General features: G+C 41.3%; 1 protein-coding gene across 3 annotated transcripts; it reads left to right on the top strand.

Annotated features, from left to right (window-relative positions):
- Positions 1-8,434: 8,434 nt before the first annotated feature.
- ELOVL4 (ELOVL fatty acid elongase 4) lies at positions 8,435-47,365 on the top strand. 3 transcript variants are annotated; one of them, XM_086316278.1, is made up of 7 exons: positions 9,107-9,286; positions 14,212-14,395; positions 37,450-37,637; positions 38,809-38,889; positions 42,103-42,274; positions 43,438-43,565; positions 46,116-47,365. In XM_086316278.1, exons 3-7 carry the CDS (start codon positions 37,476-37,478, stop codon positions 46,389-46,391), a joined length of 819 nt encoding a protein of 272 aa, XP_086172404.1. In that variant the 5' UTR covers positions 9,107-9,286; positions 14,212-14,395; positions 37,450-37,475; the 3' UTR covers positions 46,392-47,365. The 3 variants fall into 3 exon arrangements, with proteins under 3 accessions (XP_086172405.1, XP_086172404.1, XP_086172403.1); XM_086316279.1 differs by lacking the exons at positions 9,107-9,286; positions 14,212-14,395 and adding an exon at positions 8,435-8,863; XM_086316277.1 differs by lacking the exon at positions 14,212-14,395 and having other exon boundaries at positions 9,112-9,286.
- The last annotated feature ends 18,126 nt before the right edge of the window (positions 47,366-65,491 follow it).

Here is a 65,491-nt window from a genome sequence, read left to right as displayed (position 1 = left end):
TTTTTCTGATGATAGAGATGTTGAGCATCTTTTCATGTGCCTGTCAGCCATCTGTATGTCGTCTTCAGAAAAAACGTCTATTCAGATCCTCTGCTCACTTTTATTTTTTTACTGACTTCTGAATTTTATTTTTCTTTCAATTACATTATTTTAAAAATTTATTTATTTTTTAATTAAGAGATAATTGCTTAACAGAATTTTGTTTTCTGTCAAATTTCAGCACTTTTTAATCAGCTTGTTTCTTTGATATTGAATTCTTTGTATATTTTGGTTATTGACTCCTTATCAGATACATCATTTTCCATGATCTGATGGGCAATTTTAAAAGAGTATTTAAACTGCTGTGTGAGAAGGAGGAAAGAAATGCATGCAGAGAGAGCAGATAAGGGGTGGATGAAGTGATTAAGGTGAGGAGGAGATGATGGAAGCTTAGGTTAAAGTGTATGCAGTGGAGCTGAGTGAAGTGGAAGGAGTCAAGATACGTTTTGCAGTAGCAGTGATCGGACTTGGTCATGGATTGCATATGGGTGGTAAGGGAGGGTAAAGTGTCGGTGATGGGTTGGGGCATGTGTAGTAATGAAAGAAGATGAAGCAAGAACAGACGTGGGGGAAATGTGTCCTAACATCTCAGATTCAGACGCCTGAAGCCCATCAAAGACAAAGTACCACACAAGCTGTGAGATTTATGAACTTGAAAGAAGGCTGTACACTGGAAATACACATTTGGGAGTTATACAAAGATGGCAACCAATGCCATGAGAATGGATCAAAAGGCAGGAGGTGTAATATAAGAATTCTGATATTCAAAGATCAGAAAGAAGAGGAGGAGCTAGTGAAAAAGAATGAGAAAGGGGAGCAGATATAAATGACAGTAGAGAAGCCAAGACTTTCCTTCAGCTTTGCCTTTTAATTTTGTCCATGGATTCTTCAGGGTCACAGCTGTTTCTCCAAGGTCTAAGGGAGGTCATTCACTTTTCTGCAGTTCTTCTTCTCCTGCGAATGTCCTACTGAATAGCTGCTGGGCCCCAAACACTTTAGCTCATCACTAGCAACTTTCTTTAAATTCAGTCACATATGGCCATTTTCCTGAAGGCATCCCCAGAATAAATATCAAGATGGCTGGTGAAAGATGGCTTCTGCAGTCAGCTAAATGCTGGCCTGGAATCAAGAGTCAGATTTTCAATACTAAGTCCTTGAAATTCAGCCAGTCTCTTTATCACGTGAATTGGTTTTCCCTCAGGGGTCTCTTTTGTCTTCTGCTATGATGAAACCAGACTGACTGTCAGTAATGGGAAGGTGAGAGCAAGGTGAAGAAGTGTTCTCCTTAACACTTTCCATTTATCATCAGATTTCATGGTCAAGGTCTATATCATTGGGGAAGATGGTGATATTATAGGATGTAGTAAATGAAAGAACCGTAAACCTAGAAATACTCAGTTGAGTGTGATAGAATCTTTCTGGATTATAACCAAGCCAGAAGAACTGGGAGCAATACTGTGCTTTGGCACTCATCACTATGTCCCTGAATGCACAATATGGCCTTGAAGTATAGCTATGTGAAGAGAGATAGGACCAAGAGCACTGATCTATAAAAGAGTCTAGACTGGGTGTACGTACTGGGGATCTCAAAATAATGAATATTCAGTGCAAGATGTTTGGAGCTGAGATTCTTGGGAAGGGAGTAGTGTTTGCTCCTAGAAGTGTAGATCGGAATTTCCAGAAGTTACACAGTTTGAAAAACCATTCTGATTCATAATTCTGGTGGAGGTGGTGATGAGTGAGCCTCAGTTCAGTTCAGTTCAGTCGCTCAGTCGTGTCCAACTTTTTGCAAGCCCACGAACCGTAGCATGCCAGGCCTCCCTGTCCATCACCAACTCCCAGAGTCCACCCAAACTCATTTCCATTGAGTCGGTGATGCCATCCAACCATCTCATCCTCTGTTGTCCCCTTCTCCTGCTGCCCTCAATCTTTCGCAGCATCAGGTCTTTTCAAATGAGTCAGTTCTTTGCATCAGGTAGCCAAAGTACTGGAGTTTCAGCTTCAACATCAGTCCTTCCCATGAACACCCAGGACTGATCTCCTTTAGGATGGACTGGTTGGATCTTCTTGCAGTCCAAGGGACTCCCAAGAGTCTTCTCCAACACCACAGTTCAAAGGCACCAATTCTTTGGCACTCAGCTTTCTTTATAGTCCAACTCTCACATCCATACATGACTACTGGAAAAACCATAGCCTTGACTAGATGGATCTTTGTTGGCAAAGTAATGTCTCTGCTTTTTAATATGCTGTCTATGTTGGTCACAACTTTCCTTCCAAGGAGTAAGTGTCTTAAAAATTTCTTGGCTGCAATCACCATCTGCAGTGATTTTGGAGCCCCCCAAAATAAAGTCAGCCACTGTTTCCACTGTTTCCCCATCTATTTGCCATGAAGTGATGGGACTGGATGCCATGATCTTAGTTTTCTGAATGTTGAGCTTTAAGCCAACATTTTCACTCTACTCTTTCACTTTCATCAAAATGAAAGCTCTTTAGTTTTTCACTTTCTGCCATAAGGGTGGTGTCATCTGCATATCTGAGGTTATTGGTATTTCTCCCGGCAATTTTGATTCCAACATGCACTTCTTCTAGCCCAGCGTTTCTCATGATGTACTCTGCATATAAGTTAAATAAACAGGGTGACAATATACAGCCTTGAGTGAGCCTAACGTATGCTTTATCCCCAGCCTCCAATATGCACAGTTAAAAATTATTATAGGGACTTCCCTGGTGGTCCAGTTGTTAAAGACTCCAAGCTTCTACTGCAGGGCGTGTGGGTTTGATCCCCGGTTGGGAAACTAGATCCTGCGTGCCACAACTAAAAGATTCCCCATGATCAACAAAAAGATCCTGCATGCTGCAACCAAGACCTGGTGTAGCCAAATAAATAAATAAGCAGTACAAACATGTGATTCTAGATTGAGGAGAAATCAGAGCTAACCAAGGCCTTTGCATTTATGACTCTCTCATTTAATTTAACTCTTTCTTCAAAGATTCTTTTCTTGGTACTTATTTTTTTGAGCATTGTATTTTAAATGGAACTAAGATCCCACAGGCTGAGTGGTCTGGCCACCAAAAAAAAGAAAAGATAAAAAATACAAACAGAAAAAAATTATTATAATAAATCCAGTGAAATATAAATAAACTGGGAAAATACATTAGCAACATATATAGCAAACTGTTAGGGCTATAGTCCATGGGGTCACAAGGAGGAGGACATGACTGAAGCAACTTAGCACACACACACAGAGCAACAACTTTATTACATAAAATCTCTTATAAATCAGTAAGAAAAATAGATGTAACTAATAAAGTGTGCAACAAATACAAGTAGACAGTTCTCAAAAGAAAGAAGCTTAAATGCCAATAAACATGATTAACTGTTAAGCAACAGTAAGTATCATTATCAGCCCATCTGATTAGTAATGACTATAGAACATAATTAAATTCAGCAAGAATAATGGGGTGTATAGAAATGAGCACACTTTCATAATTTTGGTGGAATTATGAACTGATGTAATTCTGGAGGTTAATCAGTCATCAGATCAGATCAGATCAGTCGCTCAGTCGTGTCCGACTCTTTGTGACCCCATGAATTACAGCACGCCAGGCCTCCCTGTCCATCACCAACTCCCGGAGTTCACTGAGACTCACGTCCATCGAGTCAGTGATGCCATCCAGCCATCTCATCCTCTGTCGTCCCCTTCTCCTCCTGCCCCCAATCTCTCCCAGCATCAGAGTCTTTTCCAATGAGTCAACTCTTCACATGAGGTGGCCAAAGTACTGGGGTTTCAGCTTTAGCATCATTCCTTCCAAAGAAATCCCAGGGCTGATGTCCTTCAGAATGGACTGGTTGGATCTCCTTGCAGTCCAAGGGACTCTCAAGAGTCTTCTCCAACACCACAGTTCAAAAGCATCAATTCTTTGGCACTCAGCCTTCTTCACAGTCCAACTCTTGCATCAATACATGACTACTGGAAAAACCATAGCCTTGACTAGATGAACCTTTGTTGGCAAAGTAATGTCTCTGCTTTTGAATATACTATCTAGGTTGGTCATAACTTTCCTTCCAAGGAGTAAGCGTCTTTTAATTTCATGGCTGCAGTCACCATCTGTAGTGATTTTGGAGCCCAGAAAAATAAAGTCTGACACTGTTTCCACTGTTTCCCCATCTATTTGCCATGAAGTGATGGGATCTTCATTTTCTGAATGTTGAGCTTTAAGCCAACTTTTTCACTCTCCACCTTCACTTTCATCAAGAGGCTTTTTAGTTCCTCTTCACTTTCTGCCATAAGGGTGGTGTCATCTGCATATCTGAGGTTATTGATATTTCTCCTGGCAATCTTGATTCCAGCTTGTGTTTCTTCCAGTCCAGCGTTTCTCATGATGTACTCTGCATATAAGTTAAATAAACAGGGTGACAATATACAGCCTTGACGAATTCCTTTTCCTATTTGGAACCAGTCTGTTGTTCCATGTCCAGTTCTAACTGTTGCTTCCCGACCTGCATACAAATTTCTCACGAGGCAGATCAGGTGGTCTGGTATTCCCATCTCTTTCAGAATTTTCCACAGTTTATTCATCAGATACCCAAAATTTTAAATTAAAGCTCCTTGACCTAGAAATTTCCCTTGTAGAAATTTATGCTAAGAATATAGTTAGACAAGTTCACAAAATTGTGCATACTGGGGTACTAACAGTTAAATTGCTATAATAGCTCAAGTTGTAAACAATCTAAATTGCAGAGACTAAATAAATTGTGGTATATCCATATAATGGAATATTATGTAGTCAGTATTTTTACATTGAAAAGTGCTCTAATCTATTGTTAAGAAATAGATTTCTATTTTTAGAAAGCAGATTATAGAATAGCATTAAAATAAACATTTTTGTAAAGAGAAAAGAGCTTATATAGACGTGTAATGCATGCATGCTAAGTCACTTTAGTTGTGTCCAACTCTGTGCGACCCTATGGACAGCAGCCCACCAGGCTCCTCTGTCCATGGGATTCTCTAGGCAAGAATACTGCAGTGGGTTGCCATTTTCTTCTCCAATAGATGTGTAAAAATTGGAAAAAGAAGAGAGATGAGATTGTGAGGGATTTTCACTTCACTGTTTTATTTGTAATTTTTTCAATATACAAGAATTATCAGGAGAATCAATATCCACTTCATATAATAAAAATAATTATATACAAGGTAACAAAAAAGTAAACATCCTAACAAATTTTTAATGAAAGGTGCCTTAAGGAAAAGATTGTAATTTCAAACTAGCTAAGAATATATGTGGCTCAGCCATCTATGGGGTCACACAGAGTCGGACACAACTGAAGCGACTTAGCAGCAGCAGCTGGTAAAGAATTTGCCTACAATATGGGAGACCTGAGTTCGATCCCTGGGTTGGGAAGATCCCCTGGAGAAGGGAAAGGCTACCCACTCCAGTATTCTGGCCTGGAGAATTTCATGGACTGAATAGCCCTTGAGGTCACAAAGAGTCGGACACAACTGAGCAACTTTCACTTTCACTTTCTTTCATGGTGTAATGGATACCACATACTTTTTTACCTTTATGGAGTAGGGGGTGGAATGGCCAGTGGAATTAACAGAAAACTAGAACTAATAGACAGCAATTACTATCGATTTTCTTCATTTTCTGTGAGTATGATCCACTTGGCAACATTTACTTCTGTAAGATTCAGGGTCTCTCTACTGCTCTTTATCAGACTTCCTTTCACTCCTGACTCAACAGATTTTTAAGTTCTGCTTTCTTTGAAAGCATAGGTTGCTGACAATATTGACAACATGGAAATACAGAAACACCAGGGGAAAAAAGTGGATAGCTTGATTTATGTTCTTAACTCTGTATGGGCTGGAAGACATTTAAAATATATTTTGCTATTTTATGTAAAATGATCTTTTTATAATCATATCCTCTCCTTTAGTTTTTGTAGGTAACTGTATTGTATTTATATTCATTCCCCAAGAAAGAACTCCATTCTCAAAATTTTGCAGATACCAACCATGGATGCTTGTATTTGATTTTGTTCTGACATAATGCCACCAAGATCTTGGTTAGATGTCTGCCACTCTAGCTGAGTGGACATGCAAGTCTTCTGTTGCACAAATAGGGTAGGTAGACTTTGGGTTTGGTCAGCCAGTGGTGTTTGTACACACCTTGTGAGTTGAGGACTGGTCTGTCAGTCTCCATGCTGGGTGATAGGTCAGGGCAGGTGAGTTCTAGGGCTCTGGTTCTTGGTGTATGTTTGGACAGCCCATAAATGCAAACAAACATACTACTCTACCAGGTAGGTCATGGAAGCCCTGCGTGCAAGTGCCCTGCCTGACATCTGTCATCACTTGTCTAGGATTTTTGTATATGTGACAGGCGCCCCCTAGTGAATAGAGGCACTTAAGTTGGCCTCACTATAAAAAAGAGGCTGGGGAAATACCATCTGAAATGGTTTTAAGAATTTGACACTGTATTAAACAAGCAGAGATGCTGAGATTTTGCAAATGTGAAAGCGAAAGAGGGGAGGGATCTGTTCTCCATAGAAAGTATTCAGGATCTCACAATGCAGAAATAGTAGTCAATTTTCTAGATGAAATTCAAACTAATCTGAACCTTGCCAGACCATCAAAATAGAAGAGTAAATTGTTGATCATTATTCACTCTTATCCACTACAGTATTCTTGCCTGGGAAATCCCCTGGACAGAGGAGCCTGGCAGGCTACAGTCCACGGGGTCACACAAGAGTCAGATGGGACTTAGCAACTAAAACAACAATCCACTCTCCAAACTTGACAGGATGTTTTATACATACTGTATAGCTTCTAGAATGGGACAGATACACATAAATTTAGGTTGAGACTTGAGAAACCATAATTTCAATATAAAAACCTTCAGTCTGGTTTTTTGATAAATTACATTTTGCTTGGTTAATTTCCAAAAAAAAAAAGCATTTAATGAAGACTCTGGTTACTTGTGTGATACAATAAATCAGTTACTTTTAGTTATCGCTTCTCTCCTTAAAATGTCTGCCACTTACAGTTCTTTTTATATTCTGAAAAAATATATTATCATTTTGACATCATCATAAATACTTATTTATAGCACTGGGTTGGGTCTTTGAAAAGGAACCCAAAATAATTCTTATCCTCCAGGATGCTTCCAATATAAAATAAAATCAAAGATCATATAACAGGTCAATTGGCAAACAAATAACTATGACAAAGATAGTATTCAGATTATTTTAATACTGTCAAAGAGCACAAGAAATTAACACTGCACTCAAAGGCCTGTATTTATTGATCCATCAGTGGCCTTTAACTGGAGCATCCTAAATCAACAATTGGTGAAAAGGTTACACAAAAAGTAGGTGACATGCTTAAATATCAAGTAGGTGAAAAGGTTATTGGACTATTCTCAAAGGTCTTATTTGATGTCAGAAGCTAATTATGAACTGAGTGTAGTGTAGTTTTGGTACTTTTTAGAGGTTCACTTTTCAGGGGTAAGATTATCTTGTGGCCTCCTATCTTCTTCTCATCTAAACAATAAATAAATAAACAACTCATCCCTCTTTTGCCTAGATTGTCTTTTGTGTCCTGAGTAATCATCCTTTCAGATTCACCACAACTCCTTCAGGTCTGAGCAGACTTCTCTAACTGTAAGGCCTCTCTAGGCCCTCTTTCTTCTCCTAATGACCTCGTTTACTTATTATAACCTCACTTAACAATTACACTGCTTTGATTACTCCCTGAATATTAAAAGACTCTACCGAACAATAAACGTGAGCATTTATTCAAATTATTTAACTTGTTAATGATTAGCTCCCCAAAGTCCATTCTCCATCACCGTAGCTCAGAAGACAAATATCCTTTTACTTATTTAGAAGGATAACTTCAGCATCTCCCTTATAGTGGTGACATCAGTGCAGGCGGAGGTGAAACAAACCAACCAACCAAAAATCAAAAACAAAAACCCAAGGGACACCGAAATGACTGACAAGTAGGGACCAAAGCACGTCGCCCATCAGCCTTGCCCACAAGACTCCCATCCTTCACCTGTCCTGTTTTCTAAGATGCATCCCGGGCGGATGCGAGGTCACCTGTGGGCAGGCGGAAGACTTCTCCGCAGCGGCCTAGAGGGAGAGGGAGGCGGGAAAGGGGCTGGGGACGCGGTGGGGCGGGTGACCTGGGCGAAGAGGGCGCGGGGAAGCCGCCGTGCGGGTCTCCCCGAACGCGGCGGCCAGAGCAGGGATCCGGGGCGCCTGCGCGGCCGCCGCCCCCGCCGCAGCATCCCTGCGCCGTCCCCGGGCGCGCGCGCGCGCGCGGGCGGGCGGGCGGGAGGAGGGGCGCGCCGGCCCCTCCGCCCCGCGCGGCCACGTGACGCCGGCCGAGGAGACTGGAGCGGCGGCGGCGGCGCGCGGCGGCAGACTGGTGCAGCGCCCGGCGCGCGCGGCGGCGTCTCCTCCGCCTGCTTCTCCTTCCCTCCTCCTCCTCCCCGGAGCCTCGACGGTCCCTTGCCCTCCGCCCGGCTCCTCGCCGCCGCGTCCCCGCCGCCGCGGGGCCCCGAGGAGGAGGCGAGGACGCAGCTGCGGCGCCGCCGCCGCCGTTAGACGGGGGGACTCGCGGGGGAAGGGGGTCCCCCGGCCGCCGCCGCCGAGGCCAGCCCTCCCGCGGGGTGTCCGCTTCCTCCTCGCGTCGCCGCCGGCGCCCGCTCTCGGCCGGGATGGGGCTCCTGGACTCGGAGCCGGGCAGCGTCCTGAACGCGGTGTCCACGGCGCTGAACGACACCGTGGAGTTCTACCGCTGGACCTTGTCCATCACAGGTAAAGCCGCCGCCTCGCCATCCTCGCCGTCCTCGCCATCCTCGCCGCCCTCTCCATCCTCGCCGTCCTCGCCGTCCTCTCCATCCTCGCCGTCCTCTCCATCCTCGCCATCCTCCCCCGGGGGGGACCTCGGCCTCGGCCCCGACTGCCCTCCGCCGCCCGCCCGGCGGCTGTTGGGGTGTTGCGGGTCCGAGGACCGGCGGGCGGGCGGGCGGGCGGGCAGGCACTGGTTAAATCGGATCCGAACGTTAAGGCGCTCCCCTCCCCCGGCGCCCGCACGGTTTCCCTCTTGAGCTCCTTCCAGCGGGTCTCGCCAGGTTTCTCGGATGCAGGCGCTTCGATCGCAGCTGGAGCCTGGCGCAGGCCCGCCCCACCCTGTGGCCGCGCACCTGCCGGGCTCTGACCGTTCTCTCCGGCTCCGGGGTCTGCTGTAACCTTTAGGAACATTCCGTGATGGGGCTCGTGGGAGGGGAGCAGGGCCCGGGGTCGGGGTGGGGGGTCGCTGTCCTTTTGGGCTCCTGGTTGCCTTGACACACCTGCCCGTAATTTTCTTGTATGGCTTGTCCGTCCGCAACATCGTTTGGAAGGAAAAGTCGGAAGCCATTGTTCGGCTCCTTGAACCTGGGAGGGGGTTAGTTTCGGAGGCTTTTTCATCCGCCCGGAGGTTCCAAGTGATTGTCTGCGAAGGCTTTGCGCAGTGCAGTGCGGTCAGGGGGAGGGGGGGAAGCTAAAACAACCGGGAGAGAAATGGGGAATCTGTAGGATGGGGGGTCTCTACAGCAGCACCTAGAGGTGGTCCCAGAAGCCTGCATGGGTATCATTTTCTTAAATTGACCAACTTTTCTCTTTCGCCGTCGCAGTTTGACAGGGATCCTTAGTTAACTGAGCTAGGCGGCTTTCCTGCCTAAGGGGAGGCAGTTGTTATACTTTACCATTTTTTTTCTTTATTTGCTTCAGTTACTTTTGGGTTTAAAGCGTTTACAAAATTTTGAAATAATAAACGAGGCCAACAGGATTTTAGGAGGGATCTTATGTTTTCTCATTTGCCAGTCCTTTTGCAGTACTGCCCTTCATGCCAACAGTGAAAGAGGTTTACGTGACATGTTACCATCGAGCCCCCCTTCCCTAGAAATGGAAATATATTCCTATAGTTTGGTGTCTGTTGTATAGTTTGGTGTTTGTTGTTAGAGGCAGTGGTTGCAGCATGAATTCATGGATATATGTTGTGGGAAAAAACGTATTCTGAAATTATTTCTGTGGGAGACAAAATGATTCCTTGGCATTGCCTCGGTTTTAACTTCAGCAAAGTTCTTTTTCAGAAGATGTTAAGTTTGACAGTGAGAAATAAGCGATTTAATTAGCTGTTGCACTTGAAAATGGTTAAAAAGCAGTTTTTAATGGAGTCATTGATTTTTAAAGTCTCCCTTCTATATAGTGTCCATTGAGGTTTTGCGGTACCTACAAAAACTGGGAGAGATGTATCATTTCCTTCATCTCTGTGATTTTGGTTATTTAAACATTGCATCAGGGTTTCCCATTACACAATTGTGCAGAGCTGAACATCACGCTAATTGGTTGGCAGATAATTGCACTTTGCATATTTCAGACTCCAGACATTGTCAAGGTCCTCCAATCTCCATATAGCCAGCCACACCCAGGACTTCTCATGCCTGTCTGTCTGCCCTCCCTCAGAGCTTTCCCACCTTTGGGAAGGCTCAATTTTAGAACCATTGAGAGCAAAGGTAGAATGTACCTTTCTGTGATGGTTAGTTCCTTCCTAATGATGCTGGTTGAAGAAGGAAATGGCAACCCACTCCAGTATTCTTGCCTGGAGAATCCCATGGACGGAGGAGCCTGGCGGGCTACAGTCCACGGGGTCGCAAAGAGTGGAACACGACTGAGCGACTTTACTTACTTACTTAATGATGCTAGTATTAAAAAAAAAAAAAAGTCACAAGTGAAGTGGGAAATTTCGTGCAGTTGCCTCATGTGAAAGCTTTCCTCTGGCCTGTGAAGGGCAAATAAAATAATATAGTATCGTGGACCCAGCCTGAGAAATGAGAGTAGCTACCAGAAAGAAGTGACCTCTCACTAGCAGGTCAGAGGGAAGGTATTTGCCCATGCTCTGGCTATCCACTTACGAAACCTGAGACTGCTTCCTTGCTTTGAGCTACCTAGTGTAGGTAGATGGTATTTCTTAACCAACTTAGAGGCTTAGTGGGATATAGTCTGCTCTGCCTTACTGCTGTGTAAGGAGGACTATTTCAGACTCAGGCACAAGAGCTGGTCTGAACCCCGAGCTGCCCCATTTCTTCTCACCCTGTCGCCACACCCCCGCTTCTACGCTTTCCTATCTTCGACTGATTCATACGACTGATTCCAAGAGGCCCTCCTTCCTATAATTTCATGAATATCTGGGTGAAGGAGTTTCAAAGTAGAAAAGTAGCTTAGGAGATGAGGCTGAAGAAAAAGTTGATGAATTTGGAAGGAGGGTAAGATAAAAGTGGGCAGAGAGAAAGATGGTCTTGAGAAATAGTGGCGAGTATGGTGAAAGAATTCAGATCCTCCAGGGAGAGCAAGAGATGAACAAGGCTGCCTGCCCTGGAGCGCTTTCATCCCCACGTGGTAGCTGTGGGCTTCTTGCTTCCTGTTCTGTCAGTTCATTAAACATTTCTCTCCCCGAGGTGTCTGCCCAAGTGTAAAGTTAATGTCAAGGTTTCTGCCTAACTCTGTTTACTTTGGGCAGTCTAATAGGAATAGTTACACACTTGGGGAGTACGTTTGATGATTCCAAAGATTTTTGCCCTAGGGCAATGTCTGGAAAAATTTAAATTTTTTGCTATTATATTAAATGACGGTATTTAATAACACATGTCCAAAGCAATGCATAAAAACCGGGCTTTTCAAAGACACATCTAGCAAATGCAGAATATGTCCCGCAGTGTATGAACATTCAAAATGTTATTTTTACCATGTAATTAATAGTGTTTACCTTGGAATTGAAACTGTGAAAGAGCTGTACTCTTAGAAAACCTGCAAAAATAATTTTTCTCTATTTTTAGACATTTTGAACAAGTAAGTGAGTCTTAGTTTATAATATAAAGGAAAGTATAGACTGATACAGGACTTTTTTAATACCAGTTGGTGGCATGAGAGTAGGTACTCTGATGTCATTGTGGTGTTTTCCTTTTGTTCTTTCATTTTATGAGTACATTAAAATCATTGGACTGGGATCCTAGGCTCAAAGTGTATATCTACTCAAGAAAAATTGTAGGTACGATTTCAAAACTGATGAGTCAATATCCCCGACTTACAAATACCCTAATTGTCTATATTTTCCATTGCATTTATTATTTTAGTAATTATTTATTAGTAGTATTTTGTGTTAGTAGCATTTGTGTTAATGCTACTTATTAGTAGCATTAACAAAGAAACATCTTAGGAAGTTAATAACCAGCATGTCCACTCTAAGGCCAGTTGCCTCTGGAGATACCATGTTTCTTTTTGACCATGTGTTTGTAAACAGCCATTGTTCATGGAATATGTTTGCACATTGCATGTGTGCTGGGCAGGGCACTGCTCTATGTTCACTAATATAGCAGACTATAGTTGGGTGAAAAATGAGTTGTCTACTTGGGAGTTGTGATCAAAGTAGGTAGATGAGTAGGACTTGAGATCAGAATGTGAAAGGCCAGTCTATCTGACCTTCCCCTCACTTTGGAGGGTCAGATGGGAGAAGTGTGGTCCAAAAGGGTGGAGGCCTCTTGTGGGGTGATGATAAAATCTGGAAGCGAGGCTTGTATAAACTTTCCTTCTTATCTCATCACTTGCCATGTGCTGGCACTGTTCTGGGCTCTGGGATAGAATGAGGACAAGTGGTCACCATCCCAGGCAGCTTGAGAAGTCTGGATGACACCCATTCCAACTTCCTTGCTGTCATGGTCTCAAAGCAGTGTGGTCAGAGTCAGGGTCAGGCCTTGCTGGAGCCTGGGGAAGGTCAGGAAACTCCTCTACTCTCCGTGTCTCCACTTCCACTTGCCTGGCAGTCTTGAGTTGTGAGAGGAGTGTATGGCTCTGTCTTTAGAGTATTTAAGCTGTTTCACCATGTGAAATTGATGTGGATGCTGTTGGAGAGTGTTTATTAGGTTGACTAAAAATGGATGTCAAAACTAAAAGTCCATGGAAACTAGGAATGAGTTTAAGGGCCAGTGAGTCAGACAGGTGTGCTGAAACTTGAGGGCTCACGGAAGGGGGTGTTTAACTCAGCTCAGATAGGCAGGGGTCTGTTCCACAGTTTCCTGGGCCCCAGAGACGCATGGGTCTTAAAACAGGTTATTCAGTTACACTGGGGCTTCCCAGGTGGCATTACTGGTAAAGTATCCACCTGCCAATGCAGGAGAAGCAAGAGACAACAAGGGTTCAATCTCTGGGTCAAGAAGATCCCCTGGAGTAGGAAATGGTGCCCCACTCCAGTACTCTTGCCTGGAAAATTCCATGGGCAGAGGAGCCTGGTGGGCTACAGTCCATGGGACCACAAAGAGTTGGGCACTATTGAGCATAGCACAGCATTATTGCATTGATCTTGTTATTTGTCACAGCTAATGTATAGTTTTTTTTTTAATTCACGTCATTATCTAAAATAGGTTTTCTGTTTGGACTAGTGTGGGAACTCATCATTTTCAGTGTTTCTTTGAGAAAAGACATTCTAAGTTCTGGACAGTGAAAGACAAATACATGTTCATCTTCTAACATGGTGTCTCCCTTAGGCCATGTTTTCAACGAAGTCCTCCTCTTACCTTTTTTCACAGCCTCCCTGCAGCCTCCAGGAAGTCCATGCTGCTGTAGGGTTTTGTCTGTTTGTTTGTTTGGTCCTGGACTCTAATGTCTGATACTCTCGTCCATTCCGCCAAAGTATCCAATCACAGATGGAATGCCAGGAGGGGAGAACAATGCAGGCTCTAAAACTGGAATCGGGACACAGTTTTACACAGTTAGATTCTTTGGCTTTGGGAAACAAGGTTTTAAGAATTACATAGATAATTATATCAGTGAGTGCTTTTGTGATCTTAAGAGCCACAAGAAGTTGGTCATCCTTTTAAAATTCAGTGTTTTGTTTTTTTCCTAAGTCCTGTGATAATGTCATTAGTGAATGATTTAATGTTAACCAAAGTATTATCTTTGAATTATTGAGTCACTTATTATTTCGAATTAGACGTCTGTGGTCACATAGAGAAGAGTCGGGTAGCAGAATCTGTCTTTTCTCACGTTGAGATGGCTCTTATTTCTTTTTCCTTATTAGGACATTTTTTCCTGTTCAATTAAGGTGCCATTGTTTCATTTTCCCTTAGGATGAGAATGTATTACAATATATATGTTACAAAATCATATGGATCTTGACTTTTAGAGAAGAGAGGGGAGGAAGAAATACTTAGCCTCTCAAAACCCAGTTTCCGGCTCTCCTGTCTACGCTGGTCCCTGTCCACAGGCCTGCAGCTCGAGCCAACCTGGAAGACTCACGCTTGAGTAAAACAGGTGAACTTGATGTCGGCTGTCACACTGCCCTTGCCTTTCCTGCCCTTTTCCCTGGTTCCCTTCCCACATGCCCTTCACCAGGCCCCGGCTCAGGCTCCCTCCCACGTGGAGCCTTTCTCAGCCCTGGTACCCAGCGTAGCTCGTCGCCCCATCTGACCCCATTACCCTGAGCGATCGCTCATGTACCTCCTTGTGCAGTTTCTTCTGAGACTCTGTTTTCTTGCACTGTTTTAACCTTCATTATTACTTATCTTTTCCCTTCTTTGTACTTTTCTCCCCAACACTGGGGAGTGCCCGTACATCTGTTGACTTGACATGACTCCCTTAATCTAGCTTGATTTCAGATAGTGAAATTTCAGATACATTCTGATTGATAAATATTAGTAAGGCTTGGGATTACACTAAATTATGGAGAGTTTAAGGGGTTACAGTAAATTATGGAGAGTTTAAGAATGATCTTTATCATAAGTTAGTCTTAAATCAATCAGTGTTGACTTGATTTAACGAAGGAATCAAACCATAAAATCACTTAGTAGCACAGAATATTGTCAAGAGATGTAGAACCAGATGCCGTTCTTCCTCTCTCTTCATCATCTGCACGTAAGCACTGTGGTGTGTGTGCAAGTGAGGCGTCCATGTGGTGTAGGAGATGGAGAGGACCCTGGACTGGGGTTTAGACTTTAGGCTTTAGTCCTGGACGTGCCACTAATTACCAGTGAGTGTGTATAGTGGGCACTTTGCTTTTCCAAGTCAACTTTTTTCATCTGCAAATTGAGTTGAATTAGGTAATCTCTGCGGAGAAGGCAATGGCACCCTACTCCAGTACTCTTGCCTGGAAAATCCCATGGACTGAGGAACCTGGTAGGCTGCAGTCCATGGGTCGCTAAGAGTCGGACATGACTGAGTGACTTCACTTTCACTTTTCACTTTCGTGCATTGGAGAAAGAACTGGCAACCCACTCCAGTGTTCTTGCCTGGAGAATCCCAGGGACGGCGGAGCCTGGTGGGCTGCCATCTATGGGGTCACACAGAGTCGGACACGACTGAAGCGACTTAGCAGCAGCAGCAGCAGGTAATCTCTGAGGTCTCTCCTGGCTCTTAAATTCTAAATATAGGTGCAGCTTTTAAACATTCTTTACATAGATAAAGCAATTTCAAATAAACATATACTGATAAGTAATTGAAAACCTGACTCCAGGCAACAATTCCAGTCTTCACCAGTAAAACTGTTATTAGTGCTGTGTAAGGAGAAGGCAGTGGCACCCCACTCCAGTACTCTTGCCTGGAAAATCCCATGGATGAAGGAGCCTGGTGGGCTGCAGTCCATAGGGTCGCTAAGAGTCGGGACACAACTGAGCGACTTCACTTGCACTTTTCACTTCCATGCATTGGAGAAGGAAATGGCAACCCACTCCAGTGTTCTTTCCTAGAGAATCCCAGGGATGGGGGAGCCTGGTGGGCTGCTGTCTTTGGGGTCACACAGAGTCGGACACGACTGAAGCGACTTCGCAGCAGTGCTGTGTAAATATTAAAAATAACAGGTTCGTGTTTAGTCCTTTTCACTTTCTCTTATTTGCGCCATACGGGATAGGTGAAGGAATAAAAAACGCAGAGATACAGATATTTAAGCCCCTGTTTTTTTGATGTAGTACTGTGTTTGTTGCTGTAATACTCTGATGATCTAGGTATTTCTCAAACAACCCAGAGTTAACTATTTTGTCAAAAATAATAGCAGTAACATTAAAGAGTAATTTTATTATTCTGAGGATGGCTTTTTACATGGTTTTGGAGAAGTTACTCATGATTTGAGGGGGCTCATATTTCTGCTTGTACAATGAGAAGATTTGAAACTACATGTCCCCTTCAGGCCTTTTTATTGAATTCTCAGAATAGCTCCTAAAGCAATGGCTTAGATAGTCTAAACTTAATTTTACTTCATACTTTTTTTTCTATAGAACATGCAAATTTTATCATACCTTATTAGAAAAGATTTTCAGTTTTAAGTACTCTTTGAGCATTTCTAGCAAATTTGGAAGTATGGCTTAAATTTTTTGTAAAATTGCTACTAATATGTAGGTTTTAGCATACAGGGAAAACAAAAGAAATTAAATGGTTTTGCTGTGTGTTCCTTAACTTTGGTTAGGCACTTTGGTATTAAAGCATCTTACTTTTGTCATTTATTCTTCTCCATGGAATATTGTAATTCTTTAAAAAAAACTCAGTATAATACTTTATTTGTATTTAATTAGAATTTGAAAGTCAAATGCATTAATCCACTGAGGAATCAGTTTCTCGTTGTTAGGTGTGATCACATCAAGGCATTTGTGATTTTTGAACTGATTATTTGAAGGAGTAAGCTTCTCTTTTTTCATTTTGTTTGTTTATCAGATGAAAACTTAGGCACAGACATGTATTGTTAAAGAATTTCATGTATATTTGTTTACCCATATTCAGAGCAGCTCTGTTAATAATGGCTGAGAGTGGGAGCAACCCAAATATCCACTGATGGGTGAGTAGATAAACTGTGATACATGCATACAGTGGAATATTATTCAGCCTTAAAAAGAAAGGAAATTCTGACACAAGACACAGCATGGCTGAACCGTTTGGGCGTTATACTAAGTAACAGAAGCTAGTCCGGAAGAACCAAATACTGGTGATTATGAAGTCCCTAAAATAGTTATATTCATAGAAAAAGAAAGTAGAGTGGTGGTTGCCAGGGGTTGGGAAGGTGCTGGGGAGACAGGGACTTGTTTAATGGATATAGAGTTTCAGTTTCACAAGATGAGAAAGTTCTGGAGGCTGGTTGCACAACATTGTGAATACATGTAACACTAATGACGTGTACACTAATGAAATGTATACTTTAGAAACGGTTGAGATAGTAAAGTTTATGTATTTTTACACAATTTTAAAAAGATTTTCATGTGTTGTAAAATTAATATAGCATCTCTAGAAATGATCTTTCTTTGGTGTTCATTGCCAAAACACTAAAACTGTTTTTATTTTTTGTTTGTTTATCATAAAATGTCTCTCTTTGTAGAGTATTCATGCTGCTGCTGCTGCTAAGTTGCTTCAGTCGTGTCCGACCCTGTGTGACCCCACAGACAGCAGCCCACCAGGCTCCCCCGTCCCTGGGATTCTCCAGGCAAGAACACTGGAGTGGGTTGCCATTTCCTTCTCCAATGCATGAAAGTGAAAAGTGCAAGTGAAGTCGCTGAGTCATGTCTGACTCCTAGCGACCCCATGGACTGCAGCCCACCAGGCTCCTCTGTCCATGGGATTTTCCAGGCAAGAGTCCTGGAGTGGGGTGCCATTGCCTTCTCCATACTGTTGCTTTTTTAAAAAAGTACCCAAATGGTACTAGAAGGCTTCCCAGGTGGCAGTAGTGGTAAAGAACCCACCTGCCAATGCAGAAGATGTAAGAGATGTGAGTTTGACCCCTGGGTCGGGAAGGTACCCTGGAGAAGGGAATGGCAACCCACTATGGTATTCTTGCCTGGAGAATCCCATGGGCAGAAGAGCCTGGTGGGCTACAGTCCATGGGGTTGCAAAGAGTCAAACAACTGAAGCGACTTAGCGCACATGCATGCAAATGGCTAGAAAGTAGCAAATGACAGGGACTACAGCCTTGGCTTTGTATTTTGCTTTACAGGATTACCGAGAACTTCACAACTCTGGGGTTTAGGCCTGGCCGGCAGTGATATTTTCCATGTTTAGAAGTTAAACAACTTGCACGTGACAGTGTAGTGGAAACGAATCGAAAGAGGTTGTTTCATCTCTTAGCCCAGTGCCCTTGTTTCCCATTGTGCTCACCCAGCAAGAAGGCAAAGTCCTCAGACGTGTACCTTCTCTTATTTTACCTTACCTTACACTGCTTTCTCATGGACATAGTATCACTATATAGAATACTAAATCTGAACAGAGTCATAATACCACTAGAGGTAATCTAAAGAAAAGCATCTGAAATGCTTAATGGTGCTGTAAGGGCTGTTGTATGAAATTAAACTAAAGTATTATATATGCACACACACACACATATATATGTATATATATTTGTTGTTTAGTTGCTAAATTGTGTCCGACTCTTTTGTGACTGCATAGAATGGGGAAACAGTGGAAACAGTGACTGACTTTATTTTTCTGGGCTCCAGCCATGAAATTAAAAGACGCTTACTCCTTGGAAGGAAAGTTGTGACCAACCTAGACAACATATTAAAAAGCAGAGACATTACTTTGCCAACAAAGGTCCATCTAGTCAAGGCTATGGTTTTTCCAGTAGTCGTGTATGGATGTGAGAGTTGGACTATAAAGAAAGCTGAGCACCGAAGAATTGATGCTTTTGAACTGTGGTGTTGGAGAAGACTCTTGAGAGTCCTTTGGACTGCAAGGAGATCCAGCCAGTCTATCCTAAAGGAGATCAGTTGTTCACTGGAAGGACTGATGTTGAAGCTGAAACTCCACTACTTTGGCCACCTGATGCAAAGAGCTGACTCATTTGAAAAGACCCTGATGCTGGGAAAGATTGAGGGCAGGAGGAGAAGGGGACGACAGAGGATGAGATGGTTGTATGGCATCACGGACTCAATGGACATGGGTTTGGGTGGACTCCAGGAGTTGGTGATGGACAGGAAGGCCTGGCGTGCTGCGGTTCATGGGGTCGCAAAGAGTCAGACATGACTGAGCGACTGAACTGAACTGAGACTGTAGCCCGCCAGGCTCTTCTGTCTATGGGATTTCCCGGGCAAGAATACTGGAGTGGGTTGCCATTCATTTCCTTCTCCAGGGGACCTTCCTGACCCAGAAATTGAACCCGTGTCTCCTGCATTACAGGTGGATTCTTTACTACTGTGCCACCTGGGAAGTCCATATACCATATATATGAATATATATATATATATATATATATAAAATATAAAAAAGTGGTAGTGGTATTTAGCCTGAGAAGGTAAAGGTGACTCCATATTATGGACTCGCCTAGGACCTTAAAAAAAGTATATTCAAAGTGAATTATGAAAGTGTTTGCCAAACTTCATAATACAAGAACTAAAAACTTCTTAATTAGTTAATTAGTGAAGAGGAATTCAGGATCCATTATGGATATTCAGCAAATAGAACAGTTAGCAAGAGAAGATCTTAACCAAAGTTTCCATTAAAACACACCTCATACTCCAGTAGTATCTCAGTGTTTTTTTACTTTTAGTTTTTTTAAAGCCACACTGATAGCACTAAGGGTGGTATTTGGACTTTGAACTCTCAGATTAGCACATGTTTTACGACTGCTTTTTCTGAGAAGCCCAGCAAAGTGTGAAAATGGGGTGAGAAGATTACTTGCCTGCATTCTGTCTTGGCTTCCTGTATACATAACATTATTCTTCTATATCAAATGTACATTATGTTTAAGTCCATTTCTTCATCATCAGATCAGATCAGATCAGTCGCTCAGTCGTGTCCGACTCTTTGCAACCCCATGAATCGCAGCACACCAGGCCTCCCTGTCCAACACCAACTCCCGGAGTTCACTCAGACTCACGTCCATCGAGTCAGTGATGCCATCCAGCCATCTCATCCTCTGTCGTCCCCTTCTCCTCCTGCCCCCAATCCCTCCCAGCATCAGAGTCTTTTCCAATGAGTCAACTCTTCGCATGAGGTGGCCAAAGTAATGGAGTTTCAGCTTTAGCATCATTCCTTCCAAAGAAATCCCAGGGCTGATCTCCTTCAGAATGGACTGGTTGAATCTCCTTGCAGTCCAAGGAACTCTCAAGAGTCTTCTCCAACACCACAGTTCAAAAGCATCAATTCTTTGGTGCTCAGCCTTCTTCACAGTCCAACTCTCACATCCATACATGACCACAGGAAAAACCATACCCTTGACTAGACGGACCTTTGTTGGCAAAGTAATGTCTCTGCTTTTGAATATGCTATCTAGGTTGGTCATAACTTTCCTTCCAAGGAGTAAGTGTCTTTTAATTTCATGGCTGCAGTCACCATCTGTAGTGATTTTGGAGCCCAGAAAAATAAAGTCTGACACTGTTTCCACTGTTTCCCCATCTATTTCCCATGAAGTGATGGGACCGGATGCCATGATCTTCGTTTTCTGAATGTTGAGCTTTAAGCCAACTTTTTCACTCTCCACCTTCACTTTCATCAAGAGGCTTTTTAGTTCCTCTTCACTTTCTGCCATAAGGGTGGTGTCATCTGCATATCTGAGGTTATTGATATTTCTCATAGAGTTGTTAAATAATGCCTACTGTGAACATTAACATAGGTGTATAAAATGGAAATTACAGCATTTAATAGTCCATAATGATCCTATACTAGAAGGTCAGTAAATAGCAGTGAGTTTCAACATATGAAGATGGTATCTAAATTCATGGTTAAAATATATATTATACATACGCATATACATCTGCCTCTCCTTGTGACCTATGACTGCCCTAAATCTCCTCCACTGGCTTTTATGAATATGTAATTTTTTAAACCATGAATATAGATATAGTCTGCACATGGTAGAACTCACTACTGTTTATTGAACTTCTATTATAGGACTTATGAATTATAGAAGGCTATGATATGAATTTTATATACTTTGTATTATTTAATGTTTCTTCGTGTCCTTAGAAGAGGACTTCCCTGGTGGCTCAGTGGTAAAGAATCTGCCTGCAATGCAGGAGACTTGGGTTTGATCCCTGGGTTAGGAAGATACCCTGGAGAGGGAAGGGGCAACCCACTCCAGTATTCTTGCCTGAGAAATCCCATGGACAGAGGAGCCTGGTGGGCTGCTGTCCGTGGGATTGCAAGAGTCGGACACAATTTAGTGACTTAACCACCACCATGATGAAGAGATAGACTTAAAACTGTACAACTAGAAAGTAACAGAGCTGGGATGGAATTGAGATCTTTTACCTCTGTCTTTCATTGGTGACCTTTGCATAAAGCAACACAGCCTCCTTACTCGTCCTACAAATACTGTTTTATTGTCCAGTCATCATGGTGAACATTTATTGAATATTTATTATGGGCAAAGCTCTCTGCCCAGTGCTTTGTATGTGTCACATTTAATCCTTATACTCCTTTGGGTTTAGTATGTAACTATCCCCATTTTATTTATTTATTTTTTTTCAGTTAAATTTTTTTTTAAATTATTTTTTTATTGGAGCTTCCCAGGCAGGTTCGATCCTGAAATGACTACCCACTTCAGAATTCTTGCCTGAGAAGTCCTATGGACAGAGAAGCCTGGCAGGCTATAGTCCATGGGGTCGCAAAAAGTTGGACATGACTTCACGATTAAACAACAGCATGTGTGGGTGCTCAATTGCTCAGTTGTGTCCGACTCCTTTTGGCCCATGGACTGTAATCCACCAGACTCCTCTGTCCATGGGACTCTCCAGGCCAAGAATTGCTCAGTCGTGTCTGACTCCTTGTGGCCCATGGACTGTAATCCACCAGACTCCTCTGTCCATGGGACTCTCCAGGCCAAGAATACTGGAGGGGGTTGCCATTTTTTTCTTCCAGGGGATCTTCCTGACCCAGGGATCGAACCCATGTCTCTTGCATCTCCTGTATTGGCAGGTAGATTATTTACCACTAAGCCACCTGGGAAGCCCAAGCAACAGCAACAGCAATGTTTATTGGAGTATAGCTGCTTTACAATCTTGTTTCTACTATCCCCATTTTCTAAGCAGATAGACCAACCTTCCAGATAATATCCATTTAGGACCAACCCTCCCAAATTAAGCCTTCGTGTAAATGATCTGCACCTCGTATCACACATTGACTCACTCACCTTGTCTGCATTACTGCCTTTTCTCCTTGAAGCTTCTGAGTCCGTCCCTATTTTAGCTGCTCTTTATGAGAAATTTTATAATTTCTCTCGCTTTTCACCTTTTTTGTGTTCTCTGTACAGATATACTTGGAACCAGAATTCTTTTTTCTCTGTGTTAACTCCTCTCTTCATTCTTGCAGGCTCTTGGGTGACTAGTATACAGCTGAGTTCATAAAACTCTACGCTGGCCATTGAACCCCTCAAAGCCTTGCTGGTGATGACCTCCACTCCCTCCAGTCTGCCCATCACACTCTAACCTCTTAGTCTTTTCTAGCTCAGCCTCCGAATTCTTCAGGAGCTGCCCTTTCCTTCAGTTCATCCAGGCAGTCTTCCAAACTAAAAGCAGCATCCTCTGCCCTGAGCCCAGAGTGGGTTAAAGCAGACAGACATTCCCCCTGGTCATCACCCTGACTCACCCCCTGGTCCTCCACTATCTTCAGAATGTTTGATTTCTAGAGTAAATCTCAGCTGGTGACCTGTCCACTTGTATCCAGACCTTTCTTCTCTGCTTCTGCCTATTTCATCTCTCTGATACCCCAAATCTTCCTTGGCTTGAAGAATATATTAAGCATCAGATTTTAGACTGGTACCCAGAAGAGGTGGTATTTAGTTTATCCTTGTCACAGAGATAAGATCTTTCTCAAACTCTTCTTGACAACAGTTATCTACATTTGCTCATTAAAAAATTTCTTTTAGCAAGTTTTTGCAAGTGTTGTTGTAGAGATACATCAAGGAACAAGGGCTGTAGCCCTGGCCCTCATGATACTTATAATGATTGGAGGAAGACATTGACTACATTCTTCAGAAAAATAGCAGTTTCTCTTTGGGATGCTTCAGTGTACAGCATACCATGAAGTCACTGTTATTTTGTATAGTCTTTAGAGGCGAATGGATTTATAACAATATCACCTGAAGATTAGTGATTAGCTTCCAGGTGTTAAAAACATGGAGTTGATTTGCAGTTGTTGGTTCTAATTTATTAAGGAGGGGTGAATAGTTACAGAGAACAATGTGTAGTACATACTTCTTGATGTCTTGATGTCTTGACTATACTCCAGAAGCTACTCAGTGTCTCTAGTTGGTTGCTGGACTTGAGTTTTTCTTTTGTCTGTGGGAGGTTAAGGGCTTCCCTGGTGGCTCAGATGGTAAAGAATACACTTAAAATGCAGGAGACCCAGTTCGATACCTGAGTCGGGAAGATCCCCAGGAGAAGGGAATGACCATCCACTCCAGGATTCTTGCCTGGAGAATTCCATGGACAGAGCAGCCTGGCGGGCTACTGTCCATGGGGTCACAAAGAGTCGGACACAACTAAGCGACTAAGCACTATGGGAGGTTAAATAGAGGTAGACGTTGTTAGAAAACAAAACTAGCTGATTTATTCAGGGAGGCTCTAGGAACAAACAAATCAAAATTACATGACTTGATTATGTATTATATAAAGTAGGCCTACACTTCTGAATAGACTAAAGCAGTTCTTAGACTTTAATGTGTTAATCACCTAGAAAACTAATTAAAGCACAGCTCTGGCTTAGTAAGTCTTGAGTGAGGCCTGAAGAATCTGCATTTCAAGTAAGTTCCTAAGATGTGCTTTTCTGCTAGTGCAGAGACCACACTTTCTTTTCTTTTTAAATTATGTATGTATTTTTGGCTGCGCTGGGTCTCCACTGCTGCGAGCAGGGGCTCCTCGCTAGTTCCAGCGTGTGGGCTTCTTGTTTCCGTGGCTTCTCTTGTTGTGGAGCTTGGGCTCTAGGGCTCGTGGGCTCGGTAGTTGCAGTTTGAGGGCCCTAGAGCTCGGGCTCAGTAGATGGGATGCTTGGACCTAGTGGTCCCTCGGCATGTGCGATCTTCCCAGACCAGGAATGAACCCGTGTCCCCTGCACCAGGTGGATTCTTAACCACCGGACCACCAGGAAAGCCTGGGACCGCACTTCAAATAGCACAAGGATGGAGTTTTAATGTTTTTGATAATCTACTATGTACTACCTACTAGAGCTTCCCTGGTAGCTTGGACGAAAGAATCTGCCTGCAGTGCAACAGTTCGCTCCCTGGGTTGGGAAGATTCCCCTTGGAGAAGGGAATGGCTACCCACTCCAGTATTCTTGTCTGGAGAATCCCCGAGGAGCTTGGTGGAGTACAATCCATGGGGTTGCAGAGAGTCAGACACGACTGAGAGACTGACACCACAATCACTATGTACTATGATAGAAAAACAAGAATTTTAAAATATTTTAAAATTTAAAAATTTTTTTAAGAATTTTAAAATAATGTTATTAAAATTTATTTAAGAGAACCACAGCAATGGCATGGATTTATATAGAATACTTGTTTTTTTTCCCACTCCAACAGAGACTTTGTATTTTTTTTAGAATGATATTGATCAAGGACTCTTGCTCATTTTGTAGGAATCAAAAGGGCAGTTTAGAAATATCTTGAATGTTAGGAATCTGTATAGTTATAAAATTGAGTCACTTTGCTGTACAGCAGAGATTGGCACAACAGTGCACATCAGCTGCGTGTGTGCTCAGTCACTCAGCCGTGGCAGATTCTTTGTGACCTCATGGACTGTAGCCCACCAGACTCCTCTGTCCGTGGGATTCTCCAGGCAAGAATACTGGCGCGGGTCCCCATGTCCTTCTCCAGAGGATCTTCCCTACCCAGGGATTGAACATGCGTCTCCTGGGTCTTCTGCACTGGCAGGCGGTTCTTTACCACTGAGCCACCTGGGGAGCCCTGTGAATCAACTACACTTCAATAAAAATAAAATGTCTTGACTGTCGATTCTCACAGTAGCCGTAATAATAGTAGCTGTTTTCTAGATACTTTGTGGCCTTCAGTGTGCTTGGGCTCAACCATTTGTGGGTGCAGCCACCGTGGGAACCTCTGTGGTTTTAGAGATCACGTCCCTGCCCTGTCTGGCATGGGACACAGTTAAGCAGACAGTGCCAGGACAGGGTCATGGCATGCTAGAGGCAGTCACAGCGTGCTCTAAAAGTTTCAGAAGAAATTCATGTTTAGTGAATTTTGAGTGCAAAAAGGGTTCGTGTTGGAGTGGCTTCCTACAGAGGGTTTTCAGTTTGAACCTCAAAGCAACTCTGTGATTTGGGTAATCTAGTGGCGCTAGTGGTAAAGAATCCACCTGCCAATCCAAGAGGTGTGGGTTCGATCCCTGGGTCAGGAAGATCCCCTGGAGTAGGAAGTGGCAACCCACTCCAATATTCTTGCCTGGAGAGTTCCATGGGCAGAGGAGCCTGGCGGGCTACAGTCCATGGCCTGGCAAAGAATCAGACGCGACTGAGTAACTGAGCACACACACATTATCACCCGCATTTTACATAGGAGAAAACTGTGGCCCAAGAGTTTCAAGTTCAAAGTCATGGGGCTGGAAAATGACCGATAGAGCTGGAATCCAGCTGTTGTCAGTTCAGGTCCTGCCCTCTGTCCCTGGGTGCCATATTCTCTCTGCTTTGTGTGACTCTCCAAGTCATCACCCAACTAAGATTATTCCCTCCTGTAACCATGTGCCCTTCCTTGTCAATTCTGGGAATTTGGATCTTCTAAAATTTTAAATTTTTACTAATTTTTCTTTTGATGGCCACTGAACCACCTGGGAAGCCCTGTAAATCAACTGTCAGCTTAGACTACTTGCAGAAGAAAGTTCCTTCTAACTGGTAGAAATCCCAAGTTCTTAAAAGCTTTAGAAGAAATAAGCCTTCAAAGAAAGAAGAGGCCTATAGAGCTTTTTAAGAAAATTGTTTTACTATACATAGTTTGTTGTTAGAATTAATTACAGTTGTTTGTATACAAGTAGAAGTTTCCAAGGACTTGGGTTACTTCAAAACTATTGGACTAAAAATATTTTATTATTTATTAAAATCTGGCTTACATTTTCTTAAAAGGATGCTTTTGTTTTTTTAAAAAAACTTTTTTCAAATAATTAAAAATTTAGAGTTAGACTTGTTATGCATTTGCTTTCCTGAATAAATTATTAAATGTGCTATATTCTCAGCATATATAATATAACATATTATATATGCTGAGAATATAGCACATTTTATAATTTGTTATATATGCTGAGAATATGTTATAAAATATATATGCTGAGCATATGTTATAAAATATTCTGTCTTCTCACTTTATAGTCTTCTGCTAAGATTAATTGCTGATGGTGATTTTTCTTTAATCTGGTTTAACTCTTGGGAGAGAGGAGGATTTAGTGGTTTGATTATTGTCAATAGTAAAGACAGTGCTGACATGTACTGAGCTCTTATTCTCTGTCAGACAGTGTACGTCGTGTCTTATTCCTCCCAGCTACCCTAACATCACCCATAAAGTCAGAGAGACTGGGTAGCTTGCTGGGGCTTATTCAGCTGGTGAATGAGAATGCTGGTGTCATAAGGCTGCTAGTCTGACTTGAGAGTTCATATTCAGAGCCTAGAGAATGCCTCTAGGTTGGGAAGAAAAGGCCTAGAAGACATAGAGGGCTTGGCTCTTAGCCAGAGGGGCTCAGATGATCCCTGACATAGGACCCACCTGCCAGGTGATCCCTAACACATGACCCACCTGTGTGGAGATGCAGAGGGAACGGTGCAACAGAAGGAAGGGCCTGTGGCGTCCACGTGTGCTGAGAACGTACCCATTTAACTATCACCCATCAACCTTGTGAGACAGTTATTTTTTCTCATTAAAAAGAGTTGGAAAGAACAGTTGATCCTGCATCCATAGAGTCTGTTGCCCATCCCCTCTCTTGGTCCTCACGTCTTTTTCTATTTTCTCTTCCTTCCTCTCTGGTTGCTTCACAGCCATTGATCCCACTCTTCCCTTAGGTGTTCCCCAGGGTTCAGCCTTCGTTCGTTTTAGTCTTTCATTCTGTGTGTTCTTTCCCTTGTGACCTGAAATCCTGGAGGGGTTCTCACTGCCAGTGACTCCTCTGTGTTTCTGCTGCCCTGGCAGTCATCTGCAGCTCCAGACCCTGCTGGATACCTCCTGCTGGGTGTCCCACGAGTGCTTCAGACAGAAGAGGTTTAGAAAGCACCTGATTACCTCCTGCTCCTCTTCCTTTGTTCTCTGTCCCAGATCCACAACTTCACCGTATGTAACACCAACTGGGCCAGAAATCTGGGAGTAACCCCGAGCTTTTCTTTCACTCTCACTTCTCACATCCATATCAGCCACCAAGCCAGTAGATTTTGCTCTTGTGACTTTCACATCTGCCTATCTTTTCCATGGCAGTGCAGCCCTTGAATCCAGGTTACACTCATTTCTTGCACAGTGTAGTGGTCTCCAAGGCTGGCTGCCCCGCCCATCAGCATCAGCAGGGGAATTTGAAGGTTGTAGTACTGAGCCCTACCCACAGAGATGTTGATTCAGTAGATCTGGGGTGGAAACTAGGAATCTACATTTTTAATGAGCAGATGGTTCTTCTGTGGGCAACAGACAGATACTTGAAAACCACTGACACAGCTGGTTTTCCTGCCTTTCCCTTTCAGTCCATCCCCTGCTGCCTCCATCAGCATCTGCTGAAAGCCACATGTGGTCTCCAGTTTCTAACCAAGGAAGCATCTCTCTGTTATCTACAGGATAAGTTCCAGCCTCTTCAGCAGAGTTTGTGAGACTCTCCCAGGTCTGATCTGACCTGTAAATCTCTAGTCATTTCCTGTCATCTTTCCTTGTATATATCCTCTACCTCGGGCTTCCCTTGTGTGTCTCAGCTGGTAAAGAATCCGCCTGCAATGTGGGAGACCTGGGTTCGATCCCTGAGTTGGGAAGATCCCCTGGAGAAGGGAAAGGCTATCCACTCCAGTATTCTGGCCCAGAGAATTCCATGGACTACTTGTATAGTCCATGGGGCCGCAAAGAGTCGGACACGACTGAACGACTTTCACTTTCACTTCACATCCTCTACCTCAGGCCTGCTTAGATTCCAGAGTACGTGTTTTATTTCTTGATTTGTGGCTCCTTATACATATGGTTCTCTCTGCAGGAAAGCCTTCCGCCCTTCCTATCTCCTTGCCAAGTTTCTCTTTTCTTCAAGGAGTGGTTTGGGCGTCAGCTCCGGAAGCTGCCCTTGTCACCTCTCTCCTGTCCCCAGACTGGCCTCTGATGTTGCTCTCAGAATCCTGCAAAGCAATTGATTTGTCATGTCTGTCTCCTCTAATAGATGATGAGTTTTGAGAGGTAAAGGACAAAATGACCTGTCCCCAATCAGTGAGCTCAGAAGGGATGAAGGGCTGTTCTATTTACTATGCTGGGTGATTTTTAAGATGTAAGTCAGGTTAAGAATAAGCAAAACTGTTGGTGGGGAAGGTATTCAAGGGAAGCCCCACTTCAGATGGACCATATTTTTGGTACCATTAAAAAAATAAAGGTGTAATTTACACATAATAAAGTGAACTCTTTTCTAGTGAACAGCTTGTGAGTTCTCTTGAACACATAGTTGTTAACCATTACATGGCCTTTTAATATAGATAAAATTGTATGATTATTGACCAAACTAGTGTTTGTCAACCAGTCTCACTTGGCATGAGCTTTGTGAAACAGTCAGAGTGTTTTAGATGAAAACAGTTTCTTGAGAAAGAAGTTAACCCTTAAGGGTCTGGAAGGTTAAAATATGTCTTGGTAATTTTTATTTTTGAAATAAAGTTCCTTGCTCCAAAACTTGATTTGCAGTAACATTTAATTTTAGATGTGCTTAACTTTCATTTAAAATTAATTTAATTATTCACAACTTAAATAAAGGAAACTCATTTCCAAAGGAGACAGCTTTTCTACTTATAGAAAGAGAGACCTCATGGTTAGAAATTTCTGAATTTATAGGCATAATTTATTTTGCCAAAGCCCTTCTCATGGGTTCTCTGGAAATAGAGAAGAAATCTGGTGCCTCTTTAGGTCTCTCAGTATTTGATGAGGCCTCCTCTTTCAAAAGCTACACATCCTTGGTCTTTCCTCGGTATTTGGTGTCGTGTCTTCCAGAGCATCGTGACCCTAGCCCAGGTCTGCTGGATGCGGCACCTGAGAAGGTGCGAGCCTCAGTGTGTTTATCTCTTGTCCTTCTTTCTGCTCAGGGAGCTTCTGTAAGTCTCTCTTGTTTTCTTTCCCTTTAAGGACCATGATGGATAGTCAGAGTTCTATTTGAAAAATTCTTCAGGCCTATAATTTAGGCCTGAAATCAGTGGGCATGGTGACTGAGAAGGTGGGCTCCACCGTCTCCTGCAAGTCTCTTGGTCTCTATGCATCTCATTTTTAAAATAAAGGGATCATTTCTAAATCTGAAATTCTGCACATCTAATTTATTGTTGTTTTTTAGTCGCTAAGTCATGTCCGACACTTTGCAACCCCATGAACTGCAGCGTGCCAGGCTTCCCTGTCCTTCACCATCTCCCAGAGTTTGCTCAAACTCATGTTCATTGAGTCGGTGATGCCATCCAACCATCTCATCCTCTGTGGTCCCCTTCTTCTCCTGCCTTCAATCTTTCCCAGCATCAGGGTCTTTACCAATGAGTCAGCTCTGCACATCAGGTAGCCAAAGTATTGGAGCTTCAGCATCAGTCTTTCTAATGAATATTCAGGGATGTGCAACATGAAAGGCTTAAAATTGTTAGTGAAAGTGAAAGTTGCTAAGTCATGTCTGACTCTTTGTGACCCCATGGACTGTAGCCTACCAGGCTCTTCTGTCCATGGAATTCTGCAGACAAGAAGGCTAGAGTGGGTAGCCATTCCTTTCTCCAGGGGATCTTCCTGACCCAGGGATTGAACTCAGGTCTTAAACCCAGGTCTCCTGCATTGCAGGCAGAGTCTTTACCATCTGAGCCATGAGGAAGGCCCAAAATTGTTAATAAATAGACTCAAAAATAAGAGCAAAATCATCAAAATAGGATGGCATAGACATGTTAGTAAACATATTAATAAAATAAAATATAGAAAGAAGACAATATGACGAATCAACTAGAGTTCAGTTTATATGCTATTTGTGCCATACTGACCCTCTCCCTCCCCTGTAAGAGCTTTGCATAGAGAGCATTCCCAAGAATGTTACATAAAACCCATTTGAATCTTGATATTCCTTGATGACAGAATCTGACTTCAGTGTTGGCAAGAGGGATAGTGTTTCAATAGAATTTTTCTTTTTTTCCCACCCCTAATAAATTCATGGTGTGGAACCCCACCCATCACTGTGTACTGACAGCATACCAGAAACATGTCTTCTTTTACTCTAATACGCATGATATATATTTGGATCCCGTGTAACTCAAGTAACTAGAGGATTTAATTCCTTCAAAAGATTATTTAAGGGCTTCCCTGGTGGGTCAGTGGTAAAGAGTCCGCCTGCCAATGCAGGAGACATGGGTTTGATCTCTGGTCCAGGAATATCCCACCTGCTGTGGAGTAACTAAGCCTGTGCACCACAGCTACTGAGCCTGTGCTCTGGAGCCCGGAAGCCGCGACTTCTGAGCCCACGGGTTGCAACTACCGAAGCCCACATGCCCTAGAGCCCACGCTCAGCAGTAAGAGAAGCCACCGCAATGAGAAGCCCTGGTACCACAATTACGGAGTAGCCCCTACTAGCCACAACTTGAGGAAAAAAGCCCGTACAGCCACAACGAGCCAGCACAGCCAACAATAAATAAAGAGATAAAAAGTGATTATTTAAAAAAAATAAACACCAAACTCAGAAGAAGAGGTCAGACCAGAGGCATAGGATGTGGGGATAGGGCATTGGAGGATGGCCACAGAACAGTGTGATATAAGGAGAATACGTGCAGGGCTCTGGCTGTGAGAAGTGGGTCCCTGGCCAGCAAAAACTGCTTGTTTTCTTAACCCAGTATTCCTTATCTTCAATCCCATTCTTTCTCTCTGTGAAACAGTGAAAGCTGCTCAGTCGTGTCCCAGCTCTGCAAACCCATGGACGGTAGCCCACCAGGTTCCTCTGTCCATGGGATTGTCCTGGCAAGAATACTGGAGTGGGTTGCCTTTTCCTCCTCCAGGGGATCTTCCCAACCCAGGGATCAGACTGGGGTCTCCTGCATTGTAGGGGGATTCTTTACCATCTGAGCTACCAGGGAACCCTTCTTCTCCTTGCTGTTGTTGTAAAAAGTAGCCATTTTTAGAAGTTAGAAGAAAAACTCCCAAGGGGTCACCTAGTGTTCTGCTACTCAAGGATGGTCCATGGAACATTGGCATAGCTTCACTTGGAGCTTCTAGAAAGTACAATCCTACTTCTAGAAAGTAAATCTTCCTAAAGGTGAGCCATACCCCCAAGCTACTGAGTCAGAACCTTCACTGTAACTATGCTCCCAAGTGATTCTTTTTCTTGTTGAAGTCGGAGAAGCGCTAATCCAGTTTCCCTGCTCCCCATCAGGCTTTACAGATGAAGGGAATGAGGACAAGTTGTGCCCTTAAGGTCTTACCCACAGCCACAGAGCTGGCCTTAAAACAGCCTGCCTGTCTGCTAGTGGAGTCTCGCATGCCTTCTCTGTTGCGCCTGTTACTCCTTGTCTGCCCCCTGCCACCTCTTTTATCCCTGTTGGGTTCTGTCAGTATTTCTTCCTGTCTAGACCTTCAGCTTCTTACTCGTGTCTCTTTAAATATCTCTGTTCCGTGAGTAACACTGTGCATTAAGAGATGGGCATTTTTTTCCCAAAAGAACTTTATTTTATTTTATTGAAAGATTTCGGTTCTTTGAAAAGTAACAGTCCTGAACAAAATGCCAACTTTTATGTGGTTTGAGAGAGTCTGTTAAAGAGAACCTCAGTTCTCCCACCATTCAGAGTTCATTGTTCTTGGTTTTACAAAATTATGATGATATAACCAATCATTTATGTCATGTGTAAACTTGCTATTCAGGTTTAAGGAAAATAATATTCAAATCAATATTTTAAGCAAAGTTTGAGGCTTACGTTCAAGGATTGCAAAAACCAATGTGTGTTTTGTAGAACTGTTTGTATTTAATGGTCAGGAAGATCCTCTGCAGTAGGCAGTGGGAACCCATTCCAGTATTCTTGCCTGGTGAATCCCATGGACAGAGGAGCCTGGGAGGCTACAGTCCATTGGTTCACAAGAGTAAGACATGATTGAGAACGAGCATGAGCTCTTGAAGATTCAGTTCAGTTCAGTCGCTCAGTCATGTCTGACTCTTTGTGACTCCATGATTCAATTAACATTTTTTCTTTTTAAATTTTTTATTAAACTTTTTATTTTGTATTGAGTATGGCCACTTAACAATTTTGTAACAGTTTCAGGTGGACAGCAAAGGGACTCAGCCATACATATACATACATGTATCCATTTCCCCCCAAACTCCCTCCCAAGAATGCGTGTTTTTATTTATTCTTGATTTGGGGGAAATTTTGGACCCAACTCTCTAATTTTTCCCTTGCTTGATGCTCGGAACTGCCTTTGAAGTCAGTAGGAATTGTGTATATAAGAGTAAGAAATAACGTATAATGTTAGAAATTAGAATCGCCTTAAGGTGAATTTATCTTCCTTTCTTTGTTACATAGTCAGTTCAGTTGCTCAGGCCTGTCCAACTCTCTGCGACCCCGTGGACTGCAGCACACCAGGCTTCCCTGTCCATCACCAACTCCCGCAGCTGCTCAAGCTCATGTCCATCAAGTCGGTGATGCCATCCAACTGTCTTGTCTTCTGTCATCTCTTTCTCCTCTTGCCTTCAATCTTTCCCAGCACCAGGGTCTTTTCCAGTGAGTCAATCCTTCCCATCAGGTAGCCAGAGTATTATAGTTTCAGCTTCAGCATTAGTCCTTCTAATAAATATTCAGGATTGATTTCCTTTAGGATTGACTAATTTGATCTCCTTGCAGTCCAAGGAACTCTCAAGAGTCTTCTCCAACACCACAGTTAAAAAGCATCAATTCTTTGGCACTCAGCTGCCTTTATAGTCCAACTCTCACATCTATCATGACTACTAGAAAAGCCATAGCTCTGACTAGATGGACCTTTGTTGGCAAAGTAATGTCTCTGCTTTTGAATATGCTGTCTAGGTTGGTTATAACATTTCTTCCAAGGAGCAAGCGTCTTTTAATTTCATGGCTGCAGTCACATTCTGCAGTGATTTTGGAGCCCAAGAAAATAGTCTCTCACTGTTTCCATTGTTTCCCCATCTATTTGCCATGAAGTGATGCAACCAGATGCCATGATCTTAGTGTTTGGAATGTTGAGTTTTAAGCCAGATTTTTTCACTCTTTTCTTTCACCTTCATCAAAAGGCTCCTTAGTTCCTCTTTGCTTTCTGCCTTAAGGATGGTGTTATCTGCATATTTGAAGTTACTGATATTTCTCCTGGCAATCTTGATTCCAACTTGTGCTTCATCCAGCCTAGCATTTCGCATGATGTACTCTGCATATAAGTTAAATAAACAGGGTGACAATATATAGCTTTGATGTACTCCTTCCCCAATTTGGAACCAGTCTGTTGTTCCATGTCCGGTTCTAACTTTTGCTTCTTGACCTGCATACAGATTTCTCAGGAGGCAGGTAAGGTGGTCTGGTATTCCCATTTCTTGAAGAATTTTCCACAGTTTATTGTGATCCACACAGTCAAAGGCTTTGGCGTAGTCAATAAAACAGAAGTAGATGTTTTTCTAGAACTCTCTTGCTTTTTCTATGATCCAGCAGATGTTAGCAATGTGATCTCTGGTTCCTCTGCCTTTTCTAAATCCCAATTGAACATCTGAAAGTTCTCAGTTCATGTACTGTTGAGGCCTTGCTTGGAGAATTTTTAGCATTACTAGCATGTGAGATGAGGGTAATTGTGTGGTAGTTTGAACATTCTTTGGCATTGCCTTTCTTTGGGATTGGAATGAAAACTGACCTTTTCCAGTCCTATGGCCACTGCTGAGTTTTCCAAATTTGCTGCCATATTGAGTGCAGCACTTTCACAGCATCATCTTTCAGGATTTGAAATAGCTGAACTGGAATTCCATCACCTCCACTAGCTTTGTTCATAGTGATGCTTCCTAAGGCCCACTTGACTTTGCTCTCCAGGATGTCTGGCTCTAGGTGAGTGATCACACCATCGTGATTATCCGGGTCGTGAAGATCTTTTTTGTACAGTTCTGTGTATTCTTGCCACCTCTTCTTAATATCTTCTACTTCTGTTAGGTCCATACCATTTCTGTCCTTTATTGTGCCCATCTTTGCATGAAATGTTCCCTTGCTATCTCTAATTTTCTTGAAGAGATCTCTAGTCTTTCCCATTCTATTGTTTTCCTCTATTTCTTTGCATTGATCACTGAGGAAGGCTTTCTTATCTCTCCTTGCTATTTTTTGGAACTCTGCATTCAGATCTTTCCTTTTCTCCTTTGACTGTTGCTTCTCTTTTTTTCTCAGCTGTTTGTAAGCCCTCCTCAGACAACCATTTTGCCTTTTTGCATATCTTTTTCTTGCAGATAGTCTTAATCCCTGCCTCTTGAACAATGTCATGAACCTCTGTCCATAGTTCTTCACGCACTCTGTCTATCAGATCTAATCCATTGAATCTGTTTGTCACTTTCACTGTATAATCGTAAGGGATTTTGACTTAGGTCATACCTGAGTGGTCTAGTGGTTTTCCCTAGTTTCTTCAATTTAAGTCTGAATTTGGCAATAAGGAGTTCATGATCTGAGCCACAGTCAGCTCCTGGTCTTATTTTTGCTGACTGTACAGAGCTTCCCCGTCTTCAGCTACAAAGAATATAATCGATCTTTCTTTGTGATTTTCTTTGTTACATAGATTATCTCATAGCAGAGTTCTTTTGCTCTCTGCATATATCCCATGGGAAAAGCCCTCTAGTTTGTGGATGGAGGTGGGACACCCCTGCAACTTCTTTTCTTGTGACCGGAAGTAGAGCCAAGCTTTAGGATTTAGGGGCTTTGTATTAGTCTTTTTCTATAATATAGAAAAATAGAGATCTAAGTAGATAAATACCCCATGTTTTAAGGGGCCTTTTGACATAGAAAGATATGAGTGCAGAAGGACAGCATAGCGACATTAAAGAAGACTGCCCAACCACTAATGAGACCACAGTGGCACAGTGCCTTCAACAAAAGCCATCCCACCGTCTTTTAAATTACCCTCCCTATAAGAGGACTACTATCCCTCCTGTCATTTAAGTATTTTAGTTTATTTTTAGTTCTGGAATATGTTTTGATTTAAGTGACAGACCATAATTTCTATGAATAGATAAGATGTAGGCTTCTACTGTAAACTATAAAGTGAAAACAGTTCCTCTGGGTTTTCTATTCTTGTTCTCATATTTGTGGTTTTTTTTTTTTTTTCCTTCTTTTTGAGTCAGTATCCCATCCTTGTTGTTGTTTAGCCACTAAGTCATATTCGACTCTTTGTAAGCCCACCAGGCTCCTCTCTCCATGGGATTTTCCAGGTGAGAATACTGGAGTGGGTTGCTGTTTCCTTCTGCAGAGGATCTTCCTGACTCAGGGGTCAAAACCACGTCTCCTATATTGCGAGGGGATTCTTATTGACTGTGTCACCTGGGAAGCCCCATCCCACCCTTCTAGCAACTCTTCTTTTATGGAAACCATAGTTATTAAATCACTTCCCAACTTTGGAAGCTATGTGATTAAATATTTTTGTACTTGTGTTTCACATGTTCTATCTTATTTTCTGTTGACAGTAATATAGAAACAGACTAATTTATTTTTATGTAAAGTATTTTGAAAGATAATTAACTTATCCAGAGCTGTTTCACATATATAGTTTTAATAAAACTGACAGTTTAAATAGACATTGTAATGAGCAATCAAATTACATTCCTTTAGGCTAGGTTTTAGGAACTGGCTAAAATTTTTTAACTATTGAGAAATATATTATTTTCCTCAAAATACAACATAGAAATAATATGCATTACCAAGAATAAATTAGACATTAGATTCACAACCTTCAAAATGCCATTTAGCTTTTAGAAATATAAAAATTGACTTCAGTGTCTTTTTATAATGTAAATTTTTGTCTACCTCATATTTCATTATTATGCATCTCAGAAATATTTGTGGCAAAACTCTGTTATAAATTTGATTCAAGATTACATATTTGAATTTAAAGACAGCTGACTCAATTTAAATGAAATAATGTGTTACATTGGAGATATATATATATATTTACACATACATAAGGTAAATGATTTATAACTTTACAGAAAAGCACTTAAGTTGATTATATTCATCGGAAAAGAATAAATTCATGTTCTCAAGAAAAAAGAAAAATGTCTTGAATATGGTGGTTGCCATTTAAATAAATTATCAAACTGTAATGACCTCTAACTTAATCCTCAACTTAATTAAGATATAACCATACTCTTGTCTTCAGCATCCAGAAATGTTCCAGGGGATGGCTTCCATTCTCCAGACCTTTTCAGTTTACTAAATTTTTCCTGCTTTTAGCATAGGAGGGAGCAGCTTCCAAACTGTGCTGATTTATTTCACGTTTAATATAAGGTCAAGTTTCTCCTTTAAGTATTTTCTGTCTGTGAAACCTTTGATTAACATTTCATCCCAAGCCTATTCTGTATTTTCAGTGAACCTTGTTTCGTCTCTTTGTTGTCAGGGTTCTCTGTCAAATGTATAAGGTGTACCTTATATAATGCAACTTCACTTCCAAAAGCTACTCCCAGGAATTGGTCTTGTTTCTTTGGTTTAAATGTCATGTAGTTTTTAAATGTATATCTTTTTAATTGGAGGATAATTGCTTTACAGTATTGTGTTGGTTTCTGCCTCACATCAACATAAGTCAGCCACTGGTATACGTATGTCCCCTCCTTCTTGAACCTCCCTCCCACTCTGTCTCACCCCTCTAGGTTGTCACACAGCACTGGCCTGAGCTCGCTGCATCATACAGAAAATTCCCACTGGCTATTTTACATATGGTAGCATACATGTTTCCATTCTACTCTCAATTCATCCCCCTGTGTCCACAAGTCTGTCCTCTGTGTCTGCATCTCCACTGCTGCCCTGCAGATAGGTTCACCAGTACCGTCTCTCTAAATTCCATACATATGTGTTAATACACGATATTTGTTTTTCTTTTTCTGACTTACTTCGCTTTGTACAATAGGGTCTGGGTTCGTCCACGTCATTAGAACTTATGTCATGTGTTTTTGTTGGAGCTCTAAGGATCTGTATTTGGTCACAGAGGAAAGCTAAGTTGAAATGTGGCACTTCCTAATAATTTCATTTGATAAAACGTTTATCATGTAATGAATTTTGTGTCCCCTCTGTAGATAAACGCGTCGAGAACTGGCCTCTGATGCAGTCTCCACTGCCTACACTTTGCATAAGCACCCTGTACCTCCTCTTCGTGTGGCTGGGTCCAAAATGGATGAAGGACCGAGAACCTTTCCAGATGCGTTTAGTGCTCATTCTCTATAATTTCGGGATGGTTTTGCTTAACCTTTTTATCTTCAGAGAGGTAGGTTTACTAAAGTTCACTTTATACTTCCTCAGGTCTGTTGCAAATTAGAAAATAAGAATGTGTAAAACTACGATTGGAATGTTGTGCCGTAAGATAACTGTTAGCTCCTCTAAGAGTAAATTTTATGTTATTGACATAAGCATGGATAGGAAAAATCTGAAACATACATAAAGGATAAGACTTGTTTAAAGTGAAATTTGGGAGCAGACAAACTGGATTCTAAAATAACCCTTACTAGTTTTTCTGACATTGGAAGTTCCTTAACTTTTTTGAGGCTCATTTCCCCCATCTATAAAATGGGCATAATACCTATCTTCTAAAGTATCAGAGATAAGTGAGATAATTTTTGCATAGTGTTTACAACATATTAAGACCTCAGTAAATAGTTGTGGCTATTAATATTTCTCATTCAGCAGTTGCAGGTTTGGTAACTGATGAAAATGTGCAGATGTAAAATACTGATTTCAAATTTAAATCCTACCACATAATATAATTGTACTAATATTTTAGGTTGGAACTAAAATGAGTTAACTGTTATACAGCTGTTGCTGCTAATCAATGTATACTTTTCTGGACACCAACAAATTCTCTATGGCATTTTAAAAGGAAATCCTAAAAGCTAGACTGACCCAACCACTTTTTAAGTTATAAGAGTGAAAGGAGTTTGTTTTCCAAGAGACTCCTCATTAGTGTTCAACCTGAACCCAGCAAGCTGAACTGGTGATGCTAAGAAAATGAACCGTATGCTCCTTTTAAAAAATCTCTTTAACTGACAGCGTAGCCTATAGAAACTCAACATCATAAAAAACTTTAATTTATTTGGCTACTTTACCTAATTTGTTAGATGCAATCCACTCTGGTTCAAAACTAGAAACCCATGCAACTCTTGCAGCATGATTAATCACAGTTTCTCTTAATATTATAATATAGATAGAATGTCTCAGTCCAAATTTTACATGTCATTTTAAATTTAGATTTCAACTTAAGAATAAATTGATGGATGATTAATTTTAGAAATTCCAACATATTAAATGTTTAGTGCATTTGAAATTTATTTTTAAGACAATATTGCTTTTAAAAATATTTTGGAGGTTTGCACATTGTATGTAGTACTTTTAAATGCTATATCTTCTAAAACTTTACTCCAAATGTTATTTGCTTTTTCCAGTTACTCATGGGATCATATAATGCAGGATATAGCTATATTTGCCAGACTGTGGATTATTCTGATAACATTCATGAAGTCAGGGTAAGTACATTAAAAATACTGGTAATCAGTAGAAGTTGGTTTAATTTTGTAGTCTCTAGTCTGTGAAAAATATGCTTTAAATGTAGTGGTAAAACTATAGTGGGATTGTTTTGGGTCAGTAAAACTACTTTTTAAAAATTACATAATTTAAAATCCATTTTCCTTCCCCATTATCTTTTCTCATTTGATGATTTGAGAGTGAATATGTGTTGGACTACTGAAATGCAGTACTCAAAAAAAAATAATAATAGTTCCATGTTTAGTATAAAGATTATATTAGATTTTTGTTTTTTGGGGTCAAGAATAGAAACTCTTGAAGTTGAATTCATTTGTTAAGAAAGTATGAGGAAGACAAATATAAACGATTTAATGTTTAGTAAATTAGGCATAGCACAGCTTGTATAGGTATAAACCCAGTTTCTGAGAAAAATATTTGAGAAAAATAGACTAGTAATACAGTGTTTTCATATTTTACTTTGTAGTCACCTACATCAGTAAAATTGCCATTTTACTCAAGTGAAGAAACAAATTATCTTACTTTGTTAAGTATTTATTGAATGCCTCTTGTATACTGTGTTCATATTAAACATGTGTCCATAACATATGTTATATCTATGTGTGTGTTTTATATTAGATATAATATATATAGTAATAATATAATATGTAGTAGCTGGCCCTGAAAAAAAATAGCTCTTTAGCATTGGGGTTCAACAATATAAACACTAGTATTCATCAAGACCCAAGACTTGCTTTAATGTATTTATGATTTTATGCCTCTGTCTTCATTTCCCCATTAGAAGACTTAACATGCTGATGAAAAATTACCCCTTTTGGTTGTCACGTTGGTTTTAATCATTCAACAAATGTGTATTGAACATCAGCTATACACAGATAGTACTGGGAGCCCAAGTGGAAAGGCAGACAGGGATCCAGCCTTTGTGGAGCTGGCTTTCTAGCTAAGCGGGGAGAGGCAGTCATGTAAACAAAAGGTTAACGGGAGCTCAGACCTGAGATTGCCTGAGGGGAGCCCCTTTGTTTAGGTTTGTTGCTAGAGAACCTTCTCCTGGTTGGAGCAGAGGAGCACTGGTCTTGCTTGCATCTGGAGAGAGAAAAGGAAACTTGTCGGACTTGCTTTCTTTGAGGAGTGAGCTTAGATAAACCCTTTGGGTGAAACAACATGTTAACGTTTGGGGGATAAAGTTTTTAAAATACCACTCTGGGCATTGTGTGCCTGCCCTCTGGCATGCGTAAATTGATCAGTTCTTTAAAAATGTAGCTGTTGTGAGACCTGATATCTAGGAGGAGAAAGGACAAGAGTGGCAGCAGATTGTATTTGAACATTTCTTCCCTCTCTGTTATTCTGAGATGTGGCAGAATAAGTGTTTTACTCAGAGACTCATCTTTGTATTCGTTGTTATGTAGCTAAGAGGGATCTTCTCACTGGATGTAGCTTTTCAGTTCCCTGGTGGCTCAGATGCAAAAGAACCTGCCTGCAGTGCAGCAGACTTGGGTTTGATTGCTGGGTCAGAAGATCCCCTGGAGAAGGCAGTGGCTACCCATTCTAGTATTCTCGCCTGGAGAATTCCTTGGACAGAGGAGCCTGGCGGGCTACAGTCCATGGGGTCGCAAAGGGTCAGACACTACTGAACGATTAACACTTTCACAAACTAGAAAGAAGGATTGTTAATTACTGTTTATGAATCATTGCTGATTTAGAGTGCCAGATAAGAGGGAAAATAAGACATGACCTCTTCCCTTCTAGATAGAGTTTGCATACTCTGTTGCTAAGTCAAGTCCAAGTCCGCAGACTATATCTCACCAGGCTCCTGTGTCCATGGAATTCTCTAAGCAAGAATACTGGAGTAGGTTGCCATTTTTGGCTCCAGGGGATCTTCCCGACTCAGGGATCAAACCTATGTCTCCTTCATTGGCAGGTGGATTCTTTACTGCTGAGCCACCTGCAAAGCCCCTTACTGCACCAAAATGTTACACTTTAAAAGGATTTTCCAGGCAATAGTACTGTCGTGGGTTGCCATTGCCTTCTCCGACTAACATAATAGTGAATATTAAATATAATGTTGCTGTCAGTAGTTCCCTATTTCAAGTTTGTTTTCAAACAACTTTATCATTTTCAACAATGTTATTATGCAAACAGACTCAGTAAATAATTCTCAGTTTGTAGATACATTATTTTTTTCTTTGGCTGTTCTCTTTTTTCCTTGCCTACACTTTATAATCGTAATTTTGTTTTTCAAAAGCGAACAGCCAAACCCAAACAAACACAAACCCATGGCATCCAACAGGTGCTCTTATCAAATGAAGAAAGACCCCATCAGCTCTGAAGAGCCTAAGCCTTCCTGTGAATGCATCTGCCAAACTGCTGACACACACAGGTTTACCGTCAGATTTCAGTTTTGTACCGCTGCCTTTGCTGTTGGTATATAGGGCAGATGTCATAGAAAATACTTGACATAAGAAAGATGAATCTAGATTACTATTTTAGTGGGATTCTTGTGAAATATTTTAAAATGTATATACAGAGGTCACCTCTCACTGGATCCTTGGATCCTTAATCTCAGCGTGTAATGTAATCTTTCTGCACCATCTGGTGTCTTAATTAGAGCTCAGGAAAAGAAAAGACTTACTCATGTAAGCAGGATTATATTTATGACCTAGGAAATATTTGTTGAGTGTGTGTGTTTATTGCAGTTTATCATTTTAAAAATTTCACTGCCTAATAAAAAATAATGTGGTTAAGTATTTTGTTGCACATGTTAAAGTGAGAAAGAGAGACCAGTTGCTACTCAAGCATACTTGCAAGAATATCTGAGGCTGGAATATAGGCTAGGCATGAACAACTGAAATACCTTTATAGAGTAAATATCTCAGTTTCTCTACCACATTGAAAATCATAGCAGTTGAAAGTGTTCACAGCACTGCAATCAGCAGGTTGGTACCCATGACATCGGCTATGAAACAGACTGAAAATTTCCTCTGAACTGTTGGCACAGTGTAGATATAGATTTGGACTCTTTTATTTCCCATCATTTTCCCCATGAATAAATGCCTACGTTTCACACCCACTTAAACAAAAATGATTCTATGCCTCATACATTTTGTGCAGTAAAAATTGCTTAAGACTTAACTTTAGTAGACAACCATGTGATAGTATCATCCTGGTGTTTATAAAATGCTTTCCCTTTCTTTCTGCAGATAGCTGCTGCTCTGTGGTGGTACTTTATATCTAAAGGAATTGAGTATTTGGACACGGTGTTTTTTATCCTGAGGAAGAAAAACAACCAAGTCTCTTTTCTTCACGTGTATCATCACTGTACCATGTTTACGTTGTGGTGGATTGGAATTAAGTGGGTTGCAGGAGGACAGGGTGAGCATCTTCAGGAATGTGTCCCCGGGTACTAAATTACATAAATGTGTCGGGTGGAGAGTGGTGAGAATTTGACTTGGTCTAACAGCAGCCCCCTCCAGTTTTCTTGCCTGGAGGATTCCATGGACAGAAGAGCCTGGCGGGCTACAGTCCATGAGATCCCAAAGAGGAGGCTCATGACTGAGCAACTAACACACACACACACACACAAATATATAACTTACTTCCAGGCTTAATTATTCCTGTGTTAATGTCACTTTAAAGAAATTTGAAGAAAGTAGAGCTTTAGCTGTTTATCTGTGACTACTTTGACACCTAAAGATTTACCCCAGAGATGAGCATAAATGAATCCCAAGTGTAGCAAACAGTATTTTGAGAGGGAGCAATTCTAGTGGTACTGATCCAGAGGATACCAAGATAGAACTTCTCCATCTGAAGGTTCCGTCTCTTCTCCAAGCCCAGAGCCTGCTCTTGTTCTCAAATAGGCCCCAGTGTACCTACTGCTTCTTACTCAAAGGAAATTGTATGTAGCCTTCTCAGTATTGAAGAGAATCTGAACTCATAGTTTGGCCAAGATCTGCCTCCAGCTTTTCAGATGCCTGTACATTGGAGATAATTCACATCATTGAGCTGGAAACAGACCGTTCCTCTGATGGGGACCCAGGGTACAAGTCATACTACACTTCACCTTGCTACTTTACTTTTAAACTATTTAGAAATCTAAGAAATGAGTACTATTTTGTTGTAGCTATGTGTATCAGCACGTGTAAAGACAATAATGAAGGATTTACAAGTCTGTTTAAACCATTATATGTACCCTGGCTTTTATTCCCCCAAGAGCAACAGAATGAAAAATAATATTGGCAGTATTAGGACCTACTTAAGTATATTAGGGCCTATTTGAGCCACTTGGGAAGTCCTTTGCCTTTGAAGAACACCCATTTTTATTTATATGGTAAAAGCCGGAGTCTAAACTGTAAAAATATTTGGCATTATCTGAAGAGAAGGCATGTCCATTAGAACTATTTTACAACTTTTATTTCTCATCTATACTCAGAATTAAATGTTGAAAAATAATGTAGATTGATTTATTTTACGTTCAAATGGTTTATCACCTATTAAATAAAGATTTCTGTGTCTTGTAACTACCTCTTTTTCTAAAGCATTTTTTGGAGCCCAGATAAATTCCTTCATCCATGTGATTATGTATTCATACTATGGGTTAGCTGCCTTCGGCCCGTGGATTCAGAAATATCTCTGGTGGAAACGATACCTGACCATGTTGCAGCTGGTAAGTTCTCAATTAAAACACTGAGAATGTTAGACTCTCATTAATTGTGAAGTGCTGAGTTATTTTCAACCATTTTATGTTACCAAACTGGCTTTCTCTGTGCTCCAACGATAGGAGTTGAAGTTGATAGAATAGGAAACAGGAGTCCAAAATGGCAGTGGCTGAAAGACGAGGAAGGGAAAAGCCCGCAAAAATAGAACAAAGGAAGGTTTGAGGACCTCAGGTAAAACAAACAGCATTCTTGGCTAGCCCAATTTGCATAGGGCAGGCCCAGGGGGAGGGAAAAACATATAAAAAGAGGAGCCAAAGGGCTCTCTCTCTCTTTCTCTCTCCCCTCCACCCCGCATGGTGGGGCGTTCTCTTCGCGTCTTTGGGTCAACATGCCCTCACGCCTCGAGGATGGATCTTCCTGCTATTATCTAAATAAAAAGGAGCTGTAACACTGATTTGTCTAAGAGCTATAACACGGTCCATTTGAACCCTGAGAGCTAGAACACGGTCTGTCCAAGACCCGAGAGCTGTGACACGCCAAGCGCTTTAATGTCCGTCACTCCAAATCTTTGTTGTGGATGAGACAGAACCGAGGAGCATACACTCGTCTGACAGTTAGAAAAATAACTTCTTTCTTAGTTTTTTCCCACTTAAAATGTTATTATTACTTCTCTTCATTCTGCCCTTAAATAAATTTTGTTTTTTACTCCCATTTTTCCGTCCTTGTGAACAGATCCTATACATTTAGAATAGGAAAGTTGTATAGAAGTCACAGAGCCAAGGAAGGGGTGGGGTAAAGGATGGGACCAAGGGGAGCTTCCCTGGCCACCCAGTGGTTAAGGCTCCATGCTTCTACTGCAGAGGGTGTGAGTTTGATCCCTGGTCAGGGAACTAAGATCCCATATGCAGCGCTATGTGGCCAAAAAATAAATAAGTTAAAGGACGAAGGATCAAAGAACTCTTAATTCTCTAACACACAATCCTTAGAGAGCAGAGCTTGGTATACTCAAATGTTCATCTTCAGAGCAGACAGTTCGCAGCACCAGCCCCTAGTAGGACTTCTGGTAGCATCTGGGTGACTGAGTGCAATCTTCAGGAAATCCAAAACCAGCCTGGTAGCTATTCTTCAAGCCTTGGAATTTATTATAATTTGCTTTAATCATAGCATGTGCACAATTTTATCAGTGGAATCACATTTGGAAATATCATTCATCTCTGTTTTAAGTTGCCAAACAACAGGCTACCCAAACAGGAAGCACAGCTTTTGGGGAGTGCTGGGTGTGCAGGATTCATTTGTAAGTAAAATGCTACAGGAAGCTTCCTCCAGTTTTTGTGTAACCTGTTTACACAGTTTGTATAATTCGTTTCTCTCAGTTATTAGTAAATGGACCCAAGAAAATGAGATGAAGACAGAAATCATGTGAACTGTTGTAATCTACTTTGTGGGAAGACTGCACCTGATTCTCCTTGAGCGATGCCCCACTCAGTCACCCCCCAGACACACCCTTTTCCAGCGTTGCAGGTTCTAAGAATCACTGTGAAATCGAAAGTCCCTAAAACCTGGATTTTGCCTTGGGAAACTTTTAAAGTTTTTTAGTCTGATAGAAATTTGGAGCTATATATGGGATAAAATTTTAAAATAATATTTAATATAATAATATTGATAATGCTATCCTTAACAGAGAAGCTGCAATTGCCCATTTTAAATAGGGTGTTAATTTTGTGAAGGGTAGTGTATTTCCAAGGCAGAAGTTCTCACAGCAGTGAATCTTGTATGTTAACCTTGTAAAAAATTAAGTGTTTAACCCCATGGAATTAACCCCATGGAATTCATAAACTCTTATATTGAGAACCATCCTCTCCTTTTATACTTATTATCAAATATCTACTAAGTTTTACCAAGAATCTTAGTTTTTAAAGGATTGTGTTGTCAATTTTTAAATTAATTTTTCATTAATTTTAAAATGCATATTTACCTGTTTCCTATAAGAAAACAGATAATGAACCATTCTGATAAACTCATTTTTAAAAGTATTTTTAAAAGTATATGTACCAGCTTGCTAACAACTTTGTGGAAAGAAAGCAATATATTTGGGAGGAAAACAAAAACGGAAGTGCCTTCACTCTCTTAGGCCAGTGATAGTCCCTCTCATTAGATAATGTTATTCAGCATTATCCAAAAAATAATCCCCAGGGTCCAGAGGCCAAGGGCCCAGGAATCGTGGGGATCAATGCGGAGCCCTACCCTCAGGTGGTACTCGAGGGAAGAGACGGACAGTCCAGAAGTCAGCAGATGCAAAAGACATAATTCCTGTGAAACAGAAAACCAGCACAAACCAGAACCCTTTGGTTAAAGGGATGGAGGACCCCATTGGGTGGGGGTATTTGGGTCCTAGCAGGAAGCCCTCGTTGAGGACATGGTTTTGAGATGCAGCCCACGTGAGAAGGAGCCAGAGAGCTCTTAGGTCTTGGGCGCTGGGGGCACGCACGGGCCTGTCTGGGTCGTGATGAGCTGTTGGCTCCCCACGGTAAGCGCACCTGTGCTGTTCTGTTTTTCAGGTTCAGTTCCACGTGACCATTGGGCACACAGCACTGTCCCTTTACACCGACTGCCCCTTCCCCAAGTGGATGCACTGGGCTCTCATTGTCTATGCAGTCAGCTTCATATTCCTCTTCCTTAACTTCTATGTGCGGACGTACAAAGAGCCTAAGAAAGCAAAACCCGGAAAAAGAGCAACGAATGGTATTTCAGCTAATGGTGTGAACAAATCCGAAAACCACCTAGTAGTAGAAAATGGCAAGAAGCAGAAAAATGGAAAAGCAAAAGGAGAGTAAAATGAACTGGGCCTTACCTGGGGTTGACAGTGAGGAAGTTCCCACTTCATTTAAGATTTCAGGGAAAACAGAAGCAAATGAGGGTTTGAGGGTGGGGAGCAAAAAGGCAAATGTGCTCTATGTATTATTAGTAACCTTTAGATTGAGTAAAGTGTTAAATACAACACCCAGATGTTTTATTTATGAAGTTTTTATTTTAAACTTTTTTTTTATCAGCCTTGATGTTGTCAGACCAAAGCAATCATCACGTGACTTTGGAGACCCTTCCCCCGCACCCCTCCCCCTGCATTCACATCAACAGTGCATGAGATTTTTCATTTCTCTTCATCCTTCAGTGTGATGATCACAGAAACATGGTCTTTATGCATTTTTTTTTTTTTTAGCTAAATTGCAACTTAAGTACTGATGAAAATCAGTTACCTTATCTTTTCTGGTCCCAAACTGAAAATGCAGATATTTTAAAACGTGCACATTTGAATTCATTTGCTGACTGGAATGATCAAGTCTCTCCACCTGTAGTCTGAAGATACCCTTTTGGTTGGAATTAAATTTTAAAAATCTGATGATCTTTGTAGACTCTTAGAGGCTTTATGATGATGGTGTTGGTGAAAATAGAATTACAGTAAAATCCTGTCCAGTGGCTCAAAGTTCACTGTGACCTGCAGCACAAATCACTGTGGGAAATAATTTTTGTGATTAAAAGGCAGCCTTTCAATACTCCTGTTACTACTAGATATATATTATGAAAATTAAGATTACTGTCTGATTGGAACATGAAACAATTTATGTGTCTACTAGTAACATCATAAAATAGTTCTACATTTATGTGCTGTTAGAAGAGAATATGTTGATTTTTATCAGGCTTTCCTTGTTTTGATTTGTGGCTGTTACCGATTTTTCATATGTGGAAATACACCTACCTCTTCTGTTGGAAAGAACATTTAAAATTAAATAAATTTTAATTAAAAAATCAAGGAGTCCTCTAATGTAAATTTTAATACTAACTTTCAAATTCACTAACTTTTTTTTTGTTTTTTTACAAATAGCGTACAGCAAGCTTTTTTGTGAAATTATCCTTCTCTTTCAATGTGTTTAATTTTGGAGTGATATTTCTCTGTGTCAGAGTTGCAAGATCTTATTTGTAACTAGATACGAAATGTAAACCCGTTTTGGTGCGATATTCTTGACTCCTTGGTGCTAAAGATCATTAAATTCAATGCTTGATTATTACAAGGTGTTAATTGCTAAGACATAAAGTGAGTAAAAGTGAGAGTAGTCAGAACCAGAAAATTAAATTTGCTCTTTACCAATGAAGTATTTCATGTAATGTAAAAACACAACTGGAAATTCACTGGGAAAGAACATGTACTATGTCTTATTACATAGGTTAAATTGCTAGTGGGTATTGCACAGAGATCTTGTGACCAAAAAATAAAAAGGCATGAGTATTTCTAAGTATCTTTAAGATATCAAAACTGCATGTGCAGGATGTAATGCTGTTTGTGCAGACTATTTCAGAGTACTTTGTAAACTATGAAATATTTATTGTGCATTCAAATTACACACTCCCCCCCTCCCCCTTCAAGGCATGCAGACATGAGAACTACAGAAAATTTGCAGCACGTAATAGTTTGATCTAGGAGGATTCAACACTTTTGTTTTTACCGCTCAGTTTGTAATGACTAGAGATTTGTAAATCTTGTGAACATTCTGTACTGGTTCCCTAGAGCTATTCATTCCCCGCTACCTGATTTCAGCACAATAAATATACTACTGCTGTGGGAAAAATGATTTTTTTGGCTACTCAGTTTGTTATAATATAAATCTGCTAGATATTTATTTATTAATTCAGTTGTTAATATTCTAAATTATTCCCTGCTGCCAATTTCTAATGTAGACAAGAGATGAAACTAGAACTTGGGTGTCAATAATTTCTGGCAAAAAGCTTATTTTTTCATGGTAGCATATTTTTACTTTAAAACTTAGATGTATCTTTGGAAGAATTTTTGGATCCTGACATATCATTTTGTTGTGAATTCTTACATTTGTCATTTCAAATGTAAGCTTTTTTTTTTTTAAAGAAACTTTTTATTTTATATTGGAGTGTAGTTGACTAATAATGTATTGGTTTCAGGTGTACAGTGAAGACATTCAGTTACGCATATCCGTGTATCTATTCTTTACCAAATTCTTTTCCCATTTAGGTTGTTATATAATACTGAGCTGAGTTCCCTGTGCTATGCAGTAGTAGGTCCTTGTTGGTTATCCATTTTAAATATAGCAGTGTGTACATGGTAACACTATTTAATGGTGTGCTGTTTTTTGTTCTAAAAATAAAGTTAGCAAGTTCTCCTGTGCTGATATTTAAATCTTCCATTCTTTACTATACTTTAAGTTTTTTTTTTTTACCAAAGATAATTTTAAGATATAATAAATACAGGCTTTTCTGATGGCTTTCATAATTTCTCTATCACCCCACTAAATGCACATGCCTCATATGTAAAAATCAGTGAGGAGGATTGCATCCTCTTTCTGGTAAAACTTTGTCATTAACTTAAGAAAAGTTTTCTAACACAGAAAATAGGGAATTTCTGAAATATTTGCATTGACTAGAAATAATTGAGATGTGTTAGCAGTGTGTTTTCCCATTGAATTGATAACTATGGCTCTCTTTCTTCTCTTTTCTGTGTTACTCCTGGCTCTGTTTTGCTGGTGGACGCTGACTAGTTACAGTTTTAGCATTATTATTTTAGTTATTCTCTTTTTCACCCTTTCCACGCATACTCTGAGGCATTCAAAAATATTTCCCTATAGATTATTATATTCACATTTTAGAACATGAAATCTAGCAGTGCTTTTTTATTTATCAGGAATATTTTAATTTGAAAGCTTGCTTCATATAGGTTAGTTGCTCAGCCATGTCCGAATTTTTGCGACCCCATGGACTGTAGCCCACCAGGCTCCCCTTGTCCATGGAATTCTCCAGGTAAGAATGCTGGAGTGGGTTGCCATTCTCTCCTCCAGTTCTTCCTGACCCAGGGATTGAACTAGGGTCTTCTGCATTGCAGACACATCTGAGTCATCAGAGAAGTGCTTCATAGAGGGATACCCTATAAATGAGAAAGAGAACCTAGAGATGGAGGTGATTTTGATGTCATATCTGTTAATAATGTAGTTGAAGCCTTGGGTATTGACTGTTGGGGCAGAGCTTTTGAATCTCACCTTCAGTAGACTGTGACAGCATGCTGAACTGTTCAGTCTCTCAGCTCTTGCCTTATTATCGCCTTAACCTCAGCCAGCCGTATTTGTAACATTGTCCTTACTGAGAAAAAGATGACTTTGGATGTATGGGCTGTAAGTGGCATCCTCACTACAGACCTGGGTGACTCAGAGTTAGGATTTTGCTGGATGATCAATAGGGTCAAAGAGCTGAGAGGGTGAGCAACCTGCCCAGGCACACAGCATCTGAGCAGGAAACACAAAACCTGCTTGATGAAATCAATCATCTGCCACTCAGCATGTAAGCAGTTTTGACAGGTAACCTCAGAAAGCAAGTCCTTACTACTGGGTTTTAAAATCCATCCTTAAATTAAGCTTAGGTACTTCAGGCAGGGGCTTCCCTGGTGGCTCAGCATTAAAAGAACCCACCTGCCAATGCAGGACATGTGAGTTCGATCCCTGGATCAGGAAGATACCCTGGAGGAGGAAATGACAACCTATTTCAGGACTCTTGCCTGAAAAGTCCCATGGACAGAGGAGCCTGGTGGGCTATATAGTCCACGGGGTAGCGAAAGGGTCGGACACGACTTAGTGACTAACAGCAACAACAATTTTAGGCGGAGGACATCTGAACCAGAAGGATCTTTGTGAAAAGGAAGAAATGTAGAAACATTTCTTGTGTGAAAACACTGATCACACAAGTGTTTTTCAGGTCGGTTTTCCTGATGTAATATAGAGGGAATGCACAAGTGTCAGTTGAAGGGCACAGCGGTTTTTTTTTTAAGTTTTTATAATAGGAGGCTGTAACATAACTGTGTTCCTGAAGATTCAGAAGTCTAAGTTAAAAGTTATAATTGACATACAGAACAAATACCAGGTGAGGACTATGACATATGAAAAGATGGTAATAGCTTCATTTGGATGGTGACTAACTACCATCCTGGCAGGGGGACGATCTGAATTATCTCTTGGTGTCCTTTTGCACTTACAGGTCTAAATTTTGCTGTATCTTTTGAGAAATTAAATGTTCTTCTATCTGTTTAAAAGAAATCCCAGAACTTAAGTCTCCTTTTTTGTCTTTTTCATTTTACAACATAGAGACATGTTTACATGTCCACATGTGACCGAAGTTTCCTTCATACTTTTATTTCTTGGAGATCCATCTGATCTTAAATTGAAATTCAACTAGAATTTTTTTTATTTTTTCTATTCGCATAAGTATGTGCATGCGTGTCACTCGCTTCACCTGTGCCTGACTCTTTGCAACCCTATGAACTGTAGCCCACCAGGCTCCTCTGTGCGTGGCGATTCTCCAATCAAGAATACTGGAGTGGGCTGCCATGCCCTCCTTCAGGGGATCTTCCCCGGTCCAGGGATAGAACCCACATTTCTTACATCTGCTGCATTGGCAGGCAGGCTCTTTACCACTAGCGTCCTCGTAGGTGAGGTTTCCCCAAAGAATCTGTCCTTAAAGCAGTATCTTCTTTAAGAATAAATGCATGCTGAAACACATCATTTGATATCTATCTACCTAATCTAATGCAGCTATCAGAAAGTCACATTGTAACTGAACATCTCCACAAAGAATATGTCCACATTAAAAGCCATTCTAAGATGAAAAACTCTGGGAAGGTTTAAATAATACAACCATTTCTAAAAAGACAAGGTCTTGAAGTTACTGGATATCCCACTTTAAATACAAGACTGTGCGTTGTAAAGAGTATTTGTCAGCCCACAGGCATGTTCTGTATCCACTGTCAGTCTCCACATACCCTTGAATCCTTTTCTTTCAATTTTAGAGAAGCCAGTCAGGTAGTTCCTTTCCTCCGTTTAATTTTTTTTTCTTCCTTTTTTTCATTTGCCGTGAAGAGAAAGGAAAGTGTGCAGTTGAGATTCATTCTTTGTCATCTCTGATGCTGTAGGCTTAGACTGAGATTCTCCTCCCTGTGAGGTAGCTATCCTAAGAACCAGTCTTGCAAGAAGAATGATTACCAAGCTATTTGGTAATGAGAGGGTGGGTAGCTTATTAGTCTTGCACAGTATTATGTTAGTGACATTCACACCTCACCTTTGAATATGATTTATGTTCTAATTTCCTCAGTAAATCTGGGAACCAAACACACTTTAACATTTTTCTAAGCAGATTATATATAGTTAGGGTTTATCAACTATACATATATGTGAATTTCAGATATCTTCCATGTTGAATTCTCATAGTGAAAATTCAAGATGTTATTTGGTTACAAAGATAGTTGCTCATTAAAGATATATTTATTTGACAACGTTTACATGTTTACGTTAGACTTGAATTATTATCACCAGCCCTCGTAAAAGTGGTGTCTGGTCTTTTTGTCAGAAAGAAAAGGAGTATGGGAGCTAGTACCATATGGGAGTATGGGACTTGATTTGGGGAAAAAATTTCTAATTTATTCTCAGAGTTGAAATTTGGAGTTTACATCCCAGAGTCTTCTGCACATATTAACTACTTAGGAAATCCAGCTGCATCTTTAGGTTTGTGTGCTGGATGTTAACAACTCTATGAATCCATTCCTAACCCCTTGAAATGCTCTCCTTCCATCCTTTCCTCCCTTTGTGTTAACAGTCTGGAGGATGAAAAAGTACATTTCTCAGACTCCCTGACAAATTCAGGTTAACTAGTTGCTTGCTGCTAAGTCGCTTCAGTCGTGTCCAACTCTGTGTGACCCCATAGACGGCAGCCCACCAGGCTCCACCGTCCCTGGGATTCTCCAGGCATGAACACTGGAGTGGGTTGCCATGCCCTTCTCCAGGAGATCTTCCCAACTCAGGAATCAAACTGGGGACTCCTGCATTGCAGGTGGATTCTTTACCATCTCAGCCACCAGGGAAGCCTCAGGGAGGCACTTAATGAAACTTTTGAAAGGCAGAAGGGAGGTGGATGCCATCTTTCTGTAGTAATGCAATTGTATGAATAGACTTCTTACTGACATATATGTTGGCAATAGCTGAACTGCATGTTCTACTATCTTGGCACCAAGTTGGTGAAGGCAGGCAGTGGAAGTGGTGATAACAGTCATGGCAGATGTGGTCATGGGAATTTGAAGTCAAAGACTTAGCGGGTGGCCTCCTGACTTTTATTCCTCCAAGTTATCAGTAATGGTGTAAGTATCTAATCCTTTGAATTACAGCCCTTTCTGCCTGAAATACGTTGAGTGATATCTATTGCATGCAGTGAAGTATTACATACTTCATGTAAGTATTACATTACTTACATAATGAAGTATTCAGTACCAAAATATAGTCAGGAAACAGGCTGCTTGAGATAAGAATGTGGCATTGGTTATCTGACCTCGTTGAGTTTATAGGCAGTGACAGTTTCATGACCAGTGGGAAATGAGATACTATTTTCCACGTAGCAGATAGCTGACATTTTCACCATGGTCACCTAGAACAAAATAACTACTGAAAGCAAAGTCTTTGGCAGACCTAGTGGTGGCATTATTGAAGCATTGTGATAGAAATGAGGAATATAAAGACTTGAGTGAGGTGGATGTTTCTGATTGCCCTGCAGAGCTATCAGAAAGAAAAATCGCTCATTTCTAGCTGCCCTAAGAGGCCCTCTTACATCTTGTAGTGGGAGATCTCACCTTAAAATGAGGTCCAAAGTTTGGTCCAAAGTGGTGGCAGAATTACCACTGAAGTTCACAGCCTCAATAAGTGAAAGTTGTGGTGTTAATTGGGAAACAGTGGGAACCAAAGAATTGGAATGGGGACATTTGGATGGATTTGGATGAATCTGAGAACCTGAATCTCTAAATCCCATTGAATATCTCTAGCCAAGAAAAGCAGCACTTTCTTCCTGGTCAGATATTAGTCCTTGGTTACTTGAGATCCTGTAATGACTTCAACCAAGGTTGTTGTTCAGTCCCTAAGTCCTGTCTGACTTTGCGACCCCATGAACTGCAGCTTGCCAGGCTTCTTTGTCCTTCACAATCTCCTGGAGCTTGCCAAACTCATGTCCATTGAGTCATCCAGCCATCTCTGTTGCCCCTTTCTCCTCTTGCCTTCAATCTTTCCCAGCATCAGGGTCTTTTCCAATGAGTCAGCTATTCACATCAGGTGGCCAAAGTATTGGAGCCTCAGTTTCAGCAGCAGTCCTTCCAATGAATATCCAGGGTTGATTTCCTTTAGGACTGACTGGTTTCATCTCCTTGCAGTCCAAGGGACTCTCAAGAGTCTTCTCCAACACCATAGTTCAAAAGAATCAGCCTTCTTTATGGTCCAACTCTCACATCCATACATGACTACTGGAAAAACCATAGCTTTAGACTATACAGACGTTTGTTGGCCAAGTGTTGTCTCTGTTTTTTTAATACACTCTCTAGGTTTGTCATAGGTTTTCTTTCAAGGAGAAGCGTCTTTTAATTTCATGGCTGCAGTCACCATCTGCAGTGATTTTGGAGCCCAGAAAAATAAAGTCTGACACTGTTTCCACTGTTTCCCCATCTATTTCCCATGAAGTGATGGGACCAGATGCCATGGTCTTCGTTTTCTGAATGTTGAGCTTTAAGCCAACTTTTTCACTCTCCATTTTCACCTTCATCAAGAGGCTTTTGAGTTCCTCTTCACTTTCTGCCATAAGGGTGGTGTCATCTGCATATCTGAGGTTATTGAGATTTCTCCCCGCAATCTTGATTCCAGCTTGTGTTTCTTCCAGTCCAGCATTTCTCATGATGTACTCTGCATATAAGTTAAATAAACAGGGTGACAATATACAGCCTTGACGTACTCCTTTTCCTATTTGGAACCAGTCTGTTGTTCCATGTCCAGTTCTAACTGTTGCTTCCTGACCTGCATACAGATTTCTCAAGAGGCAGGTCAGGTGGTCTGGTATTCCCATCTCTTTCAGAATTTTCCAGTTTATTGTGATCCACAGTCAAAGGCTTTGGGACTTGGCTAATTTTTCCCTGCCTTGATTCTATGAATGCTAAGCAAGCAAAAAGAAACATGTCTTAGGGTTACCCTGAAATTATTTTTAAAGAATTTTATGGGATTGAAATTATTAATATATATGTACTTATCAGAATAATTTGAGGACATAACAGTGAGGAGTAGCTTTAATAATTGTCAGATGTTTAACCTGAAATCAGGAAAACCTGGAATCATTAATGGCCTGCATCAGAGTGAGACGTATGTTAGAAATTCATTGTGTTAACAAAGGAGAGACTCCAAAGGCTAAGGGTGTTAGGAATGTTGCAGATTATTTATTGCATGTGACTCTCCTTGACCGCTGTCTCATCATATTTGATAAATACAGTGTTAACTGTATGTTGGTCATATGTCCTTGCAAATTTCTGTAGTGGCTGTTTTCTGTAGGCTGTGGACTGTAAGGAGGAAAACTTCTTCTACCCTCTTAGGTTCATGACCGTTTGGTTCAGTTCAGTTGCTCAGTCGTGTCCGACTCTTTGAGACCCCATGGACTGCAGCACGCCAGGCCTCCCTGTCTATCACCAACTCCCAAAGTTTACTCAAACTCATGTCCATCGAGTCAGTGATGCCATCCAACCGTCTTATCCCCTGTTGTCCCCTTCTCCTCCCACCTTCGATCTTTCCCATCATCAGGGTCTTTTCAAATGAGGCAGTTCTTCGCATCAGATGGCCAAAGTATTGGAGTCTCAGCTTCAGCATCAGTCTTTCCAATAAATATTCAGGACTGATTTCCTTTAGGATGGACTGGTTGGATCTCCTTGCAGTTCAAGTGTTTCTCAAGAGTCCTCTCCAGTGTCACTGTTCAAAAGCATCAACTCTTCGGGGCTCAGCTTTCTTTATAGTCCAACTCTCACATCTATACATGACTACTGGAAAAACCATAGCTTTGACTAGACAGACCTTTGTTGGCAAAGTAATGTCTCTGCTTTTTGATATGCTGTCTAGGTTGGTCATAACTTTTTCAAGGAGCAAGCGTCTTTTAATTTCATGGCTGCAATCACCATCTGCAGTGATTTTGGAGCCCCCCAAAACAAAGTCTGTCACTGTTTCCATCGTTTCCCCATCTATTTGCCATGAAATGATGACCGGATGCCATGATCTTAGTTTTCTGAATGTTGAGTTTTAAGCCAACTTTACCTGTGAATTAAACTGACAAGAGACATTATCAGGAGAAGAGCTTTATAACATTGATGTTAATATTTTTAATTTTATATGCATAGGTGAAGAAATAAAAAACCTGAAGAAATGGTTAGCCTTGGGAATTATATACCATTTTAACAAAAGACAACAAATTGTAGAGAAGTGACTGGACAAAGGAAAGGGAATCTCAGATTCTAGGGCTCAGACTTTGTAGGAAAGTAACTAGAAAGCATATAGGAGAAACTCATGGGAGATAGGGTTATTTTGTAAGGTTGTTTTTTGTTTTTTCATAATGCAGACTCATCTCCGTTCCTTCTTTGTTTTCAGGGATAAGGGTTGTTCTCCCTTTTCTGATACAGGAGTAGAGGGAACAGCCTCACAGGGAAAATTTATTCCCTGCTGTTAGGCAGTCAGAGGGAGGGCAAAGAGCTCTTTCTGTGTCTGCTTTTTCTCAGTTGTCTGCAGCTCAAAAAATCCTTGTTGTCAAAGTGAAGTGCTTTGGGGTAACGTACCCCGATCCTTCAGGATGATGAAGGAGGGAAAGTGCTGTTTCTGAAATATATTCTCTGACTTCAGTAGGAATGATGGTATTGCCGATTGCTAGAGGCCAAATGCCAGTACTTAAATGCCAAAATGGACATGGTTATAGTAATGGGCAGCTGAGTCTGACAGTTATTATTATTAGGCCATGCCACATGGCTTGCAGGAACTTATTTCCCTGACCAGGGATTGAACCTGTGCCCTCTGCAATGGAAGCATGGAGTCTTAACCACTGGACTGCCAGGGAATTCCCCTGAGTCGTTATTAAAATAGCTTCATCTGTATTTATGTGTGTGTGTGTGCATGCTCAGTCATGTCTGACTCTTTATGACCCCATGGACTGTAGCCCACCAGACTCCTCTGTCCATGGAATTTTCCAGGCAAGAATGCTGGAGTACATTGCCATTTCCTCCTCCAGGGGATCTTCCTGACTCAGGGATCGAACCCTCATCTCTTGCATATCCTGCATTGGCAGGAGTCTTCTTTACCAACTGTGCCACCTGGGAAGCCCGAGTAGTAATGGTGGCTGCTAATTTATTATGGTGTCCCTAGGACTGAAACAGATAGGCAACCTACTTGATTTCTATCTCTCACTCTAAACTTAGTGAGCACAGGTGTGGCTTGAGTCTCCACGACAGAGAGAGACAGCCCCCACACCAGTTTCTATACTTGAGTCATTTCATAGACCCAGGACTTCCTAAATGAAAGGAATGTGGGAATGTGGGGTTCCCTTGAGAAAATTCCCTGTGACATTGTCACAAGAATGCAGTATAAATTCTACTAGCTTTCACCCAAAGGGAAGGGAAATAAGCAGACTTTAGGGGAATTACTGGATCACTGAGCCGATGCTGATCGTCAGGCACCCAAATTCCCACTGTGACCATCAGTCAAAACCGAGGCTTAAAGAGGCTGGGGGATAAAGGTAATTTTGGCCTAAGTCCATCTCACAGTGGCCCCATGGATCCCCAAACCTACACTCTTTGGTTCCTGAATGTACAGTGGATTAGTCATACTCAGTCTTTGGCTGAATCTCAACATTGGTTCCCTGAGTGGAATGAGGGCTAATATAGATTAAAGGCCCAAGTCAAAGCCCTTAAATATCAATCACCTTCTTGAAACAGTGGACCAAAAGGAATACCATGTTTCTCCATGAATGTTAGAGGTTCATGCCAGCAACGAAGGCATGAAGATTCAGGGGTGATTATTTTTATTATACACTAATTTAACTCTCCAATTTGACCCTAGCCAGATATTGGAGAGTCTTGGAGAATGACCTTGGATTATTTATGCATATATGCGTGCATGCTTAGTCCTATCTGACTCTGCAACCCCCTGGACTTTAGCCCGCCAGAATCCTCTGTCCGTGAGATTCTCCAGGCAAGAATCCTGGAGTGGGTTGCCATTTCCTCCTCCAGGGGCTCTTCCCAACCAGGGATCAAACCCATGTCCCCTGCATTGGCAGGCGGATTCTTTACCACTGAGTAATCTGGGAAATGTTAACTTAATCATGTAACTCCAAGTTCAGTGGCTGTTCTACTGCTGCTGCTGGTAAGTCGCTTCAGTCATGTCCCACTCTGTGCGACCGCAGAGACAGCAGCCCACCAGGCTCCCCCGTCCCTGGGATTCTCCAGGCAAGAACACTGGAGTGGGTTGCCATTTCCTTCTCCAATGCATGAAAGTGAAAAGTGAAAGTGAAGTCGCTCAGTCGTGTCTGACTCTTAGCGACCCCATGGACTGCAGCCCACCAGGCTCCTCTGTCCATGGGATTTTCCAGGCAAGAGTACTGGAGTGGGGTGCCATTGTCTTTTCCAAGTGGCTGTTCTAGACATGGTCAATTAACTGCAACAAAGCAATATAATTTTGACATCTGATACTTAGCTATCAATCTTCAAATGTTTTTCTTCTCCTTTCCAATAAAGAGGAAACAGAAGTAGTTTCTTTCACCTTTATTTTTTTGTGGTCTTACTGCAGGATAGTGTTGATTATCTAGTATTCTATAATAATCTATAAATCCTGTTTGTCTCATTGCACCATAAGATATTTCTTGGTTCATCCTGCTATTGGATGTGGTGATTAGTGATGAGGATGAGGTAGAAAGTGAAAGTGTTAGTTGCTCAGTCATGTCCAACTCTTTGCGACCGCTTGGACTGTAGCCTTCCAGGCTCCTCTGTCCATGGAGTTCTCCAGGCAAGAATACTGGAATGGGTTGCCATTCCCTTCTCCAGGGGATCTTTCCAACCTAGGGGATGAACCCAGGTCCTCTGCATTGAAGGCAGATTCTTTACCATCTGAGCTACCAAAGAAGCCCAGGAGGTGGGAAAATACCATGGTTCCTTGCTAAGTGCCCAAGAGGTGGTGGGAGCGGGAAAAAGCATGTATATTCAAAAGCCATGACATCAACAGTTTGGGGCAGTCCAGTGGTCTATAGCAGATGGAGATTTTTTTTGTCTTCAGTGAAAGACAATTGCTATTCTTTGTTACCCACCGGTATTAAAGAGGTGAATTTCTTAAACTACTATATTTCACTGGACCTTTGAAACAGCATATATACATTTAAGGGGCTACTTTAACTAACTTATCAAGTAACCCATCAGGCTGACAGTTCTGGACGGAGCCAGAGTAGGAAATGGCTTTGTTCCTACTATGGACTGCCATGCAAGTTACTCTGCTATTTGAGTCTTAAGATCCAACAGATCAAATGGTTCTTGAAGAATCTGACAGAAAGCAATCCTATAGGGGCCTCTGGCCAGCCTTAACGTAGAATTACAGTGCAGTCCTCTAGGGCTTTAGGGTAAAGCCATAGTCTAGTCTCCAAATATGCCATTTTAAAGAAACAGATCCTGGACTGCTTCCAGACCGTGGGAGAAATTTGTGTAGCTGACCACAGACTATCACATGACCATGGAAGCTGTACTGCCTATCGTGGACTGGGTGTTATCCGATTCATTGTGTCATAAGCTAAGCCATGCACAGCAGTACCCTTTCATCAAGTGGACAGCCACGAAGGCCCAGGTGAGTGGCGAGGGCAGTGCCTCACCCTGCCACAGCATCAGTCCTGCTGCACTGTCGCTTTTCCCTCAGCCCACGAGTTTGACCTCTTGAAAATTTCTGTGAAATAGATTGATTGTGTTTACACGCGTCTGATCCATTCTGCCTTGCTTTGTGTCCTAGGACACTGACCCATGTGGACACTGCATCACTTTGGCTCCCTGATTAGCTGGATCTAATCAATAGGAGATCAAAAGTGGATGGATAGAATGCATAGAACATCTGTTCCATGCTCTTTCCCTACTTGGGTGATGCATCTCTGACCCTAGCTACTTCCCTCCACAACCACAGTCCCTGCTGGGAAATCTATCCACAGTTTTAATTCTCACTAAGCTCTGGGAGCACTGCTTTCTTCTCTTGCTTCTTCACTTCTAGGGGTGATAACAGCATCACCCTCTTGCTAGGGTCTGGGCACCACAAAGTCATTTGTTCCTTTAACCTTGCTTACACCTCTGTAAGCCATCTCTTTATAAAAGGTTTTTCATTTAAACCATCTGTGATAAATTTTCATTTATGCTGAAACTCTGATTGGGAAAATGAAAAAGAAAATAATTGTGCCTGGTAAATACCCTTATGGCAGAAAGTGAAGAGGAACTCAAAAGCCTCTTGATGAAAGTGAAAGAGAGTGAAAAAGTTGGCTTAAAGCTCAACATTCAGAAAACGAAGATCATGGCATCTGGTCCCATCACTTCATGGGAAATAGATGGGGAAACAGTGGAAACAGTGTCAGACTTTATTTTGGGGGCTCAAAAATCACTGCAGATGGGGACTACAGCCATGAAATTAAAAGACGCTTACTCCTTGGAAGAAAAGTTATAACCAACCTAGATAGCATATTCAAAAGCACAGACATTACTTTGCCAACAAAGGTCCATCTAGTCAAGGCTATGGTTTTTCCAGTGGTCATGAATGGCTGTGAGAGTTGAACTGTGAAGAAAGCTGAGCGCCAAAGAATTGATGCTTTTGAGCTGTGGTGTTGGAGAAGACTCTTGAGAGTCCCTTGGACTGCAAGGAGATCCAACCAGTCCATTCTGAAGGACATCAGCCCTGGGATTTCTTTGGAAGGAATGATGCTAAAGCTGAAACTCCATTACTTTGGCCACCTCATGTGAAGAGTTGACTCATTGGAAAAGACTCTGATGCTGGGAGGGATTGGGGGCAGGAGGAGAAGGGGATGACAGAGGATGAGATGTCTGGATGGCATCACTGACTTGATGGACGTGAGTTTGAGTGAACTCCGGGAGATGGTGATGGACAGGGAAGCCTGGCGTGCTGTGATTCATGGGGTCGCAAAGAGTCGGACACGACTGAGTGACTTGTGCAAACACAAGCTGGAAATGGACTGCAGCAGTGTTACAGCTTCACTTGTGAGCCGGCCTGAAAATGTGTGAAAGGATGTATGTATGTATGTGTTAGCCGCTCAGTCATGTTCAATTCTTTGCAACCCCATGGACTGTGGGCTGCCAGGTTTCTCTGTCCACGGAATTCTCTAGGCAAGAATACTGGAGTGGGTTGCTATTTCTTTCTCCAGGGGATCTTCACGACCCAGGGATTGAACCTGAGTCTTTTGGGTCTCCTGCATTGACAGATTCTTTACCATTGTATCACCTGGGAAGCCTATCCTAATATTGTTTGATTGTGGACTAAAGTAACTTGAATTCAGGCAAAGAAGATCATGAAAGGAAAGAGTGTGATTTCTTAACTAAATACTGAAGCACTTCAAAATTTATTTATTAACAATAAATTCAAAGAACTTTCTATATTAGCATTTATTATTTTATATTAGGAATTAATTTGCACTTGTTATAAGACAGTACTGGAATAGCTCTGGTTAGAATAGCAGGAGAGATAATCAGATTAAGGGCTCCTGGTTGGGCACTGTGACAATAATAGAAATTAATGACTTTAAATCCAGAGGGGCCTGCCATGGATTCCTGGATTAAGGACCATTACTAATACCATGCCAATCCCTGTATACATCTATAAATCTCCTGCAGTTTGAACATAAATGTAATGGTGCATAAAGCTATTATAAACATCCATGTGCAGGTTTTGTGTGGACATGTTTCCAACTGCTTTGGGTGACTACCCAGGAGCAAATTGCTGGTTCATGTGGTAGAAGTATGTGGTTTTTTTGGTAAGAAACTACTGAACTGTCTTCCAAAGTGGTTGTACCGTTTCCCACTCTTGCCGGCAATGAGTGAGAGTTCCTGCTACTCCACGTCCCTGTCCGCATTTGATGTTGTCAGTTTTGGAGGCTACTGTTCTAATGGGTGTGTAGTGTCATCTCATTGTTATTTTCATTTGCAATTTTCTAATGACATAGAATGTGGAGGATTTCTTCATATCTTCATTTGCTGCCTGTCTGTCTTATTGGATGAAATATCTCCTCAGGTCTTTTGCCCATTTTAAATTTGGATTGTTTATTTTCTTATTGTTGAGCTTCAAGAGTGCCATGTGTATTTTAGGTAGCGGTCCTTTGTCAGATAGGTCTTCAGCAAATATTTTCTGTTAGTCTGTGGCTTGTCTCCTGCTGTCTTGATAAATCATATTTTTTAATTACCTTAAACTTATGCTTCATTTTTTAGAGCATACATACTAGAGGAAACATATTCCAGGTTTGTTTTATTCTTGCTAGTTAGACATAAATTGTGATTTTATAAATATATTGAGTCATAATGATCAGACTATTATGAAGGCAACGGCTCTGACTTCTTGGAATAATCAGTCACAGACATTTAATCATTTACATTTCTCATTAATACGATTAGTTTCATTTAGATATTGCTGAAAGGATCAGCACCTTTTTGCCATCGTTGTGCTGTAGACTCAGCAGGGGAAGAAGGGATTCTTTATTCCAGTAAAAATTTGAGGTGGCTTGGTTCATCCCATATTTTATTTTTATACTTAAAATTCATGTTAGTTTGCCCACTTCTATATCACAATTGGGTAGTCAGGTTTAATGAGAACTCAATGAAATATTGCTGGAAAAGCATTTAGCCTATGGCCTGGCACATACTACTGCTACTGCTGCTGCTAAGTTGCTTCAGTCGTGTCCGACTCTGTGTGACCCCATAGACGGCAGCCCATCAGGCTCCCCCATCCCTGGGATTCTCCAGGCAAAAACACTGGAGGGGGTTGCCATTTCCTTCTCCAGTGCATGAAAGTGAAAAGCGAAAGGGAAGTCGCTCAGTCGTGTCCGACTCTTCGCGACCCCACAGACTGCAGCCTAGCAGGCCCCTCCGTCCATGGGAGTTTCCAGGCACATACTAAGTGTTCAATAAACAGTCAATGTTACCACAGGGTTTCCGTAATTTTATTGCCACTGTAGTAATTACAGCATCTTATTAGTACTGTCATCAGATCAGATCAGATCAGTACTGTCATATAGTTGTAATATTACATAATAATTTGACTAATAATGTCTCATTTTTTAAAAGATTATTTATTTTGGGTTGTGCTGGGTCTTCGTTGCTGTATGCAAGCTTTCTGTAGTTGCAGAGAGTGGAGGTTACTCTCTAGTTGCGTTGCGTGGGCTTCTCTTCATGGTGGCTTTCCTGGTTGCAGGGCACAGGCTCTAGGCACTCGGGTTGCAGTAGTTGCGGCATCCAGGCTCAGAAGTTGTGGTGCACAGGCTTAGTTGCTCCCCAGCATGTGGAATCTTCCTGAGGCAGGGACTGAACCCATGTCCCCTCCATTGGCAGGCACATCCTTACCCACTGTACCACCAGGGAAATCCAATTTGTCTCATTTTGATTTATACTTACCAGCAATCTTAGGAAGCGGTTCTCACCTGCCATGGTTTTCACAGTGCTGCCACATGGCCAGCTCAGTTTAGGAAAGAGATTAACACTCTAGACTGGGAGCCTATTTCAAGCAGTAGCATCAATTAATAAACATTATATGCAATTAGACTTTCCTATTCATGGAATGAGAAGAAGTGGGTTACCATGACCTAGTGGGACCTCTTATCATGTGGGTATAGAATATTATTAACTATTTTCTGGTGAGTGTAAAGGGTCAAAAGTGACTTGAAGAAGAAGTAAAAAGAAATAAGACATATGAAAGTTATATGATTTTTTCTTATAGAGTTACTAAATATTTAGCATAAATTAATACATTGCTTTAATCTTGGTCTCTGAAAGTTTTATTTAAATATAAATAAATCTTAATATGAAAATACATACACACACACATATATATTTAAATTGTATCATTGTGGTGTAAGTTCTTCTTAGGATACCTCCATTTGGCTATGGAATTGTACTGAAATTAACTGTCTTTCAAAGACTTAATTTTGAACATCTTTTTTGATGATTAAAATTACAGCAATTTATAAAGTTTGTAAAGGTTGAGATAAAGGTTAAAATTTCAACAGTTTATGCAACTTTTACCCTTTCATATTCAAATTTAAGTCAGAGGTTTCCTAATTGTAGGCATAATTTACATAAAAATTTGGGAAACAGTACTATAATTGAGGGAACAATTCCTTGTCAAGAGGTAGCATGTTTGTGTCAGAATTTAGATGTTATACAGAAAGCTTTGCTTATCATTTTAAGGTAATCGTTCTTTATACTCTCAGATTAATATTGAATACATTCATTTGACAAGTGTCTTGTCATTTCTCTCTATGTACCAATTATTGTGTTAGCTGAGGAACATAATAATATACATGCTAAACTTTAAAAAATGTCCCAAGTATTTCTTTTTTTTTCAAAATACATCCCAAGGACTTCCCTGGTGGTATGCTGGATTGGAGTCCGCCTGCCAGTTCAGGGGACCCAGGTTTGATTCCTGGTCTGGGAGGATTCCACGTGCAGCTAAGCCTGTGGGCTATAACTACTGAGCCTGTGCTCTAGAATCTGTACGCCGCAACTACAGAAGCCCGTGCACACAGAGCCTGTGCTCTGCCACAGGAGAAGCCACTGCAATGAGAAGTCTGTGTAGTAGTGAAAAGTAGCCCTCGCTTGCCACAAGAGAAGGCCCAGGCATCAGTGAAGTCCCAGCGCAACCAAAAGTAATCAACAAAATAAAATATTAAAAAATGCATCCTAAACTTTTGAAGAAGCCAATGACTTGTGGAGAAGATGGGCAAAGAAAATGAAATATTATAAATGGTGCTAAAAACTAGATCCAAGAGGAGAGAGAGTTAGAACCACTTCATAAAAGCTTGCTTCTAAAGAGTTTCTTTGTGTATTTGTGTATTTCTTTGTGTATTTCTAGACACAAATAATTTTTTTGTGTCTAGACACGCATATATTTGTGTTTAACGTTTATGGTGGCCAGTGCTATCTTCGGTGTGACATCTAAGTGTGACAAACACCTGTTTGTTCTCTGTATCTACAATCTGAGTTTCGTTTGTTTTTTTTGTGTTTTAGATTCCACATGTAAGTGAAATCATACAATGTTTGTCTTTCTGTGTCTGACTTAATTTCACCTAGTAAAACACCTTCAAGTTCTATTCCTGTTATCACAAATGGCAAGATTTACTTCTTGTTTATGGCTGAGTAGTATTCGTGCGTATGTGTGTGTGTGCATGTGAGAGAGACACCTTCTTTATCCATTCATGCATCATTGAACACAGATCATTACAGTGAACACAGGGGTCCATATACCCTTTTGAATTATTGTTTTCATACCCTTCAGAAAGAACCCCAGAAGTGGAACTGCTGAATCCTATGATAGCTCTATTTTTAATTTGTTTTTGAGTAAATTCTATACTGTCTTCCATACTGGCTGCATCAGTTTACATTCCCATCAACAGTGCATGAGGGTCCCCTTCTCTCCCTATCCTCACCAATACTTGTTTTTTTTTTTTTTTTAATAATGGCCATTTGGACAGGTGGGGTGATATGGTGGTTTTGACTTGCATTTCCCTGGTGATTAGTGATCATGAGCATCATTTCACGTACCTCTTGGCCATCAGTATGTCTTTGGAAAAATATGTATTCATATCCTCTGTCCATTATGGCTTCCCTTGTGGCTCAGCTGGTAAGAAATCCATCTGCAATGCAGGAGACCTGGGTTCAATCTCTGGGTTGGGAAGATCCCCTGGAGAAGGATAAAGGCTACCCATTCCAGTATGTTGGCCTGGAAAATTCCATGGACTGTATAGTCCATGGGGTCCCAAAGACTTGGACATGACTGAACAACTTACACTTTCGTAAAATATTTTTCCATTTGTG

Source organism: Bos grunniens, chromosome 9 (assembly GCF_055505025.1).
Source record: "Bos grunniens cultivar Pamir isolate PY7600 chromosome 9, Bosgru_T2T1.0, whole genome shotgun sequence".
NCBI classification, from domain to species: Eukaryota; Metazoa; Chordata; class Mammalia; order Artiodactyla; family Bovidae; genus Bos; species Bos grunniens.
The sequence above is the reverse complement of the archived record's forward strand: the minus strand, read 5'-3'. Positions and strand labels throughout refer to the sequence as shown.

Coding starts and splice junctions, on each gene's coding strand:
- ELOVL4 (XM_086316279.1), top strand. CDS start 8,764: ATGGGGCTCCTGGACTCGGAGCCGGGCAGCGTCCTGAACGCGGTGTCC. Junction 8,864..37,449: donor CTGGACCTTGTCCATCACAG/GTAAAGCCGCCG, acceptor TCCCCTCTGTAG/ATAAACGCGTCGAGAACTGG. Junction 38,890..42,102: donor ATAACATTCATGAAGTCAGG/GTAAGTACATTA, acceptor TTCTTTCTGCAG/ATAGCTGCTGCTCTGTGGTG.